We start from the raw sequence: 72,089 nt of genomic DNA, 5'->3' as shown, positions 1-72,089 counted from the left end.
GAACTACTGAAAAAGATGCTGGAAGATGCCTGACGCCATCTGTCAAGCATGGTGGAGGTCATGTGATGGTCTGGGGTTGCTTTGTGCTGGTAAAGTGGGAGATTTGTACAAGGTAAAAGGGATTGTGAATAAGGAGGCTATCCCTCCATTTTACACCACCATGCCATACCCTGTGGACAGCGCTTGATTGGAGCCAATTTCATCCTACAACAGGACAATGACCCAAAGCCACCTCCAAATTATGCATGGACTATTTAGGGGAGAAGCCGGCAGCTGGTATCTATCTGTAATGGAGGGGCCCAGTCACCAGATCTCAACCCTATAGAGTGGTTGTGGATTAGCCTGACCGTATGGTGCCAAAAAGTGCCCATCAACCCAATCCAACTTGTGGAGGGGGAGCATGGGGGGAAATATCTCCAGATTACCCCCACAAATTACCAGCTAGAATGTGCCAAAGATCTGCAAAGCTGGAATTGTGCAAAGGAGCGATCTGTGCCGAAAGCCAAGTGTGAGGAGAAGATTATTATTACATGTAACAATCATTATTCCTGACCTCGTCACTGTCTGGACGAGATTCTCTATTCATTATACACTCGTCTGAGGAATACAAGTATGATGGTAAAGACAAAATTGTCTGGGGGAGAACAAACTGTTCAACTGTACTGTGTGTAATATTATATTATACATATATACATATATACATACATATACATATATATATATATACATACATATACATATATATACATACATACATACATACATACATACATACATACATACATACACACACCGCGTGCAGAATTATTAGGCAAGCTGTATTTTAGAGGATTTTTTTTATTATTGATCAACAACTCTGTTCTCAATCACCCAAACCACTCATAAAATATCAGCGCCTAATATTTTTGGCAGTTGGAGAGGTTTTTAGATTTGGCTTCTTAGGAGGATCTGTTTGTGCAGGTGACAATTACTGTGCAGAATTATTAGGCAACTTAATAAAGTCCAAATCTATTCCCATCTCACTTGTTTATTGTCACCAGGAAACCAATATAACTGCACAAAATATAGAAATAAACATTCCTGACTGCAAAAACAAACCCAAAAATGAGTGCCCAATATCGCCCCCTTTCTTTCTGATGACAGTCAGCAGCGACCATCCATAGATTGTCATTGATCTGTTTACCATCCACATTGCGTGCAACAGCCACCACAGCCTCCAGCCACCACAGCCTCCAGACACCACAGCCTCCAGACACCACAGCCTCCAGACACTGCTCCCAGAGGTGGACTGTTTTCCCTCCCTGTAGATCTCACATTTTATGAGGGACCACAGGTTCTCTATGGGGTTCATATCAGGTGAACAAGGGGACCATGTAATTATTTTTTCATCTTTTAGACCTTTACTGGCCAGCCACGCTGTGGAGTAGTTGGATGCATGTGATGGAGCATTGTCCTGCAGGAAAATCATGTTTTTCTTGAACGATAGCGACTTCTTCCTGTACCACTGCTTGAAGAAGTTGTCTTCCAGAAACTGGCAGTAGGTCTGGGAGTTGAGCTTCACTCCATCCTCAACCCAGAAAGGTCCCACAAGTTGATCTTTGCTGATCCCAGCCCATACCAGTCCCCACCTCCACCTTGCTGGCGTCTGATTCGGAGCTCTCTGCCCTTTACTGATCCAGCCTCTGGCCCATCCATCTGCCCATCAAGACTCACTCTCATTTCATCATCCATAAAACCTGTGAAGAATCAGTCTTCAGACATTTCTTGGCCCAGTCTTGAGGTTTTATCTTCTGTTTCTTGGTCAGAGGTGGTGGTTTTCGGCCTTCCTTACCTTGGCCTGTCCCTGAGTATGGCACACCTTGTGCTTTTTGATACTCCAGTAACGTTGCAGCTGTGAAATATGGCCAAACCGGTGGCAAATGGCATCTTGGCAGCTTCACGCTTGATTTTCCTCAATTCATGGGCAGTTATTTTGCGCCTTTTTTGCCCAGCACGCTGCTAGCAACCCTGTTGGCTATTTGCCATGAAACGCTTGATTGTTCGGTGATCACACTTCAAAGGTTTGGCAATTTTAAGACTTCTGCATCCCTCTGCAAGACATGTCACAATTGTGGACTTTTCAGAGCCCGTCACATCTCTCTTCTGACCCATTTTGCCAAAGGAAAGGAAGTTGCCTAATAATGAAGCCCCCCTTATATAGGGTGTTGTGTCATTACACCGCACCCCTCCTCATTACAGAGATGCACAGCACCGGAGTTACTTCATTGGTAGTTGGCTCAGAATGTACCCGACTGTTGATTTTGCTACTCCAAGCATGTCTGCTATCTCTCTGATGGATTTTTTCTTTTTTTTCAGCCTCAGGATGTTCTGCTTCACCTCAATTGAGCGTTCCTTAGACCGCATGTTGTCTGGTCACAGCAACAGCTTCCAAATGCAAAACCACACACCTGTAATCAACCCCAGACCTTTTAACTACTTTATTGATTACAGGTTAACGAGGGAGACGCCTTCAGAGTTAATTGCAGCCCTTAGAGTCCCTTGTCCAATTACTTTTGGTCCCTTGAAAAAGAGGAGGCTATGCATTACAGAGCTATGATTCCTAAACCCTTTCTCCGATTTGGATGTGAAAACTCTCATATTGCAGCTGGGAGTGTGCACTTTCAGCCCATATTATATATACAATTGTATTTCTGAACATGTTTTTGTAAACAGCTAAAATAACAAAACTTGTGTCACTGTCCAAATATTTCTGGCCCTGACTGTAGACACACACATACACATATATACACACACACACACACACACACACACACATATATACACACACACACACACACATATACACACACACACACATATATACACACACATATATACACACACACATATATACACACACATATATACACACACACACACATATACACACATATATACACACACACACATACACACATATATACATCCATACACACACATATACATACATACAGACACATACATATATATACATATACACACACATATATATATATACACATATTACACACAATTCACTAAATTAGTATCAAATATACACAGTACATAAATTAGTGTATATACTACTATAATAAATGTGTGTGTGATACACACACCTACATATACATTATATATATATATATATATATATATATATATATATATATATACACATACATACATACATACATACATACATACATACATACACACACTATCATCACTGAGCACAGGACATGGAGGGGGATATGCCAGAATCTACATTACAGGGACACATCATTACAGACCTGGTATCATGGACGCCTCTCCTTCTGCAGACATGTCCGCTCCACAGATGGGGAGAGGAAGCCGGCACGACATCCTGTGCAGATCCAGAGCAGGATGTGGAGGGAGGAGGGGATGGACGCCGGAAAGCGCCAGCATCACCGGACACATCTCCATCTACAGCACAGGACACGGGCGTACTCCAGGAGCAGAGACGTTCCATGATGGGAGGGGTCCGGTAGTGTAATGTAAGAGCAGCCACCACCGCTCCTCTGAGGACATGGCGGCTGTGACGGGGGTGTACAACAGAGCAAAGGATGGATGAGGCCGCGGGACGATCCAACAGGTTTATTCACAAGAACACTGGAACAGCACACGATAAGTCCACGTAAAACAGATTCGGTGGCCCTTCCCGACAATCCTCGGACCGGATAACAAAGCAATCGTCCTTACAGTAGTCCAAAGAGTTCCACACAATCCCACGGGCCGCCACACAGGCCTAGCTCCGTCCGTGTCCACAGACACCCAGGCTGGGGGCTCCTTCTTCTTCCAAGTTTCAGCTCACTCTGAAGTTACAAAAAGGGAAATGCATTGTCTGTGCTCCTTGACCAGCCCACCATGTTCAGGGGGTAGGGGTCACACATCCTATCATCAATGGTTTGGTCCATCACAGGGCTCCAATATGTCTGCCAGCCACAGTAGATGAAGGGATCCCCTGCTGTGCAGAACAATGACTATTCCTTCACTGGCCAATGCAATTACAGACTAGATACACAACTCTGGATAGAAGAGGACAGGCTATTTACATAATCACATTAGATGCCAAGACTGCAATTGTATGAGAGAGACACATTGAGACCAGTAGCTCCCCCAAGGAAATACATGAATTACAACTAATACAACCAGGGAAAAGTTACATGACATATTATACAAAATAAATGACAAGGAAGAAGGGAATTTTGTTACTTACCGTAAATTCCTTTTCTTCTAGCTCCTATTGGGAGACCCAGACGATTGGGTGTATAGCTACTGCCTCCGGAGGCCACACAAAGCATTACACTAAAAAGTGTAAGGCCCCTCCCCTTCTGGCTATACACCCCCAGTGGGATCACTGGCTCACCAGTTTTAGTGCAAAAGCAAGAAGGAGGAAAGCCAATAACTGGTTTAAACAAATTCACTCCGAAGTAACATCGGAGAACTGAAAACCATTCAACATGAACAACATGTGTACCCGAAAACAACCAAAAATCCCGAAGGACAACAGGGCGGGTGCTGGGTCTCCCAATAGGAGCTAGAAGAAAAGGAATTTACGGTAAGTAACAAAATTCCCTTCTTCTTCGGCGCTCCATTGGGAGACCCAGACGATTGGGACGTCCAAAAGCTGTCCCTGGGTGGGTAAAGAAATACCTCATGTTAGAGCTGCAAGACAGCCTTCCCCTACGGGGAGGCAACTGCCGCCTGCAGGACTCTTCTACCTAGGCTGGCGTCCGCCGAAGCATAGGTATGCACCTGATAATGTTTGGTGAAAGTGTGCAGACTCGACCAGGTAGCTGCCTGGCACACCTGTTGAGCCGTAGCCTGGTGCCGTAATGCCCAGGACGCACCCACGGCTCTGGTAGAATGGGCCTTCAGCCCTGATGAAACCGGAAGCCCAGTAGAACGGTAGGCTTCAAGGATTGGTTCCTTGATCCATTGAGCCAGGGTGGATGTTGCAGCCTGCGATCCCTTGCGCTGACCAGTGACAAGGACAAAGAGTGCATCCGAGCGGCGCAGGAGCGCCGTGCGGGAATGTAGATTCTGGGTGCTCTACACCAGATCCAACAATGCAAAGCCATTACATATCGATGAAATGGAGAAAAGGAAGGTAAGGAGATATCCTGATTGTGATAAAAAGGGGATACCACCTTAGGGAGAAACTCTGGGATCGGACGCAGCACTACCTTATCTTGGTGAACACCAGGAAGGGAGCTCTGGATGACCGCGCTGCTAGTTCTGACACTCTCCGAAGAGACGTGACCGCTACCAGAAAGGCCACTTTCTGTGAAAGTCGAGAAAGTGAAAACAACCCTTAGAGGCTCGAAGGGCGGCTCCTAGAGAGCAATTAATACCCTGTGCAGATCCCATGGGTCTGACGGCCTCTTGTACGGAGGGACAATGTGATAAATCTTAATTACTCACCGGTAATGGGATTTTCAATAGCCCATGACAGCACCACATGAGAGATAGGTTCCGCCCACATCAGGACAGGAAACCCACTGATAAAAAGGCGGTACCTCTCCTCCACATCAGTAGGTTTTCAGAGCCAGAGAGGACCAACAAAACACAATAAACAGATTAATCATACCACCACCCAAGGAAACCACCAATAACTCTAACACTCCCCGAAGGGTGCCCACAACCAGTGAATAGGGGGGGAACTAAGGGTGCTGTCATGGGCTATTGAAAATCCCATTACCGGTGAGTAATTAAGATTTTTCCCTGCCGCCCATGACAGCACCACATGAGAGATTTATATAGACCAACCACCTTAGGGAGGGACCACCGCTTGTAAGACCCGTCTCCCAAAGGAAAGGTCAGTTGTGGAGGACAAGTCCAGCCTATAGTGCCGAAAGAAAGTCCCAGGAGACGACCAAGTAGCCGCCCGACAGATCTGGTCAAGAGAGGCATCCGCCCTCTCCGCCCAAGACGTAGACACTGCTCTAGTGGAGTGTGCCCTGATGCCCGGAGGAGGAGTGGCGTCTTTAGCCGAGTACGCCAAACCGATGGCATCCCTGACCCATCTGGCCAAGGTAGCTTTAGAAGCCCCACGCCCCTTGGACTGCCCCTGAAAAGTGACAAACAGGACCTGAGACTTCCTCCATTCCCTAGTCCTATCTAGGTACGTGACTAAGGCCCTCCGGACATCCAACGTGTGTAACCGAGCCTCCGCCTCGTCCCGAGGGGGGTCACAGAGGGAAGGGAGCACGATCTCTTGGGACCTATGAAAAGGGGTAGAAACCTTGGGCAAGTAGAAAGGATCAGTCCGCAACACTACCCTATCATCCAGAATCTGGGTATAAGGGTGAACCACAGACAAGGCTTGGAGATCCCCCACCCGCCTGGCCGAGGTGAGCGCGACGAGGAGGAAAACCTTAAGGGACAGCAGTTTGAGAGGGACTTCCCCCAAGGGCTCAAACGGAGGCCCCGTGAGGGCATCCAACACTAAATTAAGGTCCCAAGGGGGAACCCTGGGAGCCCGAACAGGTACAGACTTGGACTTAGATTTAATGAACCGGCAAACCCATTCATTCTGCGCCAGACTACAATGGAACAGAGCCCCTAAGGCTGATACCTGCACCTTGAGCGTACTGGTGGAGAGCCCCAATTCCAACCCCTTCTGGAGGAATTCCAGAATAGCCGGGATAGGAGGGGGGCCCTCCGCCCGAGCCCCCGACTGAAGGAGAAAGCGCTTCCAGACCCTACCGTAAATGGCTGTGGTGACCGCTTTCCTACTGCGAAGAAGAGTATCGATTAAGCAAGAGGAAAACCCACGTCGAGCTAGCAGCCGCCGCTCAAACGCCAAGCCGTCAAATGGAGAGCCGGGTCGGGGGGGTGACGGACTGGGCCCTGGGACAGGAGATGAGGGGCGTCCGGGAGAACCCAAGGATCCCCCAGAGATAGTGTCCGCAGCCAGTAAAACCACGCCCGTTTTGGCCAGAAGGGGGCGATGAGAATAATCTCTGCCCTGTCGGTCCGGATTTTCCGGAGAACCGAATGCAACAGGATCAGGGGAGGAAATGCGTACAGGAGGCCCTGAGACCAAGACATCTGGAAGGCATCGAGGGCAACAGGATCGTCTCGGGGGTTGAGAGAGCAGAACCTGTCCACTTTCCGATTTGCCCGGGTAGCGAACAGGTCCAGAACAGGGACACCCCATAGAAGCGTGATCTTGTGAAAGACCTCCGGGTCCAAGGACCACTCCCCCTGACGGAGACAGTGCCGGCTGAGGAAGTCTGCCTCCTCGTTGTCCGTCCCCTTGATATGAAGAGCTGTCAAGGAGGAGAGATGTTGTTCGGCCAGCCGGAAGATGTGCAAAGTCAGAGCCAGAAGAGAAGGGGATCTGGTGCCGCCCTGATGGTTGATGTACGCTACCGTCACCCTGTTGTCCGAAAGGATCCGAACATGGCGACCTTCCAAGAAGGGGAGGAACCCCTCTAGCGCCTTGAGAACCGCCATGAGCTCCCTGAAGTTGGAGGACTGTCTGACCAACTGAGCGTCCCAGGGACCCTGAAGCACCAGGTGGCGTAGATGGGCACCCCACCCCCAATGGCTGGCATCCGTGACTATTGTGTCCGTGACCGGGGAAAGCCAAGGAACCCCCATCCGGAGGTGAGAGGGGTCCTGCCACCAACCCAGGGAGTGCAAAGTGGCCGCAGACAGGGTCAAAAGCTTCTCCAAACAGCCCCCTAACAGTCTCTGAAACCGAAGGACCTCCATCTGGAGGATTCTGGAACGCAGTTGGGCCCACCACACTCCTGGGATGCAAGAGGTAAGAGCCCCGACCAGCGACATAGCTTGTCGCAAGGACATGCGAGGGCAACTTTTCACGGAAGAGAGAAAGGACAAGATCCTGGCGACCTTGTCCTCTGGCAGGTGGCACAACTGGCTGGTGGAGTCCAAGACGAGACCCAGGAAGACTTGACACTGGAGAGGCTGGAGTCTGGACTTCTGTCGATTCACCACCCACCCCAGTCCTTCCAGGATGGTGATGACCTTGGTCACGTGAGTCGCACAGAGAGACTCCGACTGACCCACTATCAGGAGGTCGTCCAGATACGGAACGATCAATATGTCCTGTTCCCTGACATGAGCCATGACCTCCGCGAGGACTTTGGTGAAGATCCGTGGGGCCATGGAAAGCCCGAATGGCAGCGCTGCGAATTGGAAGTGTCTCAGCCTCCCGGAGACGTGTAGTGCGAATCTGAGGAACCGCCGGTGAGCCGGAAAAATAGGGATGTGATAATAGGCGTCCTTCAAGTCGAGGACCGCCATGAAACACCCTGGATACAACAGTCTGACAGTCGACTTCATGGTCTCCATTTTGAAGGCTCGCTGTTCCAGATGCAAATTTAAGCTTCTCAGGTTGAAGATGGTGCGGAAGGTGGAGTCCGGCTTCCGAACCAGAAACAGAGTGGAGTAAAACCCCTCCCCTTCTTGACCTATGGGGACCTCCTGAACGACGTTCCTTGAGAGGAGAGTGAGCACTTCTACTTCCAAGGCCATCTGCCGCTCTGGGGACCGCAAGGACGTTAGTATGAGAGACCCCCGAGGGGGCGAACGGAAGTCCAATTTCAACCCCTCCTCCACAATCTGAAGGAGCCACCTGTTGGAGGAGATTGCCCGCCATGCATGGAGGAAGAGGGACAACCGACCCCCTACCTGATGATAGGCGTCATTGAGAGGACTTGGGCTTATTATCGGAGTGCTTGCCGAAGAGAAAACCCGAGTTGTTCTTTCTACGGTCCTTCCACTGATCATGCGGTTTTCGAGACTTCTTTGCAAAAAACTGACGTCTCCGAAAGGGCCGGCTGCGAGAGGACGCCACCGGAAAAACTGGAAACCCCTGTTTCCTATCGGATGCTTTAGTGAGGAGGTCGTCCAGGCTAGAGCCAAAAAGATAGGCACCCTCACAAGGCATGCTGCAAAGCCGTCCCTTGGATTGGACATCACCCTTCCAAGTCTTCAGCCAGAGGGCCCGACGTGCTGAATTGGACAGCGCCGCCGACCTGGCGAGCAGTCTTAAAGAATCAACCGAGGCATCAGCCAGAAAGGCAGCAGCACCCTGTATTAAGGGCAAGGACGAGATAATATCCTTCCTAGGAGCGTCATTGCGCAACTGGTCTTCCAACTGCTGAAGCCACACCATCAAAGACCGGGCAACACAGGCGCCGGTCACGGCCGGGCGCAAGCCACCTGCCGCAGACTCCCATGTACCTCTCAGAAAACCATCAATACAAAGAGAAGCCCTGCGTCACTGAAAAGATAGGTGCTCTGAGGTAAAAACATATACAAAAAAGGAGATAACCCCGGCACACTACCACTCCCAAAAAGGCAATGATACAGTAATTTGTATGCAAAAATAATTGTTTTATTGACAAATTTATTCAATATTTCATCATATGTGCTTGGTCCAAAAATTATAATTGACGTTTCGGCTGGAGGCCTTCGTCAGTATGGACTTTTTTATCTAATAGTGACAAAAAAACAAATCAATAACACATATGCATTTCAGAACTTATATACAATAACATCCAACATCTTATGATCAGAGTCGACGAGGATAGATAATACAAGGCAGAGATACTATGAGAAACATATGAGGGAACAAAGGTATCATCTGTCAGTACAGGTCATATAGATCCAATTTCATATTTAGTACTTTCAAAAGAGAAAGGTATACTTTTAGAAAAATAATTATCCGCGAAGTTACTACTAGGAGTGAGGACGTGCGAGTGACTAAGCAGATGGAGGACCGACCAGGCATGAATCAGGAAAATGAGAGAGTTGGCAATACGTAATAGTAGGAATAGATGAGAGATGATGAAAGGCACAAGAAAAAGAAAAAGATGGAGGACTGGAGAGAAAAAAAGAAGGAAGACAAAAGGAGAAGGGAAAAAAAAAAAAAAAAAACAAAGACAAAGAGCAGGGAGAGAACAAGGAGAAAACAAAGAGCAGGGAGAAAACAAAAAATGATAAGAACAGGAGCACAGAAGGTAATATGGGGTAAATGTATAGCACACTCACCATATACTTATAGATACAAGTGAAGAAATATGGCAGTTAGGCCGCAAAATAACATATGGAAAGTCTCTCAGAATCCTTGTCTATAATGGAAAAGAAGGGAATTTTGTTACTTACCGTAAATTCCTTTTCTTCTAGCTCTTATTGGGAGACCCAGACGATTGGGGTATAGCTACTGCCCTCCGGAGGCCACACAAAGCACTACACTAAAAAGTGCAAGGCCCCTCCCCTTCTGGCTATACCCCCCCGTGGTATCACGGGTTCTCCAGTTTTAGTGCCAAAGCAAGAAGGAGGAAGCCAATAACTGGTTTAAACAAATTAACTCCGAATAACGTCGGAGAACTGAAAAACCGTTCAACATGAACAACATGTGTACCCGCAAACAACAATAAAATCCCGAAGGACAACAGGGCGGGTGCTGGGTCTCCCAATAAGAGCTAGAAGAAAAGGAATTTACGGTAAGTAACAAAATTCCCTTCTTCTTCAGCGCTCTATTGGGAGACCCAGACGATTGGGACGTCCAAAAGCTGTCCCTGGGTGGGTAAAGAGATACCTCATGTTAGAGCTGCAAAACAGCCCTCCCCTACGGGGATGTCACTGCCGCCTGCAGGACTCTTCTACCTAAGCTGGCATCCGCCGAAGCATAGGTATGCACCTGATAATGTTTGGTGAAAGTGTGCAGACTCGACCAGGTAGCTGCCTGGCACACCTGTTGAGCCGAAGCCTGGTGTCGTAATGCCCAGGACGCACCCACGGCTCTGGTTGAGTGGGCTTTTAGCCCTGAAGGGACCGGAAGCCCCGCAGAACGGTAGGCCTCTAGAATTGGTTCTTTGATCCATCGAGCCAGGGTGGCTTTAGAAGCCTGCAACCCCTTGCGCGGACCAGCGACAAGGACAAAAAGTGCATCGGAACGGCGCATGGGCGCCGTGCGGGAAATGTAGATTCTGAGTGCTCTCACCAGATCTAGCAAACGTAAGTCCTTTTCATACCGGTGAACCGGATGAGGACAAAAGGAAGGCAAGGATATATCCTGATTAAGATGAAACGAGGAGACGACCTTAGGGAGAAACTCCGGAATGGGGCGCAGCACTACCTTGTCCTGGTGGAACACCAGGAAGGGAGCCTTGGATGACAGAGCTGCCAGCTCCGACACTCGCCGAAGCGATGTGATCGCAACGAGAAACGCCACTTTCTGTGACAGGCGAGAAAAGGAAACTTCCTTCAGAGGCTCGAAAGGCGGCTTCTGGAGAGCAACTAGTACCCTGTTCAGATCCCATGGATCTAACGGCCGCTTGTACGGGGGCACAATATGACAGACCCCCTGCAGGAACGTGCGCACCTTAGGAAGACGTGCTAGACGCTTCTGAAAAAACACGGATAGTGCCGATACTTGCCCTTTAAGGGAGCTGAGCGACAAGCCCTTTTCTAACCCCGATTGCAGGAAAGAAAGAAAAGTGGGCAATGCAAATGGCCAGGGAGACACTCCCTGAGCGGAACACCAGGATAAGAAAATCTTCCACGTTCTGTGGTAGATCTTAGCAGAAGTCGACTTTCTAGCCTGTCTCATTGTGGCTACAACTCCTTGGGATAATCCTGCAGACGCTAGGATCCAGGACTCAATGGCCACACAGTCAGGTTCAGGGCCGCAGAATTCTGATGGAAAAACGGCCCTTGGGACAGTAAGTCTGGTCGGTCTGGCAGTGACCACGGTCGACCGACCGTGAGATGCCACAGATCCGGATACCACGATCTCCTCGGCCAGTCTGGGGCGACAAGTATGACGCGGCTGCAATCGGATCTGATCTTGCGTAACACTCTGGGCAGGAGTGCCAGAGGTGGGAAGACGTATGGGAGCCGGAACTGCGACCAATCTTGAACTAAGGCGTCTGCCGCCAGAGCTCTTTGATCGCGCGACCTCGCCATGAATGCCGGGACCTTGTTGTTGTGCCGGGACGCCATTAGGTCGACGTCCGGCACTCCCCATCGGCGACAGATTTCCTGAAACACTTCCGGGTGAAGGGACCACTCCCCTGCGTCCATGCCCTGGCGACTGAGGAAGTCTGCTTCCCAATTTTCTACGCCTGGGATGTGAACCGCGGATATGGTGGATGCTGTGTCCTCCACCCACATTAGAATGCGCCGGACTTCTTGGAATGCTTGCCGACTGCGCGTCCCTCCTTGGTGGTTGATGTATGCCACCGCTGTGGAGTTGTCCGACTGGATTCGGATCTGCTTTCCTTCCAGCCACTGTTGGAAGGCCAGTAGGGCAAGATACACTGCCCTGATTTCCAGAACATTGATCTGAAGGGTGGACTCCTGCGGAGTCCACGTCCCCTGGGCCCTGTGGTGGAGAAACACTGCTCCCCACCCTGACAGACTCGCATCTGTCGTGACCACTGCCCAGGATGGGGGCAGGAAGGATCTTCCCTGAGACAATGAGGTGGGAAGGAGCCACCATTGTAGAGAGTCCTTGGCCGTCTGGGAAAGAGAGACTTTCCTGTCCAGGGACGTTGACTTCCCGTCCCATTGGCGGAGAATGTCCCATTGAAGTGGGCGCAGATGAAACTGCGCAAAGGGAACTGCTTCCATGGCTGCCACCATCTTCCCGAGGAAGTGCATGAGGCGCCGTAAGGGGTGCGACTGGCCTTGAAGGAGGGATTGCACCCCTGTCTGTAGGGACCGCTGCTTGTTCAGCGGAAGCTTCACTCTCGCTGCTCGAGTATGAAACTCCATGCCAAGATACGTTAGCGACTGTGACGGTGACAGATTCGACTTTGGAAAGTTGATGATCCATCCGAACGTCTGCAGAGTCTCCAGCGTAGCATGTAGACTGAGTTGGCATGCCTCTTGAGAGGGTGCCTTGACAAGTAGATCGTCTAGGTAAGGGATCACCGAGTGTCCCTGAGAGTGCAAGACTGCTACCACCGCCGCCATGACCTTGGTGAAGACCCGGGGGGCTGTCGCCAAACCGAATGGCAGAGCTACAAACTGAAGATGGTCGTTTCCACGTAGAAAACGTTGATGTTCTGTAGCAATTGGCACGTGGAGATAAGCATCTTTGATGTCTATTGAGGCAAGGAAGTCTCCTTGAGACATTGAGGCAACGACAGAGCGGAGGGTTTCCATCCGGAACCGTCTGGCGTGCACATGATTGTTGAGCAGCTTTAGATCCAGAACAGGACGGAACGAGCCGTCCTTTTTTGGAACCACAAAGAGATTGGAGTAAAACCCTCGCCCTTGTTCCTGAGGCGGTACAGGGACCACTACTCCTTCCGCTCTTAGGGAGTCCACCGCCCGCAGCAGGGCATCTGCTCGGTCTGGATGTGGAGAGGTTCTGAAGAACCGAGCTGGAGGACGAGAACTGAACTCGATTCTGTACCCGCGAGACAAAATGTTTGTCACCCACCGGTCTTTGACCTGTGACATCCAAATGTCGGAAAAGCGGGAGAGCCTGCCCCCGACCGGAGATGCGGAGGGGGGGGGCTGGAAGTCATGAGGTAGCCGCTTTGGAAGCGGTTCCTCCATTTGCTTTCTTGGGGCGTGCGTGAGCCCGCCAGGAATCTGAGACTCTTTGCGTCCTCTGAGTCCCTTTGGACGAGGAGAATTGTGTCTTGCCCGAACCTCGAAAGGACTGAAACCTCTGCTGCCATTTTTTCTGCTGAGGTTTGCTTGATCTGGGCTGGGGTAAGGAAGAGTCTTTACCCTTGGACTGTTTAATGATGTCAGCCAATGGCTCGCCAAACAGTCTATCTCTAGATAAAGGCAAGCTGGTTAAACATTTTTTGGAACCAGCATCTGCTTTCCAGTCCTTTAACCACAAGGCTCTGCGCAAAACTACCGAATTGGCGGACGCCATTGAGGTGCGGCTGGTAGATTCTAGGACCGCATTGATAGCGTAAGACGCAAACGCAGACATCTGCGAGGTAAGGGACGCCACTTGCGGCACCGCTGGATGTATGATAGCATCCACTTTTGCTAAACCAGCTGAAATAGCTTGGAGTGCCCATACGGCTGCGAATGCTGGAGCAAACGACGCGCCGATAGCTTCATAGACAGATTTTAACCAAAGGTCCATCTGTCTGTCATTGGCATCCTTAAGTGAAGCGCCATCCTCCACTGCAACTATGGATCTAGCTGCAAGTTTGGAAATCGGGGGGTCTACTTTTGGACACTGGGTCCAGCGCTTGACCACATCAGGGGGGAAAGGAAAACGTGTATCCTTAGAACGTTTAGAGAAACGCCTTTCTGGATGAGCGTCGTGTTTCTGGATTGACTCTCTGAAGTCAGAGTGATCCAAGAAAGCACTCAATTTACGCTTGGGATAGAGGAAACGAAACTTCTCCTGCTCTGCAGCTGCCTCCTCTGCAGAAGGAGCTGGGGGAGAAATATCCAACAGTCTATTGATGGCTGAGATAAGCTCGTTTACCATGGCGTCCCCATCCGGGGTATCCAGATTGAGAGGGGTTCCAGGATAAGACTCCTGATCACTCTCTTCAGACGCATCACAGGGCGACTGATTGCGCTGAGACCCTGAGCAGTGTGATGACGTTGAGGGTCTTTCCCAGCGAGCTCGCTTAGGGTGGCTGGGGCTATCATCTGAGTCATAATACTCAGCCTGGGAAGCCGGGGACCCCCTTGCAGTCTGGATTAATTCCAACTGAGGGGGATTAGAGGACAGAGACCTCGCCGTGTCCATAGACTGAGCCCCAGACATGGATTGCAAAGTTTCAAGGATTTTTGCCATAGTCACAGACATTCCATCAGCAAAAACTGCAAAGTCTGTCCCTGACACCGGGGCAGGACTTACAAGCGTCTCAGCCTGGGTCACTACCCCTCCGGACTCCGGCTGGCGAAGCAGCACCGGATCTGAGCATTGCACACAATGGGGGTCTTTGGAACCTGCTGGTAGAGCAGCCCCACATGCAGCACACGCAGTGTACACAGCCCTAGCCTTGGCAGCCTTGCGTTTTGTGGATGACATGTTGCTGCTTCCTCAGAGCGATCTGGGTCCAGCCAGGAAGCGACCTCACAGTGCAAGAAATAAATAAATATATATATCTGGTGACACAGTACACCAATACACACTGAGGCACTAGAGGGGCCAGCTGAAATGCCGCTTACCGCCCGCTTAAGAGCGGGTGTGTGGTCTCCAAAAGCCCCCTAGTCCAGGTCTCCCAGAGCCTTGCGTCCTTCCTCTAGCCAGACTGCATGTAATGGCTGCCGGCGTCCTGAGAGAGGAGGGGGGGCGGGCCCTGGGCGTTCCTGACTAAGAGCGGGAAGCCTGCTTCCCTCTGTGCCTAGTGAGAGGGCTGGAGCATGTAAATCAGGCTCCAGCCCTCGTCGCTGCTGCGAAACAGCGTCTCTCCCCTACCCTGATTGACAGGGTGGGGGCGGGAACGAAGCGGAGCTAGGCCGCAAAAAGCCGGGGACTAAAGTTATAAACGCCGCCGCCGTAAAAGCGCGGTCGGCGTGTCCCCGGCGCACCACAAGTCACAGCAGCGCCGCCCGAACCAGTGGGGGTCGGCGCTGCGTTCCCACAACACAAAGTCCCCCAGTAAACTGTAGGAACACTAACTCCAACGTTACGGTCCCCGGCGCACTACAACACCCAGCCAGCCCGGAGTGTGTCTGTGCCTGCCGGGGACACAGAGTACCTGTATGATGCAGGGCCATGTCCCTGATTGTACTCCTGCTCCGTATCCATCAGGTGCTATGGGTCTGTGGATGGAGCCCGGCGTCAGAGCTTAGAGGCCGGCAGGATCCCACTTCCACAGAGCCCTACAAGGGGATGTGGAAGGAAAACAGCATGTGGGGCTCCAGCCCCTGTACCAGCAATAGGTACCTCAACCTTACAACACCATCCACGGGTGAGAAGGGAGCATGCTGGGGGCCCTATATGGGCCCTCTTTTCTTCCATCCGAAATAGTCAGCAGCTACTGCTGACTAAAATCTGTGGAGCCATGCGTGGATGTCTGACCTCCTTCGCACAAAGCTTGAAAACTGGAGAACCCGTGATACCACGGGGGGGTATAGCCAGAAGGGGAGGGGCCTTGCACTTTTTAGTGTAGTGCTTTGTGTGGCCTCCGGAGGGCAGTAGCTATACCCCAATCGTCTGGGTCTCCCAATAGAGCGCTGAAGAAAACATGTGTTAATATGTCCTACAACATTGTCATTAGTGCAGGTATAAGTATGCCAAAAATGACTAAGGTTATGAGAAATGAGGTACCTGTGACTTTAAGAGGACTTCGAGTAACAAATGTACATAAACAATTATTGTGCCTGCCAAATAATTGTTTATGTACATTTGTTACTCGAAGTCCTCTTAAAGTCACAGGTACCTCATTTCTCATAACCTTAGTCATTTTTGGCATACTTATACCTGCACTAATGACAATGTTGTAGGACATATTAACACATGTTTTTTCCATTATAGACAAGGATTCTGAGAGACTTTCCATATGTTATTTTGCGGCCTAACTGCCATATTTCTTCACTTGTATCTATAAGTATATGGTGAGTGTGCTATACATTTACCCCATATTACCTTCTGTGCTCCTGTTCTTATCATTTTTTGTTTTCTCCCTGCTCTTTGTTTTCTCCTTGTTCTCTCCCTGCTCTTTGTCTTTTTTTTTTTTTTTTTTTTTCCCTTCTCCTTTTGTCTTCCTTCTTTTTTTCTCTCCAGTCCTCCATCTTTTTCTTTTTCTTGTGCCTTTCATCATCTCTCATCTATTCCTACTATTACGTATTGCCAACTCTCTCATTTTCCTGATTCATGCCTGGTCGGTCCTCCATCTGCTTAGTCACTCGCACGTCCTCACTCCTAGTAGTAACTTCGCGGATAATTATTTTTCTAAAAGTATACCTTTCTCTTTTGAAAGTACTAAATATGAAATTGGATCTATATGACCTGTACTGACAGATGATACCTTTGTTCCCTCATATGTTTCTCATAGTATCTCTGCCTTGTATTATCTATCCTCGTCGACTCTGATCATAAGATGTTGGATGTTATTGTATATAAGTTCTGAAATGCATATGTGTTATTGATTTGTTTTTTTGTCACTATTAGATAAAAAAGTCCATACTGACGAAGGCCTCCAGCCGAAACGTCAATTATAATTTTTGGACCAAGCACATATGATGAAATATTGAATAAATTTGTCAATAAAACAATTATTTTTGCATACAAATTACTGTATCATTGCCTTTTTGGGAGTGGTAGTGTGCCGGGGTTATCTCCTTTTTTCTCAGAAAACCATCAGCCTTCCTATCCAGCTGATCCTTAAGGGACCCCAAGTCCTCAAACGGCAAGGTAGTGGAACGAGACGCCTTGGCAATAGCGACATCAATTTTTGGGGTCCTATCCCAAGAGGTAGACGCTTCCTCATCCACAGGGTACTTCCGTTTTAGGGAAGAGCTAAGATTCAACCTTTTGTCCATCTTTTTCCACTGGTCAGTAATGAGACCTTGAACCTTTTGGGGAATGGGAAACCCCTTACGCTTCCTGGAATCCAAGCCCCCAAACATGACATCCTGGGTAGATTCGGGCCCCCTGGAGTCCACTATGCCCATGGTCGAACGTACAGCCTTCACCAAAGGTCCCACGTCTGCTGTAGGGAAACAAGGACGACCACCCTCATCGGAAGAGGAGCCAGAATCGGAGGGGGAAGATCCCGAGGATCCCGACGACCGAGAGCCCCGGGCCGAACCCGCCGAGGTATCGGGAGTAGACTGCTTATGATGACGGGACTCCTTGCGCCTCCTGCCCCCCTTAAGGGATTTAAGGGACTCCTGTACTTCCGCCCTGATAATGGAGCGCAATTCAGAGGAGAACCCCGGCCCCTCTTTGAGCAGGGTCTGTTGGATACAGTCTGCACATAGGGCCTTGGTGTAATCCGAAGACAGGGAGGATTGGCATATGGCACATTCCTTGTGACGCTGCTTGGAGGCACTCGTTTTCGGTACCTAACAAGAGAGGGGACACGGAAACGGGGACTTAGAAACACGAAGACCACGAAGTCCACTCACCCCCACGACTCCAGGCAATACCGGATCAGGAGGCGGATTCCCCTTGGATCTCCTGGGACCCACCGACCGAACGCTGCCCGGGCTCGACACAGCCTTCCGGGAACAATCCGCAGAGCCGCGGTCCGAGCCACGCTGGGGCGACTCCTTGCGCTGCTCCTTGCCGCGGGGGGAATCTCCTGCCATAATGGAGGAGAAAAAAACTCACCAGTCCCAAGCGCCGGCCAGATATATCTCTTTAGATGGGCGCCGCCATCTTGGATCCGAGTGCGCATGCGCACACCAGTCACTTCCTGGTCGCAGGGCGCACGGCATCCTGGAATCGCGTCACTTCCGGTCGGAGCGTCCAGCTTCACCCCGGCGTGCAGCACAGCAGGGACAAGCCTTCCAGCGGCCGCCGTGAGTGCGCACATCCCCGGAGCGACGCCGGGCCGAGCTCCCGCTCCAGGCCCGCGCCTCACCGCCGCAGAGGTCCGAGACCGAGGGGGGGTGCATCCAGGCCCGAGCACCGGCTTCAGGTAAGTACCAGGCTTCCACACCGGGCCGGACCTGGGACATCAATGGGTTGTCCATACCAGGACAGGAAACAAAACTGATGTGGAGGAGAGGTACCGCCTTTTTATCAGTGGGTTTCCTGTCCTGATGTGGGCGGAACCTATCTCTCATGTGGTGCTGTCATGGGCGGCAGGGAAAAATCCCCCTGCAGGAACGTGCGTACCTGAGGAAGTCGTACTAGGCGCTTCTGAAAGAATACCGACAGCGCTGCGACTTGTCCTTTAAGGGAGCCGAGCGACAAACCTTTTCCCAATCCAGATGCAGGAAGGGGGGAAAAAGGAGACAATGCAAATGGCCAGGGAGACACTCCCTAAGCAGAGCACCAAGATAAGAATAACTGCCACGTCTTGTGGGAGATTTTGGCAGACGTCGGCTTCCTAGCCCGTCTCATGGTGGCAATGACGTCTTGAGATAATCCTGAAGACGCTAGGATCTCGGACTCGATGGCCACACAGTCCGGATCAGGGCCGTAGAATTCAGTGGAAAAAACGGCCCTTGGGACAGTAAGTCTGGCCGGTCTGAGAGTGCCCACGGTTGGCCGACCGTGAGATGCCACAGATCCGGGACCACGACCTCCTCGGTCAGTCTGAGACGACGAGGATGGTGCGGCGGCAAGCGGAGCTGAGCTTGCGTAGCACTCTGGGCAACAGTGCCAGAGTAGGAAACACATAGGGTAGCTGGAACTGCGACCAATCCTGAACTAGGGCGCCTGCCGCCAGAGCTCTTTGCTCGTGAGACCGCGCCATGAAAATCAGGACCTTGTTGTTGTGCCGAGACGCCATTAGGTCGACGTCCGGCATCCTCCAGCGGCTACAGATTTCCTGACACCATACTGGGTGCAGAGGCCATTCCCCTGCGTCCATGCCCAGGCGACTGAGGAAGTCTGCTTCCCAATTTTCTACGCCCGTGATGTGAACTGCGGATATGGTGGATGCTCTGTCCCCCACCCACATCAGAATCCGCCGGATTGCCTGGTAGGCTTGGCGATGCGTGTTCCGCCTTGGTGGGCGATGTCTGCCACCGCTGTGGAATTGTCCGACTGAATTCGGATCTGTTTTCCTTCCAGCCACTGCTGGAAGGCTTGCAGGGCAAGATGCACTGCCCAGATTTCCAGAACATTGATCTGAAGGATGGACTCCTCTGGAGGGAGTCCTTGACCGTCTGAGAAGGGAAACGTTCCTTTCTAGGGACGTCGACTCCCCAACCCATTGGCAAAGCATGTCCCATTGAAGTGGACGCAGTGAAACTGCGCGAAGGTGACTGCCTCTGCATGAGGCGTCTTAAGGGGTGTGACTGGCCTTGAAGGAGAGACTGCACCCCCGTCTGTAGTGAACGCTGCTTGTCCAGCGGAAGCTTCACTATCGCTGAGGGAGTGTGAAACTCCATGCCCAGATATGTCAGCGATTGGGTCGGTGCCCGATGTAACCTTGAAAAGTTGATGATCCACCCGAAACTCTGGAGAGTCTCCAGCGCCACGTTCAGGCTGTGTCGGCATGCCTCTTGAGAGGGTGCCTTGACAAGTGGATCGTCCAGTAAGGATCACAGAGTGACCCTGAGAGTGCAGGACTGCTCCCACTGCTGCCCTGAACTTGGTGAAAACCCGTAGGGCTGTCGCCAGACCGAAGGGCAGGGCTACGCACTGAAGATGCTCGTCTTCAATAACGAAACGTAGCAAACGCTGGTGCTCTGGAGCAATCGGCACGAGGGGATAAGCATCCTGATGTCTATTGATGTTAGGAAAATCTCCTTGAGACATTGAGGCAATGACGGAGCGGAGGGTTACATCCGGAACCGCCTGGCCTTCACGTGCTTGGTGAGCAGTTTTAGGTCCAGAACGGAACGGAAAAAGCCACCCTTTTTTTGGCACCCCAATAAGATTGGAGGAAAAAACCGTGTCTTGTTCCTGAAGAGGAACAGGGATTACCACTCCTTCTGCCTGCAGAAGAGCATCGGCTCGGTGGGGGGGGGTGGGGGGGGGGGAAGCTGAAGAATCGAGCCGGAGGACGAGAACAGAGCTCTATCCTGTACACGTGAGACACAATGTCTCTCACCCACCGGTCTGTGACCTGTGGCAGCTAAATGTACCCAGAAGCGGGAGATTCTGCCACCAACCGCGGATGCGGGGAGAGAGAGCTGAAATACATGAGGAGATCGCCTTGGCAGCGGTTCCTCCTGCTGCCTTCCTTGGGCGTGAATGAGCCCGGCCGGAATCTGAGCCCCTCTGAGCCTTTTGAGCCCTTTTAGACGAGTACAATTGGGACTTGCCCGAGCCTGGGAAGGACCAACCTCGACTGTCCCCCCAGGACAGCATTACTAGGGTAAGTCGCAATGCAGACATTGCGAGGTTAAGGACACCACCTGCGGCACAGATGTACATGTGCTCAAGACCAGCTGCGCAAGACCAGCTGAAATAGGTTAGGGTGCCCATACGGCTGCGAATGCCGGAGCAACCGACACGCTGATAGCTTCACAGACAGATTTCAACCCGAGGTCTATCTGTCTGTTAATGGCATCTTTAAGTGAATTCCCATCTCCCCTGCAACTATGGATCTAGCCGCAAGCCTGGAGATTGGGGGATCCACCTTTGGACCCTGGGTCCAGGGCTGTACCACAACAGGGTAAAGGGATAACGTGCATCCTTAATACGTTTGGAGAAAACGTTTATCTGGTAAGCGTGGTGTTTCTGAACTGCGTCTCTGAAGTCAGCGTGGTCCGAAAAAGTACTCAATCTACGCATGAGATACTGAAAAAGGATTTCTCCTGCTGTGAAGCTGACTCCTCCACTGGGAGAGCTGAGGGAGCAATATCCAACATTCCATTGATGGACGCTATAAGATCATTCACTATGGCGTCCCCATCCGGTGTATCCGGATTGAGAGCGATGTCAGGATCAAAGCCCTGATCAGCTACGTCTGCCTCATCATACAGAGAGTCGTCCTGCTGGGACCCTGACCAGTGATGAAGCCGAGTGTCGTACCCAGCGAGCTCGCTTAGGCTGTCTGGGACTGCCGTCCGTGTCAGAGCCTTCACCCTGGAATGCCTGGGACCCCCCCGGAGTACTGAGTACGTTCCAAATGAGGGTGGCCAGGGAGCATTAATCAAGATTGCCCATGGCCTGTCTGGAGTGCAAAGTCTCCATCCCATGACAATCTCCGTCCCTGTCCCTGGACAGGGTTCACAGGTGGTTTCTCAGGCCACTTCTAGTAGAGACCCCGGCTGACCAAGTGCTACAGGGGAGCATTGCCCACAATGGGGGTCAGTGAAACCTGCCGGTGGAACAGTATCTGCAGGAAAAGCAGCATAGAGAGCCTGTGTTGCTTTTTTGCTGCTGTATTCTAGTCATCTATGCAATGTACAACATACAAGCATAAACACTTCAGCACATGCAATACAAGCAGCATAGAAAGCCTGTGCCTTGGCACCCTTGCTTTTTTGCTGCTGCTGTCCAGCCATCTAGGAGAATATAGCCCAGAGTAGCGACCGTACAGTGCAATGTATAGCATACAAGCATATATACAAATGAACACTTCAGCACATGCAGTACAAGCAGCCTATAAAGCCTGTGCCTTGGCACCCATGCTTTTTTGCTGCAGTTGTCCAGCCCTCTAGGAGAATATAGCCAAGAGTAGCGACCGTACAGTGCAATGTATAGCATACAAGCATAAGTACAAATGAACACTTCAGCCATGTAATACAAGCAGCCTAGAAAACCTGTGCCATAGCACCCTTGCGTTTTTGCTGCTGTTATCTCGCCATCTAGAAGGTCATATAGCCAAAGATAGCGACCTACAGTGCAGTGTATAGCATACAGGCATAAAATACAAATGGACACTTCGGTAGGTAGTGGGGTCAGCACTTCAGGTGCTGCTTACCGCCCGCCTATAACGCGGGTGTGTGGTCGCCAGAGCCCTGTGTTGGTTGCCCAGAGCATGTCTCCGTTCCCCAGCTCGGACGGCGTGCAGGAATGGCTGCCGGCGTCCTTCTCCAGCTCGTGTGACGAGGGGCGGGCCGTGGGCGTGCCCCAGACAAGAGCGGGAAACTGGCGTCCCACTGTGTCCAGTGAAGGGGGCTGGAGAATGCAAAGCAGACTCCAGCCCTCGGCGCTGACTGTCTGTACAGCGTCCCGCCTCTCCCCTGACTGGCAGGGCTGGAGGCGGGAACGAAACGAAAACTAGGCCGCAAAGCCGGGGACTCGAGTAATAAGCGCGGCCGTCCATGTGCACGGCCAGCGCGGAAGTCCCCGGCGCACCACAAGTCCCAGCCGCGCCACAGTGTAAAAAACACCCAGCAACGGCCGGCGCGGCAGTTCCCAATACATAAAGTCACTCAGCAAAGCTGTAGTGACTAATAGCACGAGCGCTCTGCGCTGTTGCCCCCGGCGCACTAACACTCCCAGCAATGCTGGTGTGTGTGTGCGCGCTTGCCCGGGGACACAGAGTACCTTAATGTAGCAGGGCCTGTCCCTGACGATACTCAGCTCCATATCCAGCAGGTTCTCTGGGTCTGTGGATGGAGCCCGGTCTCAGTGCCTGGAGACCTGTAAGATCCCACTTCACCCAGAGCCCTGAGGGGGGATGGGGAAGGAAAACAGCATGTGGGCTCCAGCCTCCGTACCCGCAATGGGTACCTCAACCTTACAAACCGCAAGTGGGGTGAGAAGGGAGCATGCTGGGGACCCCATATGGGCCCACTTTTCTTCCATCCGACATAGTCAGCAGCTGCTGCTGACTAAACAGTGGAGCTATGCGTGGATGTCTGACCTCCTTCGCACAAAGCAGAAAACTGGTGAGCCAGTGATCCCACTGGGGGTGTATAGCCAGAAGGGGAGGGGCCTTACACTTTTTAGTGTAATGCTTTGTGTGGCCTCCGGAGGCAGTAGCTATACACCCAATCGTCTGGGTCTCCCAATGGAGCGCCGAAGAAATATACATATCATGACATCGTATCACAGCATATACAGTGAGAGGGTAAATTACATCTTCACAGCGGCGCCCCCATGCTGCTCCATTCCTCCAGTACAAGGTCAGCACATAATATCTGAGCCCAACATAGCGACACTTTACAAGGCCGCAACCATTAACCGCTTACAAAATCCACACACAAAAGACACATCCCAGACAGGAGCGGTGTACATTATTATTTATTACAATCAAGAGCACATTAAATATAAAGTGTAGAGCCCAGGCCTGGGGGGCCACAGTCACACACAGCCAAGGCCTGGGGGGGCCCCCAGCTGCACAGAGCCCAGGCCTGGGGGGGCACCAGCTGCACAGAGCCCAGGCCTGGGGGGGCACCAGCTGCACAGAGCCCAGGCCTGGGGGGGCCCCCAGCTGCACAGAGGCCAGGCCTGGGGGGGCCCCCAGCTACACAGAGCCCAGAACACAGCGACAATATACACACACGTATACGTGAATATACCCCTCCACCCCATGATATAAAGACACCCATACATATATAAATGTGCATAAAACTGGCGGCGGTGGGGCCCCACATCAGCGGGCACAGGGCTGGGCACAGGGCGGAGGCGGCTCCTGGCAGCTTGTGCTCAGGTTCCCAGGACTGCTCTTCCAGGTTCTGATGTCCAGGAGCACTTGGTTCAGGGCGTCCATCCACAGGCGCCCATCTTCCCTGGTATCTGCGGACAGCCAGCTCCTGGGAAAGACACAGGATAGTCAGCAGTGCATTGAAGGGTTAATAGACACCTAGTTATTACACACTGGCATATAATCACGAGCAAGGATCCTGCCCGCTGTCTACATCACAGGCTCAGACATCAGGGGACACCGTACGCAGATTTTCTGGCCGATCGGTGCCGTATTTATGCTAGTCTGGCACTTTTCTAATAAATGGATGAGGCGGGACGTATAACCACAGCAGAAAAAATACCACGGAAGCCTCGCGCCATATCAGGGCAAGTGCGTGACAGGTACGGCCCCATACATCAGGGACAGCCAAGTGCCGTGCCCCCAATAAAGATGGCCACATGAAAACTACTCCCCTACTCCCGGGAGCCATACATCGCTCCTCCGCCCCCGTGCCGGGAGCCATACATCGCTCCTCTGTACTCCCGGGGAGATACTGTAATCCTCCATGCTATTGGGATCCATTCACAGCCTTAAAATCACTCATCTGTACTCCCAGGGGACATGCTGTAATCCTCTGCACTGCTAGCAGCCATACATTGATCCTCTTTATTCCCGGGGGACATGCTGAAATCCTCTGCACTGTTGGATCGCTCCTCAGATCTCATGCAGGGATATGCTGTAATCCTCTGCACTGCTAGGAGCCATATATAGCCTTACATTGATCCTCTGTACTCCCGGGGGGATATGCTGTAATCCTCTGCACTGCTGGGAGCCATATATAGCCTTACATCGCTCCTCAGAACTCGTGCAGGGATATGCTGTACCAGTCATGTACTCACTTGGTGAAGCAGAGCATGTTACGGCATTTTGTCACAAGGGTGTCCACATCATCTTCTCGTTGCGGTCTCATTGTGATGAGCTCCAGGGTGTGGGATCGGGCACAGCTCTCCCTTTTGGCAGCCTCCACCTTGATGCTGGTACAGTTGACGAGATTGATTCTCCCCAATGGCTCCTGTATGGCAAAGCTGAGCGGTCAGTCTGCATCACCTGACATAACGTATTACCACATGGAAGCAGCAGCCTCACCTTAGAGCTCTCCTGGTCAGGATATGCCCAAAACGAGAGGCTGGTCCCAGACAATGTGCACCAACGCCTATGCCAAGCCGCCAAGCCACCGACATCCTCAAACATGGTCTAGAACAAGAGCAAGAAAGATGGTGGGAATCAGAAGGTAAAGATGGAAATACCAGGAGGAGCACGCAACTACGTACCAGGAACCCACGGCGCTGTATATTGGAGTGACTCTGACACCGCAGCTTTAGGTACAGACTTCCCTCTAGTGGGGACAGAAACGGGACCTGAGAAACACAAAAAGGCAGAGGAGAAAGTCAAGACAGCAAAAAGGAAGATTATGGGGGATAGCAACAAGGCGGAGGAGAGGGGGGCCAGCGTCAGGATAGCAAGCAACAAGGCAAAAGAGGGGGCTGGCGTTAGGATAGCAACAAGGCAGAAGAGAGGGGGCCGGTGTCAGCATAGCAACAAGGCAGAAGAGAGGGGACCTGCGTCCGTATAGCAACATGGCGGAGGAGAGGGGGCCTGTGTCAGTATTGCAAGCAACAAGGCAAAGGAGAGGGGGCCGGCGTCCGGATAGCGAACAACAAGGCAAAGGAGAGGGGGCCGGCGTCAGGAAAGCAACAAGGCAAAAGAGAGGGGGCCAGCATCCATATAGCAAGCAACAAGGCAAAAGAGAGGGGGCCAGCATCCGTATAGCAAGCAACAAGGCAGAGGAGAAGGGACCAGCGTCAGTATAGCAAGCAACAAGGCAGAGGAGAAGAGGCCAGCGTCAGTATAGCAAGCAACAAGGCAGAGGAGTAGGGGCCATCGTCAGTATAGCAAGCAACAAGGCAGAGGAGAAGGGGCCAGCGTCAGTATAGCAAGCAACAAGGCAGAGGAGAAGAGGCCAGCGTCAGTATAGCAAGCAACAAGGCAGAGGAGAAGGGGCCAGCGTCAGTATAGCAAGCAACAAGGCAGAGGAGAAGGGGCCAGCGTCAGTATAGCAAGCAATAACAGAGGAGTAGGGGCCATCGTCAGTATAGCAAGGCGGAAGAGAGGGGGCCAGCGTCCGTATAGCAGAGGAGAAGGGGCCAGCGTCAGTATAGCAAGCAACAAGGCAGAGGAGTAGGGGCCATCGTCAGTATAGCAAGCAACAAGGCAGAGGAGTAGGGGCCATCGTCAGTATAGCAAGCAACAAGGCAGAGGAGAAGGGGCCAGCGTCAGTATAGCAAGCAACAAGGCAGAGGAGTAGGGGCCATCGTCAGTATAGCAAGCAACAAGGCAGAGGAGTAGGGGCCATCGTCAGTATAGCAAGCAACAAGGCAGAGGAGTAGGGGCCATCGTCAGTATAACAAGCAACAAGGCAGAGGAGTAGGGGCCAGCGTCCGTATAGCAAGCAACAAGGCAGAGGAGAAAGGGCCAGCGTCAGTAAAGCAAGCAACAAGGCAGAGGAGTAGGGGCCATCGTCAGTATAGCAAAGCGGAAGAGAGAGGGCCGGCGTCAGTATACATAGCAACAAAGGCAGAGGGGGGGGGGGGGGGTGTTGGCCAGTGTCAGGAAAGCAAGCAACAAGACGGAGGAGTAGGGGCCATCGTCAGTATAGCAAGGCGGAAGAGAGGGGGCCAGCGTCCGTATAGCAAGCAACAAGGCAGAGGAGAAAAGGCCAGCGTCAGTAAAGCAAGCAACAAGGCAGAGGAGTAGGGGCCATCGTCAGTATAGCAAGGCGGAAGAGAGGGGGCCAGCGTCCGTATAGCAAGCAACAAGGCAGAGGAGAAAGGGCCAGCGTCAGTAAAGCAAGCAACAAGGCAGAGGAGTAGGGGCCATCGTCAGTATAGCAAAGCGGAAGAGAGGGGGCCGGCGTCAGTATACATAACAACAAAGGCAGAGGGGGGGGGGGGGTGGTGTTGGCCAGTGTCAGGAAAGCAAGCAACAAGACGGAGGAGAAAGGGCCAGCGTCAGTATAGCAAAGCAACAAGGCAGAGGAGAAAGGGCCAGCGTCAGTATAGCAAGCAACAAGGCAGAGGAGAAAGGGCCAGCGTCAGTATAGCAAGCAACAAGGCAGAGGAGAAATGGCCAGCGTCAGTATAGCAAGCAACAAGGCAGAGGAGAAGGGGCCAGCGTCAGTATAGCAAAGCAACAAGGCAGAGGAGAAAGGGCCAGCGTCAGTATAGCAAGCAACAAGGCAGAGGAGAAAGGGCCAGCGTCAGTATAGCAAGCAACAAGGCAGAGGAGTAGGGGCCATCGTCAGTATAGCAAAGCTGAAGAGAGAGGGCCGGCGTCAGTATACATAGCAACAAAGGCAGAGGGGGGGGGGTGTTGGCCAGTGTCAGGAAAGCAAGCAACAAGACGGAGGAGAAAGGGCCAGCGTCAGTATAGCAAAGCAACAAGGCAGAGGAGAAAGGGCCAGCGTCAGTATAGCAAGCAACAAGGCAGAGGAGAAAGGGCCAGCGTCAGTATAGCAAGCAACAAGGCAGAGGAGAAAGGGCCAGCGTCAGTATAGCAAGCAACAAGGCAGAGGAGTAGGGGCCAGCGTCAGTATAGCAAAACGGAGGAGAGGGGGCCGGCGTCAGTATACATAGCAACAAAGGCAGAGGAGGGGGGGGGGGGTGTTGGCCAGTGTCAGGAAAGCAAGCAACAAGACTGAGGAGAGGGGGGCCGGCGTCAGTATAGCAACAAGATAGAGAAGGCAGTAGGGCACCGACAGGACAGAAAAAGGCAGATGGTGGATAGCAAGAAGGCAGAAGAGAGGGAGGCAGTGTCAGGATAGCAAATCTTTGGGGGGGGAGGCAGCGACTACAGCGGCAGTGGCAGCAGGACAATGACTGGTATTATTGTGAGGTGTGAACAATCCTTGTAATATCAGCAGAACCCTGCATGTAGCTATTGTCTTCACTGCAGCACCACCTGCCAGTTACTGTCAGGGCATGCGGAGAGGGTTAGTTCTTGTGCTGCAGAGCCATGGGTTGGGGACTACAGAATATTTTTGGCAATCTATCCATTAGGTCAATAATGGATCCTCAAGAAGCAGAGCCAAAATAGCATTGCAGTGGCATTTGCCCACAGTGATGACCAGGAGGTGTGACCGACACTTCCTCTCCCATCAGAAGATTGTGGCCAGTCCAATGTGTCGTGTGCAACAAGTCCCAACAGTTTGAGGCTGTGCTCACACTGGATATACGAGCAGCACCCAGGGGTGCGGCAAAACCCCCATAAAACCCCCAGAGCCACTCGCTGCTCTGCCCTGAGAGGAGTGTGCGCTTTATTCTGAAAGGTCTGCTACAACGCAGGGGAACAGGTAAGATTTTGGCCCCGTTTCTGTAGGGCAAGATGAGTCTTCAAGATTTGAATGTGTTGCGGGCGGAGGCCGCTGCTTCTCTCAGGAGCCTGCTTGGATCTGGGTTACTGCTACGGCTCGAGTGGTGACCAGACCCGGGCTCTCACGGCCGCCCGTCCTCACAACCGTCAGGAAGGGGGTATTTACAGGGGAGTTGTTGTGTTTGTGACACCACCCGTGTGTTGCGGTGAGGGATGGAGGCACCGCCGCTGCCTGGTGATGAGGCGCCCGGGACTGAAGGAGCGGGGCAGCAAGATGGGATCCCCTCCACGGGTAGGGTGGGAGGGGGGGGGTGTAGTCCCGGGGCCCGAGGGTTGAACACGGGACTGATGGCTGCTGGAGGTGGCGCGCCAGGCTGGACCGGGGGACAATGGTGTACTCACAGTTCAGTAATTTCACACAAGTCCAGTAGTAAACCAAGTTAGCAGTGGCCGGCTGCCTTAGGAGGGTGCATTCGGGTCCAGCACCCAGGTTAATGAACAGGTATCCCTTCCTCCTGCTTTGTGTGTGTGTCTTTCCTTTTGGACGACTTTGCATGGAACGGAGAAGTCCACTCCCGGTACTGTGTGTGTATTGGGAGCTGTGGCCCGCGAAAGCTGACCCTTGGGATTTCAGTGGGTTCTGACGGACACCCTATCCCTTGCGTTGGGCTTCAGTTTCATTCTATCTGGGTAGTAACTGGGACAAAGTCTGCAACCTTGTCCCCGGCTGGTTAATTGGAGAGGGGCTTGCAACCTTCCTCGCCCTAGGGTCCAGGCACCCCGACTGGGCACTGCCTCCGGACCGGATTCCCGCTGTCGGCACCGGTGGGCTACAACCCTGCCCCGCTCCACTTTAGGTCTCCTGTGACCGGATCTCCGTCGCCTGTGGCCCTGCTCACTGTCTGCCACCTAGCCGGGTAGTCCAAGGGCTACTACCCAGGACTACACTGCTGTCAGCTCTCCACACTTCAACTTTAACTTCACTCCTCTCTGACAGACTCAACTGTTGTGTCCTCGCCTCTGACACCTCAGGACCCCTAGGTGGGCGTTCTCATCCGCCTGATCCCGCCTACTGGTGTGCCCTTATGAGGGGGTGGCTAGGGTTTAATGGCTGTGTGTTATGCCTAAGGGGTACTTTGCACGTTGCGACAACGCTACTGCGATATCGTCGGGGTCGAAAGTGACGCATATCCAGCGCCGGTAACGACGTCGCAACGTGTAAAGCCTAGATGCGCCGATAAACGATCGCAAAAGCGTTATAAATAGGTGATCTGTGTAGTGTCTGTCATTTTCATAAGATCGCACCAATAGGAGATACGATGTTGTTCCTCGTTCCTGCAGCAGCAGACATCGCTGTGTATGAAGCCGCAGGAGCGAGGAACATCTCCTTACCTGCCTCCACCGGCAATGAGGAAGGAAGGAGGTGGGCGGGATGTTTACATCCCGCTCATCTCCGCTTCTATTGGCCGCCTGCCGTGTGACGTCGCTATGACGCCGCACGACCCTCCCCCTTAGGAAGGAGGCGGTTCGCCAGCCAGAGCGACGTCGCAGGGCAGGTAAGTGCGTGTGAAGCTGCCGTAGCGATAATGTTCGCTACGCCAGAAATCACAAGATATCGCAGCTGCGACGGGGGCAGGGACTATCGCGCTCGGCATCGCTAGCATCGGCTAGCGATGTCGCAGCGTGCAAAGTACCCCTAAGTATGTTTTGATGGTAACAAGGAGGATGTACACTTTTGTTGGCTTTGCCAGGGCGTCACAAATGTCTCAATGAATTTGGCGCATATTGAAATCGGCCCCATCAGGATTCTTTCTTCAGCCGGGGGCCGGAGTGCATTTTCTGGTGGAATTTATTAAATGAAATGGGTGGGCTTCTCTACAGGTCCAGCCACTGGAGTAAAACTTGCAAAAAGTGACAGCATTTTTGCTGTGAAAGCTGGCGGTCATGTGATTGCACACGGTCACCCCAACTTGGATAACGCCTTCAGATATGCTGAAGAAAAAGTCCCCAGTCATATCCACATTTTTAATGAATTCATTCAAATTACCAGTTGAATTGTCCCCAATGAAGAAGAGCGGGACCAAGCGTTACAGTAAAAATTTCTTCAAATAGACCCATGTTTAAATTTGGGGTGAATCTCAACCCCATGGCGGTACCCAGTGTCTGCCTATACAATATATCTTCAAATGAGGCTCAAGTTACCTGGCAGTAATTGTGCCGCCGGATCAGATCCATGCTGCCCGTGGTCAGAGCATAAAGCAGCTGACAGGGCCTTCAGCCTTAGGGTCCAGGCTGGACACAGCGAAGATACTTTGCAATTATGAAGGTCAGGACAGCTTGTCCAAAAGGCAGAAGACACCACAGATCTGGTTACTAAACTCACAATAAAACGAGTCATTGTCTGGTGTTGGAAGCCCTTCACCCCCAGAGGAGGGAAATCTAACTCCCAAAATCCACTCGGAGTCTGTAACCACCTGATCCTGGAAATGATCCCCAAGAAGACGACCAACCTTCCCTTCCAACTTCATCTAAAAGGAGACAGACTGGGATGAAACAAGAGCAGCCATAGAGGTGTTGGGAAGTAACGACGGCAGGGCATGGAAGGAAAGACGAGGAGAGGAGAGAAAACACAATACGGGGAGTGGGGGGGGGGGTGAAGATTAGGTAAGGAGAAAAACAATACAAGGGGGGTGAAGATGAGGAAAAGAGAGGAAGAACAATACAGGGGGGGGGGGTGAGGACGAGGCAAGGAGTAACAAAAAAAAAGAAAGAAAAGCAGAATACGGGGGGGGGGGGGGGTGAAGATGAGGTAAGGAGAAAGGATAGAATACAGGGGCGACAAAGATGAGGAAGGGAGAGAGAGAAAAGAATACGGGATGGGGGGGGGGGGGAAGACACGGAAAGGAGAGAAAGAACAGAGTTCAGGAGACGTCCTCTGAGCATTATTTGGTCATGTAGGATGTCTGTGCCGCAGATTCCTATGGTCATTGAGCAGATAATGTGGTCCCAGCTGCCCAGAAGGATCTGCTACAACGAGTCACGACCCAGCACAAGACACCACAAGCTAGCAGCCACCAACACTGGAGATCCACCAAGTGGACTTATTCCAGCCACGTGCCATTATCAGGCGTCACTGCACCTGGAAGACCAGCACAAAGGCAACAAACACTGCCCCCAACCCTGCTTCCTCCCTTCTGGGCGGCTGGCCACCCGGCGATGTACGAGCATCCACCATCCGGGCCACAGGTGATCCAGTAAGAGGCAATCACAGATCTGTACACGGTGTAACCTCGGTGGAGTCATGATAAAAACATAAGTACACCCTCTGATGTCTATGGTTTTAGTAGTCAGGACGTTAAAAAAACATTGACCCTTAGGAGGTCTAAAGGGTACTTTACACACAGATAAATCTGCGGCAGATCTGTGGTTGCAGTGAAATTGTGGACAATCAGTGGCAGGTTTGTGGCTGTGTACAAATGGAACAATATGTCCATGATTTCACTGCAACCGCAGATCTGCCAAAGATTTATCTGTGTGTGTAAAGTGGCCTTAAGAGTCAAGAAACTCCATCCACAGATGGACACATTTATCAAAAACTGCAGAAGCAGCGTGAGAAAGTAAGAACACCCAGGGAATAAATATCCTGTAGGAGCAATATGACCATCATGGCTTCTGTGAGACCACCAGTCCTGACGCCATGCCGGTCCGTTTGTGAGAAGGCCATGACCATCATGGCTTCTGTGTGACCACCAGTCCTGACGCCATGCCGGCCCCTCTGTAGGAGCGCTATGACCGTCATGGCTTCTGTGTGACCACCAGTCCTGACCCCATGATGGCCCCTCCGTAGGAGCGCTATGACCTTCAATGCTTCTGTGTGACCATCAGTCCTGACGTCATGGCGGCCCCTCTGTAGGAGAGCTATGACTGTCATGGCTTCTGTGTGACCACCAGTCCTGACCCCATGCCGGCCCCTCCGTAGGAGAGCTATGACAGTCATGGCTTCTGTGTGACCACCAGCCCTGACGTCATGGCGGCCGCTGCAGCTCCGGGTTTGTCGGCGGCTTTTCTGCATAGTGTTGCTATTGCGCCCAGCTCTGGACAGTGACCGGACACTGGAGAGCCGGATACTTGGCGGCTGAGCTTGTGATCATTGCCCGTGTGCTTGCCACAGCTCAGGCCCAGCTTTATCTTTTGGAGAGATGGCCGCCTCACATTGGTCTGTAGAATTCTTTGGTATATAGACATCCATGATCGACGCCATGACTGCACAGCAAGCTTATAAGAACTGTCAAGTCTGGGGTCCCCTATTTAAAATGAGTGGGAAGCCCCAAAGAGATGATATCTGGGAAAAACAAATTAACAAAACTGCTGAGAAGGGTCCATAATATCCCCCGGACCCGAGCTCGCAGGGATTCTGGAGAAGCAGAGAGCGAGGGCCACCTGGCTCTGCAGTGACGGAGCGACGCTGCCGCGCACGTTACAAAGGCGTTACAGACTTGTCAAGAAGTCAGACACTTTGGCACCCTTCTGAGCCTGGGGCAGCCTCCTGTTCAGGGTGGTCTTCAGATCCTTCCCCTCCTGGCTGCACAGTTGGGATGAGGCATTTGTGCCAATATGCTCGGCATTCTCCAGGTGCAGTGCAGGGCATTATGGGTAAACAGCTCTGTCGTCTGCTCCACTCAAAGGACTTTATTGCAGAAGACAACTTTCCTGGCCCCTTATAGACAATCCACTCAATCCACTTCTAATTGAACATGTAACATATGAAGGCCTTTAGACTCTGCTGCAGCTCTTTGGTTCCTTGAGAGTTATCGGAGCACAGCTCTTGCTGGGACGCTCTCTTCTGGGAAAATTGTCAGCTCTGAATAATCCTTCTCACTGAAGAATTATGGCCTCAAAATTGTTTGGAAGATGGACACGTGACGTTTCCCGTATTGATGGGCAGCAATAATGGCTTCTCCAGAAAAGTCCGCTAATGTTTCTTCTTGGCATTGTGATAAATTTATCCTGAAGGCTCCAAACCAGTAAACCGCCAAAACCATCGGCTTGTAGAGGCGCTAACTGGTTAATGAATGAGGCACCGCGACTATCCGCTCAATTCCTGAGACAGTACAAAGAAAGAAGGGAATTTTGTTACTTACCGTAAATTCCTTTTCTTCTAGCTCTTATTGGGAGACCCAGACGATTGGGGTATAGCTACTGCCCTCTGGAGGCCACACAAAGCACTACATTAAAAGTGCAAGGCCCCTCCCCCTCTGGCTATACCCCCCCCGTGGTATCACGGGTTCTCCAGTTTTAGTGCCAAAGCAAGAAGGAGGAAGCCAATAACTGGTTTAAACAAATTAACTCCGAATAACATCGGAGAACTGAAAAACCGTTCAACATGAACATGTGTACCCGCAAACAACAAAAAAACATCCCGAAGGACAACAGGGCGGGTGCTGGGTCTCCCAATAAGAGCTAGAAGAAAAGGAATTTACGGTAAGTAACAAAATTCCCTTCTTCTTCAGCGCTCTATTGGGAGACCCAGACGATTGGGACGTCCAAAAGCTGTCCCTGGGTGGGTAAAGAAATACCTCATGTTAGAGCTGCAAAACAGCCCTCCCCTACGGGGGTGTCACTGCCGCCTGCAGGACTCTTCTACCTAAGCTGGCATCCGCCGAAGCATAGGTATGCACCTGATAATGCTTGGTGAAAGTGTGCAGACTGGACCAGGTAGCTGCCTGGCACACCTGTTGAGCCGAAGCCTGGTGACGTAATGCCCAGGACGCACCCACGGCTCTGGTTGAGTGGGCTTTTAGCCCTGAAGGAACCGGAAGCCCCGCAGAACGGTAGGCTTCTAGAATTGGTTCTTTGATCCATCGAGCCAGGGTGGCTTTAGAAGCCTGCAACCCCTTGCGCGGACCAGCGACAAGGACAAAAAGTGCATCGGCACGGCGCATGGGCGCCGTGCGGGAAATGTAGATTCTGAGTGCTCTCACCAGATCTAGCAAACGTAAGTCCTTTTCATACCGGTGAACCGGATGAGGACAAAACGAAGGCAAGGATATATCCTGATTAAGATGAAAAGAGGATACGACTTTAGGGAGAAACTCCGGAATAGGGCGCAGCACTACCTTGTCCTGGTGGAACACCAGGAAGGGAGCCTTGGATGACAGAGCTGCCAGCTCAGACACTCGCCGAAGCGATGTGATCGCAACAAGAAACGCCACTTTCTGTGACAGCCGAGAAAAGGAAACTTCCTTCAGAGGCTCGAAGGGCGGCTTCTGGAGAGCAACTAGTACCCTGTTCAGATCCCATGGATCTAACGGCCGCTTGTACGGGGGCACAATATGACAGACCCCCTGCAGGAACGTGCGCACCTTAGAAAGACGTGCTAGACGCTTCTGAAAAAACACGGATAGTGCCGAAACTTGCCCTTTAAGGGAGCTGAGCGACAAGCCCTTTTCTAACCCCGATTGCAGGAAGGAAAGAAACTTGGGCAATGCAAATGGCCAGGGAGACACTCCCTGAGCAGAGCACCAGGATAAGAAAATCTTCCACGTTCTGTGGTAGATCTTAGCCGAATTCGACTTTCTAGCTTGTCTCATTGTGGCAACGACTCCTTGAGATAATCCTGCAGATGCTAGGATCCAGGACTCAATGGCCACACAGTCAGGTTCAGGGCCGCAGAATTCTGATGGAAAAACGGCCCTTGGGACAGTAAGTCTGGTCGGTCTGGCAGTGACCACGGTCGACCGATCGTGAGATGCCACAGATCCGGATACCACGACCTCCTCGGCCAGTCTGGAGCGACGAGTATGATGCGGCTGCACTCGGATCTGATCTTGCGTAGCACTCTGGGCAAGAGCGCCAGAGGCGGAAACACGTATGGGAGCTGAAACTGCGACCAATCTTGAACCAAGGCGTCTGCCGCCAGAGCTCTTTGATCGCGCGACCTCGCCATGAATGCCGGGACCTTGTTGTTGTGCCGGGATGCCATTAGGTCGACGTCCGGCACTCCCCAGCGGCGACAGATTTCCTGAAACACGTCCGGGTGAAGAGACCATTCCCCTGCGTCCATGCCCTGGCGACTGAGGAAGTCTGCTTCCCAGTTTTCTACGCCTGGGATGTGAACCGCGGATATGGTGGATGCTCTGTCCTCCACCCACATTAGAATGCGCCGGACTTCTTGGAAGGCTTGCCGACTGCGCGTCCCTCCTTGGTGGTTGATGTATGCCACCGCTGTGGAGTTGTCCGATTGGATTCGGATCTGCTTTCCTTCCAGCCACTGTTGGAAGGCCAGTAGAGCAAGATACACTGCTCTGATCTCCAGAACATTGATCTGAAGGGTGGACTCCTGCGGAGTCCACGTCCCCTGAGCCCTGTGGTGGAGAAATACTGCTCCCCACCCTGACAGACTCGCATCTGTCGTGACTACTGCCCAGGATGGGGGCAGGAAGGATCTTCCCTGTGACAATGAGGTGGGAAGGAGCCACCATTGTAGGGAGTCCTTGGCCGTCTGGGAAAGCGAGACTTTCCTGTCCAGGGACGTTGACTTCCCGTCCCATTGGCGGAGAATGTCCCATTGAAGTGGGCGCAGATGAAACTGCGCAAAGGGAACTGCTTCCATGGCTGCCACCATCTTCCCTAGGAAATGCATGAGGCGCCGCAAGGGATGCAACTGGCCCTGCAGAAGAGATTGCACCCCTGTCTGTAGTGACCGCTGCTTGTTCAGCGGAAGCTTCACTATCGCTGCTAGAGTATGAAACTCCATGCCAAGATACGTTAGTGATTGAGTCGGTGATAGGATCGACTTTGGAAAGTTGATGATCCATCCGAAAGACTGTAGGGTCTCCAGCGTAGCATTCAGGCTGTGCTGACATGCCTCTTGAGAGGGAGCTTTGACCAATAAATCGTCTAGGTAAGGGATCACCGAGTGTCCCTGAGAGTGCAAGACTGCTACCACCGCCGCCATGACCTTGGTGAAGACCCGTGGGGCTGTTGCCAGACCAAATGGCAGAGCTACGAACTGGAAATGGTCGTCTCCTATCACAAAACGTAGAAAACGTTGATGTTCTGTAGCAATTGGCACGTGGAGATAAGCATCTTTGATGTCTATTGAGGCAAGGAAGTCTCCTCTGGACATTGAGGCAATGACAGAACGCAGGGTTTCCATCCGGAACTTCCTGGCGTGCACATGTTTGTTGAGCCGTTTTAGGTCCAGAACAGGACGGAACGAGCCGTCCTTTTTTGGAACCACAAAGAGATTGGAGTAAAACCCTTGCCCTTGTTCCTGAGGAGGGACTGGGATCACCACTCCTTCCGCTCTTAGGGAGCCCACCGCCTGCAGCAGAGCATCTGCTCGGTCTGGATGTGGGGAGGTTCTGAAGAACCGAGCTGGAGGACGAGAATTGAACTCGATTCTGTACCCGCGAGACAAAATGTCCGTCACCCACCGGTCTTTGACCTGTGACATCCAAATGCCGGAAAAGCGGGAGAGCCTGCCCCCGACCGGCGATGCGGAGGGAGGGGGCTGGAAGTCATGAGGTAGCCGCTTTGGAAGCGGTACCTCCATTTGCTTTCTTGGGGCGCGTGTGAGCCCGCCACGAATCTGAGTTTCTTTGCGTCCTCTGAGTCCCTTTGGACGAGGTAAATGGTGTCTTGCCCGAACCTCGAAAGGACTGAAACCTCTGCTGCCACTTTTTCTGCTGAGGTTTGGTTGTTCTGGGTTGTGGTAAAGAGGAGTCTTTACCCTTAGACTGCTTAATGATATCAGCCAATGGCTCGCCAAACAGTCTATCTCTAGATAAAGGCAAACTGGTTAAACATTTTTTGGAACCAGCATCTGCTTTCCAGTCCTTTAACCACAAGGCTCTGCGCAAAACTACCGAATTGGCGGACGCCATTGAGGTGCGACTGGTAGATTCTAGGACCGCATTGATAGCGTAAGACGCAAACGCCGACATCTGCGTGGTAAGGTGCGCCACTTGCGGCACTGCTGGATGTATGATAGCATCCACTTTTGCTAAGCCAGCTGAAATAGCCTGGAGTGCCCATACGGCTGCGAATGCCGGAGCAAACGACGCGCCGATAGCTTCATAGACAGATTTTAACCAAAGGTCCATCTGTCTGTCATTGGCATCTTTAAGTGAAGCGCCATCCTCCACTGCAACTATGGACCTAGCTGCGAGTTTGGAAATCGGGGGGTCTACCTTTGGACACTGTGTCCAGCGCTTGACCACCTCAGGGGGGAAAGGGAAACGCGTATCTTTAGATCGTTTAGAGAAACGCCTTTCTGGGTGAGCGTCGTGCTTCTGGATTGATTCTCTGAAGTCAGCGTGATCCAACAAAGCACTCAATTTACGCTTGGGATAAAGGAAACGAAACTTCTCCTGCTCCGCAGCCGCCTCTTCTGCTGAAGGGGCTGGGGGAGAAATATCCAACAGCCTATTGATGGCTGAGATAAGGTCGTTTACCATGGCATCCCCATCAGGGGTATCCAGGTTGAGAGGGGTTCCAGGAATGGATTCCTGATCACTCTCATCAGACACATCACAGGGAGACTGATTGCGCTGAGACCCTGAGCAGTGTGATGACGTCGAGGGTCTTTCCCAGCGAGCTCGCTTAGGGTGGCTGGGGCTATCATCTGACTCATAATCCTCGGCCTGTGAAGCCGGGGACTCCCCTGTGGGCTGGATTAATTCCAAGTGAGGGGGACCTGAGGACAGAGGCCTCGCCGTGCCCAAAGACTGAGCCCCATGCATAGATTGCAAGGTTTCAAGTATTTTTGCCATAGAGACAGACATATTATCAGCAAAAACTGCAAAGTCTGTCCCTGTCACCGGGGCAGGACTTACAGGCGTCTCAGCCTGGGTCACTCTCCCTCCTGACTCCGGCTGGCGAAGCAGCACCGGGTCGGAGCATTGCACACAATGGGGGTCATCGGAGCCTGCTGGTAGATTAGCCCCACATGCAGCACACGCAGTATACACAGCCCTAGCCTTGGCAGCCTTGCGTTTTGAGGATGGCATGTTGTTGCTTCCACAGAGTGATCTGGGAGATGCAGCCAGAAGCGACCTTACAGTGCAAGAATACAATATCTCTATATCCTACACAGTACACCAATACACCGTGAGGCACTAGAGGGACCAGCACAGAAAAATCGCTTACCGCCCGCTTAAAAAGCGGGTGTGTGGTCGCCAGATAGCCCCTAGTCCAGGTCTCCCAGAGCCTTGCGTCCTTCCTCCAGCCAGACTGCATGTAATGGCTGCCGGCGTCCTGAGAGAGAAGGGGGGCGGGCCCTGGGCGTTCCTGGCTAAGAGCGGGAAGCCTGCTTCCCTCTGTGCCTAGTGTGAGGGCTGGAGCATGTAAATCAGGCTCCAGCCCTCGTCGCTGCTAGCGAACAGCGTCTCTCCCCTACCCTGAATGACAGGGTGGGGGCGGGAACGAATCGGAGCTGCCGGCGTCCTAGGCCCAAAAAGCCAGGGACTCAATTTATAACCGCCGCCGCCGTAAAAGCGCGGACGGCGGATCCCCGGCGCACCACAAGTCACAGCAGCGCCGCCCGGTCCAGAGGGGGTCGGCGCTGCGTTCCCATACACAAACAATCCCCCAGTAATCTGTAGGGACACTAGCTCCAACGTTGCGGTCCCCGGCGCACTACAACACCCAGCCAGCCCGGAGTGTGTCTGTGCCTGCCGGGGACACAGAGTACCTGTATGATGCAGGGCCTGTCCCTGATCGTACTCCTGCTCCGTCTCCATCAGGTTCTAATGGGTCTGTGGATGGAGCCCGGCGTCAGAGCTGAGAGGCCGGCAGGATCCCACTTCCACAGAGCCCTACCAGGGGATGTGGAAGGAAAACAGCATGTCAGGCTCCAGCCCTGTACCAGCAATAGGTACCTCAACCTTACAACACCATCCAGGGGTGAGAAGGGAGCATGCTGGGGGCACTATATGTGCCCTCTTTTCTTCCATCCGAAATAGTCAGCAGCTACTGCTGACTAAAATCTGTGGAGCTATGCATGGAATGTCTGACCTCCTTCGCACACAAAGCTAAAACTGGAGAACCCGTGATACCACGGGGGGGGTATAGCCAGAGGGGGAGGGGCCTTGCACTTTTAATGTAGTGCTTTGTGTGGCCTCCAGAGGGCAGTAGCTATACCCCAATCGTCTGGGTCTCCCAATAGAGCGCTGAAGAAATCTCAATATGACGAGCGCTGCTTAGATCTAATGGCGCCACCGCGGGGACATCGCGGGAAATCAACGCTGCCAATTCTAAGGAGAAATACTGAACGAACAACTTACAGCCAAGCTGAAGACCATTAGAAACGGGAGGGCAGCAAAACAGGGCGCGCCCACCCGCCTGAAATACGTAATTACTTACCGGTAATGTGTTTTTTCTGAACCCATGACGGCACCACGAGAGAGGGGATCCGCCCTTCAAGGACAGGAAACCTCCAGAATAAAAAGGGGCGGCACCTCTCCCCGCATCAGTTGATTACCGAGCATGACAGGACCTCCGAAACAAGGAACATCGTTAAAAAACATATCCCGCCACCATAACCGCCCAGTGAAGAGGAGTGAAAAGGGAAGCAAACTAGCAACCCCCAAGTGCAGGGAGCGAATGTAAGGGTGCAGTCATGGGTTCAGAAAAAACACATTACCGGTAAGTAATTACGTATTTTTCCAGCACCCATGACGGCACCACGAGAGAATTACAGAGAGGAAGACCTAGGGAGGGACAACAGTTTGCAGAACCCGCCTCCCAAAGGTGATGTCGGTGAACGACAAATCAAGGCGATAGTGATTAAAAAAGGTGGACGGAGAAGACCAGGTTGCCGCCTTACATATCTGCTCGATGGAGACCTCCGATCTCTCCGCCCAGGAAGATGCCATCGCTCGCGTGGAGTGTGCCTTCAAACCAGGAGGTACGTCTTCCCCCCCGGCTGCGTAGGCAACCGAGATGGCATCCCTGATCCACCTTGCCAAAGTGGATTTAGAAGCCTTAAGCCCCTTTCTACAACCCTGGAAGACTACAAACAGACTTATCCCTCCTCCCTTCCAAGGTGACCAACAGATACCGTTGAAGACAACGCCTAACATCCAGGCAGTGCCTCCCATCTGCTCCGGAGTAGAAGGGTTGGCATAAAAAGAGGGGAGCACTATTTCCTGTGATCTATGGAAGTGGGAATGCACCTTCGGCAAATAGGCAGGGTCAGTACGTAAAACTACTCGGTCCTCAAAAAACTGGGTATACGGAGGAGAAATGGATAAGGCCTGAAGGTCACTAACCCTACGGGCAGAAGTGAGGGCGACCAGGAGAATCGTCTTAAGGGACAGATGCTTGAGAGAGATAGAATCTAAGGGCTCAAATGGGGGCCGTGTTAAAGCTGAAAGGACCAAGTTAAGGTCCCAGGACGGAAGTGGCATGGTTCCCCGAGGCTTAGACCTAGCACAGGACCTAACGAACCTAGATATCCAGGGATCTCCAGCCAGGGCATGGTTATACAAGGCGCTCAGTGCGGAGATTTGCACCTTAAGGGTACTAACGGATAGACCCAGTTCCCAACCCTTCTGGAGAAATTCCAGGACAACCGGGACGGAGGGTGGTTTAGTAGGATCCGCACCCGAAGAGGTCAGGAATTTCGCCCAAATACGCCCATAAATGCGAGTAGTGACAGGCTTTCTGCACTGCATCAAGGTGGAGATCAGACCCTGAGAAAAGCCCTTAGTGCCTAATAGCGACCTCTCAAGAGCCACGCCGCCAGGTGTAACCTGGTGTGCTGTGGGTGGAAGGCTGGACCCTGGGATAGGAGATCCGGTAGGTCCGGGAGAACCCACGGATCGGTGACTGACAGATGCGTCAGCCAATAAAACCAAGGCCTCTTCGGCCAAAAGGGTGCTATGGGGTGGCCTGGACCTCATGTAGAGAGGAAGCAGCGTGGGTGATCTCCTGCCTGGATCCTGAATTATCCTGCACACCGGCCTTGCTGACAGGCACTACCGACCCTGGAGGGCTGCAACACAACTTATAACACCCAGGGAAGCGAGCACAGCCAGGATATGCCGACCCGCAGTAAAAGGGACAGAGACGCGCAGGAGCGTGCCTCTGAAGAATCCAATATGGCGCCGCCGGCATCCACACCATCCCGAGCTGGAGCAGTGGGAGTAGCAAGCAGGTTGGAGCGGTTTGCCAGAGTGGCCCCTGGCACAGAGCCTACCTGCAACGAGGCACCCGATGGCAGCGCTGAACGGGCCCTGGAGCAGGGAGAAAACATACCCGACAGTGAGACTGAGTACCCTGGGCCCTGCATGTTCAGCAGCACAAGGTATGCAGACACACAGGCCTGTGCTGGCAGAGGGAGGAGGGGGAGATGTGGAGCAAACAATACCTGTTTTCACTGAGGCCATACTGAGAGACATTCTGGCAGCAATTAACTCTTGCAATACCACATTGGCCACTCTAAGCAGCCAGATGGGAACTGTCACCTCAGATATGGCCTGTATTAAACGTGAGCTGCAAGGGGTGACTGTCAGAATGGGGGAGTTGGAGGAAAGAGTGAGTACAACAGAGGATAAATTGCCCCCAATGTCACGAGAGCTGGGAAAGGCCACGCAAAATATCTCCACACTGCTAAACAAGGTGGATGATTTAGAAAATCGCTCCCGCATAAGTAATTTGCGACTGGTGGGGGTCCCAGAGAGGATGGAGGGCAATGACCCACTGAATTTCTTTGAAAAATGGCTTAAAGACACCATGGGAAAAGACATACTGTCCCCTTTCTTCACCATTGAAAGGGCGCACAGGGTCCCTGCGCGTGCCCCACAGCCGGGAGCACCCCCACGTCCTATTCTGATTAAACTACTGCACTATAAAGATAGGGACACGATCCTGCGCAGAGCCAGAGATATCAAAGAACTTGCAATTGATGGGAGGAAGATATCAATATTTCCTGATTTCTCCATGGAAGTGCAACGTAAAAGAGCGCAATTTATTGAGATAAAAAAACGACTGCGCAACCTGCAAGTGCCATATTCCATGACGTACCCTGCTAAGCTGCGGATTGCTGCGAACGGAGAGACTCATTTTTTTGATACGGCTGGGGCGGCATTGTCTTGGCTGGATATCAATGAGAGATCCCTGAGGAGGAAGAATACCTGAGATTTCCCTTTCTGCCGCCAGGCGTTGTTTTTGTTTGGGACGCTATGCTGGTGAGCTCATTACAGTTAAATTCATCTAGGATCCAGGTTGGGAGACGGCCGGTTCATTGTGGACACCCGCTGCACTAGCGAGTTGTGGACCCCCTCCCTGCATGGACTTGGGGCGTGTTTTTAGCCCTGATTCTCTCTATTTGGGAGAAATGTGTAAGATACACTTGATTTTGAGGGCAGGGGCACTGCGCACTGGTGTGCGGAGCCCTATCTCTCTCGTTGTTTTTCTTGTTTATTGTTGTATGATGCAATCTGTTTGGGAAGTGTGGTGTGCCTCAGTCGTGTCGCTCAACCTAATGTTTTTGAGAATCGGTGGAGAACGCCTCTCTCCTTCAGGTATGAAGTATCCGTCCGGATCATATCTTAGTCTACGCTTATGGCGACATCTTTAAATATTGTAGCGTGGAATGTTAGAGGGCTCGGAGATGCGAACAAAAGATGTGCTATATTTACTCACCTACAGAAACTTTTACCGGCTATTTTATGTCTCTCCGAGACCCATATGGTCAGGGATAATGTTCATTGGCTGAGGAAGGGATGGATCGCGCATGAATATCATTCCACATACTCGACCCATGCACGGGGTGTGAGTGTGTTGGTGCACAAATCCATCCCGTTCTCATGTACCAAATCAGTGATTGACCCGGGGGGCAGATTTGTATGTTTGCTTTGCACGCTGTATGGTATACAATTTATTCTGGTTGCGATATATATCCCTCCACCATATTCAGTCGAACCGGTAAAAAGGATATTGTCTATTTTAGATTCCCTTCCATCTGTGCCGACGCTTTTGATAGGGGATTTTAATAATTACTTACATCCCTATCTAGATAAGTTACACTCGGGAAACATATCGGAGAACGCCGCCCCGACTTCATTTGCTAGAATGCTAACGGAGCTGGGTTTTGTAGATCTTTGGCGTGCCCAACACCCCACAACCAAACAATTCTCCTGTTACTCTAGCTCCCACCACACCATGTCACGGATAGACCTGGCTATTGGAAACGCACTTATGGCCTCATATACACAAAAGGTGGCCTACCTACCTAGAAGCGTATCTGATCACTCACCATTACATGTTACGCTTGCATGGGGAAACCCCGTCACTCTGCCCAGGCCTATCTGGAAACTTAATCCCTTCTGGATCCAGCTTATTGGGGGATCTTTACATGATAACATTCTAGAATACTTCAATGTTAATGAGTGCTCTGCACCGCCACACATAGTTTGGGACTCTATGAAAGCTGTGGTAAGGGGCATATATATTAGAGAAATATGCATACGCAAAAATCAAACCAAATGTTACACCCAGAGTCTGATTCAGGAGGTATCTGATGCGGAGGCTGCGGTGGTGCTCAACCCAACAGTAGAAACTAAAAACACTCTAGAGAAGGCACAGATGTCACTCAAAGAAAATCTCATGTCGGTGGCAGAAAATAAACGCTATTTCCTTAAACAAAATTATTTTATGGCAGGGGAGGGCGTGGGGCACCTACTGGCCACAGTCATTAGAGCACAGGAAGGATCTTCTTATATAAATAGGTTAAAGACTGAATCAGGTGACTTTGTAACAGAAAGCGAGGATATAATAAGAGAAATAAAGAGCTATTATATGCGGCTATACACATCAGACTGTGACCTTACGGAGACTGAGATTGAGCAGTATTTGGATGCTCTCTCTCTTCCTTCACTGAGTGATGTAAACAGGGAATTGCTGGACCGGGACATCTCATTGGAAGAACTGGAGGAAGCGCTTGGCCAGACACAAAATGAAAAAGCTCCGGGAACGGATGGCCTGCCTGGAGAGTTTTATAAAGCGTATGCACCCTTACTGCTACCCAAACTACTTAAGGTATTTGAAGAGGCTGAAAGGCAGAGGGTCCTCCCGCCCTCTATGAGGGAAGCCTTAATAGTCTTAATATTAAAACCTGGAAAAGATCCAGAGATCCCGGATTCGTATCGCCCAATCTTTCTCCTACAAACAGACATTAAATTGCTGGCCAAGGTGCTCGCCAATAGGATGTCCCGAGTCATCTCATCTATAGTGCAGAGTGATCGGACAGGCTTCATTCCATGCAGAGCCACATCTATGAATCTCAGGAAATTATATTTGGGAATTCAACATAGTTCTGAGGTACCGGGGGAAAGGGCAATTTTGTCATTAGACGCCGCTAAGGCGTTCGATAGCCTTGAATGGGAATATATGTGGGCTGTACTTCGGAAAATGGGCTTTGGACATAGATTCATAAATTGGGTAAAACTGCTATATGACTCACCGGTGGCAAAGGTTAGGGTTAATGGCAGGGTCTCCGAGTCTTTTCCTCTTGGAAGAGGTACTAGACAGGGGTGCCCGCTTTCACCCTTGCTATTCGCAACTGCAGTGGAGCCGTTGGCAGTGGCAATACGGAAATCCAGGGAGGTAGAGGGATTTCGGTGTGGAGCCGTGGAACAAAAGATATCATTATACGCAGACGATCTACTCTTATATTTAGACAGGGTACGTTCCTCGATTTTGCCGGCAATGAATATCATTCGGGAATTTGGACAGAGGTCTGGTCTACTAATCAACTGGTCCAAGTCGGCTTTAATGCCGTTGGACCCCCTTCCGGGGGACTTTTCGGACTTACAGATTCCAGTTCCTGTGGTCCGGGAGTTTAAATATCTGGGAGTAATTGTCAGCCCAATCCCGAAGGATTTCCAGGCCCTAAATCTGGAACCCCTGTTACAGCGATTCAGAGCAAAAGTGCATACCTGGTGCCGTTTGCCGCTATCAAATGTCGGCAGATCCAATTTAATTAAAATGGTAATGATGCCACAATTACTATACCTTATACATAATTCTCCAGTGTGGATATGTAGGGAATTTTTTGTAAAAATTAATACAATATTCCGGGAACTTATTTGGAAGAAAAAGCAAGCTAGGATTCGACTGGAAGTGCTACAGCGGGGAAAGGAGGAGGGAGGACTGGCGGTACCAAACCCATATATATACTATATAGCCTCCCAGATGCAACATCTGAGGGGTTGGGGCAAAGAAGGAGGGTATGATACCAGTGGTGATATAGTGAGAGAGGGATCAGTATGGAAGTACCCAGGTTGCCGGTTGGATGTGGGACAAAGACAGATAAATGGGGCACGATATCCCACACTGGCTATGATATTCCGGGTGTGGGACAGGGGTAAGTCTCTTTTGGGGATAAGCGGACCTACAGAGCTCTGGCCACTGTGGCAGAACCCCGACTTGCCAGAAATTAAAAAATTAGTAGGGTTCAGAGGATGGGAGGATAAAGGGATCCATTTAGTGTCACAAGTACTACAAAATAATACTCTTAAAAGCTTTGAACAATTGAGAACGGAGTTTCACCTTCCGCATGTCTTCTTTTATCAGTATTTGCAGCTGAGACACGCACTGGAAAGACAGGGGAGGACAAACCCGGTCACAGTGACACATAATCAAACATTACATAGGCTGCTTACATCTGAGTCCTCTAAGGGTCTTATTTCGGAACTATATAAAAAATTACTACCTGCCCATCTGGAAACACATCCATTGCTTGTTAAAAGCAAATGGGAACGAGACGTCTGTCCCCTGACGGAAGGCCAGTGGTCTGATATATTGGAACAAGTTCCTAAACTGGCGGTATCGGAGTGCCAAAAGCTGTCTCAAATATATCTCATCCACAGGGTATATAAAACTCCCAGTCTACTATTTAAGATGGGACTCAGACCAAACACACAGTGTGTTAGGTGTGGACAGGATGATGCCCATTTGATGCATGTTATGTGGGAGTGTGGACACATTGGTGATTTCTGGAACCAAACCCTGAGACTTATAGGTCAAATATATCATATCACAATACAACCGTCGCCCCGCCTGTGCCTGTTGAGCCTATGGGAAGGAGAAGTGGATCCGGATTCTCCAACAGCCCTGGGAATAGCACGTATCTTGTACCAAGCAAGAAAGCTACTTGCATATCACTGGTTAGACCGTCTACCACCAACATTACCAGAGCTCAAAAACAAATTAAATAACGTCATAAGATTGGAAAGGGGAGTTTATTTAAAAAGAAAAACATTGAAAAAGTTTTACAACATTTGGCGGCCATGGATGGAGTTGCCGGGCCTACCCTCTAGTGCACTGGTTCGGGATGCAATGCTGGACCGGTTACTGTTGTGCCTGCAGTGATGGCATGTGTGAGGAAGGGAATTAAAACTAGTTTTTTCTGTGGCGAAATGGACTTTGAATGAAGAGGTGAGAGAGGACTGGAATGGTTTCATGGATGACTGCACGGAGAGGGAGGAGCAGGAGAGTATAGCAATATGATGTGGAGCGACACGGCTGATGGAGGAGAGTATAGCAATATGATGTGCAGCGACACGGCTGATGGAGGAGAGTATAGCAATATGATGTGCAGCGACACGGCTGATGGAGGAGAGTATAGCAATATGATGTGCAGCGACACGGCTGATGGAGGAGAGTATAGCAATATGATGTGGAGCGACACGGCTGATGGAGGAGGTGTTCCTGTTAGTCTGAGGCATTATTGCATAATTTAAGTTTTGTTTATTTGTAGAGCCACGAGGTTTGTAGGCTCAAGTTATATAATATAACTAGAAGGTGGCCCGATTCTACGTATCGGGTATTCTAGAATTTACGTATTGTGTAGTTCATGTATGATTTTTGTTTATATATATATATATATATAGAGAGAGATGCTGTTGTCTGTAGTTACCAAGTGTTTGTGTAGGGCGCTGTACATGTTCTGGGTGTTGTCTGGGTGTGACGGGGGGTGAGAGCGGTGTTGTATGTGTGTTGCGTGTGTTGCGTTGTTTGTGGAGCGCTGTGTGTCTGTAGCGTTGTGTGTGTGTTGCGCGGTTTGTGTGTGTGTGGTGTGTTTTGGGGGGAGGTATGTTTTGTGCAATGTGTGTGTTGTGCGGTATGTGCGTATATTTGTGTGTGCCGCGGTGTTTGTGTGTTGGGTGTTGTGTGTGTGCAGCGTTGTCTGTGTGTGTGGGTGTCTGTGTAGGGCAGTTGTTTGTGGTTCCTAGTGTGTGTGTGTGTGGTGTGTTGTGCAGTGCGCGTGTGTGTGTGTGTGTGTGTGTGTGTGTGCGCATCAGCCTCTCTTCTCTCAGCCTACCTCTCCCAGCCTCCCTCCTCCCAGCCTCCCTCAGCATCAGCCTCCCTCTCCCAGCCTCCCCAGCATCAGCCTCCGCCAGCATCAGCCTCTCTCCTTCCAGCCTCCTCCAGCATCAGCCTCCCTCTCCCAGCCTTCCCCAGGATCAGCCTCTCTCCTCCCAGCCTCCGTCCTCCCAGCCTTCCCCAGCATCAGCTTTCCCCTCCCAGCCTCCCTCAGCATCAGCCTTCCCCAGCATCAGCCTCCCGTTCCCAGCCTTCCCCAGGATCAGCCTCTCTCCTCCCAGCCTTCCCCAGCATCAGCTTTCCCCTCCCAGCCTCCCTCAGCATCAGCCTCCCTCAGCATCAGCCTCCCGTTCCCAGCCTTCCCCAGGATCAGCCTCTCTCCTCCCAGCCTCCTTCCTCCCAGCCTCCCTCAGCATCAGCCTTCCCCTCCCAGTCTCCCCCAGCATCAGCCTCCCCAAGCATCAGCCTCCACCAGCATTAGCCTCTCTCCTTCCAGCCTCCTCCAGCATCAGCCTCCCTCTCCCAGCCTTCCCCAGGATCAGCCTCTCTCCTCCCAGCCTCCGTCCTCCCAGCCTTCCCCAGCATCAGCTTTCCCCTCCCAGCCTCCCTCAGCATCAGCCTTCCCCAGCATCAGCCTCCCGTTCCCAGCCTTCCCCAGGATCAGCCTCTCTCCTCCCAGCCTCCGTCCTCCCAGCCTTCCCCAGCATCAGCTTTCCCCTCCCAGCCTCCCTCAGCATCAGCCTCCCTCAGCATCAGCCTCCCGTTCCCAGCCTTCCCCAAGATCAGCCTCTCTCCTCCCAGCCTCCTTCCTCCCAGCCTCCCTCAGCATCAGCCTTCCCCTCCCAGTCTCCCCCAGCATCAGCCTCCCCAAGCATCAGCCTCCACCAGCATTAGCCTCTCTCCTTCCAGCCTCCCCCAGCATCAGCCTCCCCAAGCATCAGCCTCCACCAGCATCAGCGTCCCTCGTCCCAGCCTCCCCCTCCCAGCCTCCCCCAGCATCAGCCTCTGTCCTCCCAGCCTTCCCCATGATCAGCCTCTCTGCTCCCAGCCTCCTCCAGCACGCCGTGCTCCTCTGCCGACACTCACACACCCGATCGCATCCACTCACACACACCCGATCGCATCCACTCACACACACCCGATCGCATCCACTCACACACACCCGATTGCATCCACTCACACACACCCGATCGCATCCACTCACACACACACCCGATTGCATCCACTCACACACACCCGATCGCATCCACTCACACACACACCCGATCGCATCCACTCACACACACCCGATCGCATCCACTCACACACACCCGATCGCATACACTCACACACACAGACACTGATGATATCGCACATACGCGCTTATACTCACAACATCCGGGGATATCACATGCTTCTGGCCATGTGATCCTCCGGCAGGTCCTGGAAGATCACAACAGCACAGTATCGAGGCCGAGAAGCAAGCGATATCCCAGGATGTTGTGAGTATGTGGATGTGATCTGATGTGTGTGTGTGAGGGAGTGTGATCTGATTTGTGTGTGTGTATGTGTGTGCTGTTATGTGTCTGTATTTTCCGCAGCTGCAGGACCTTGATGTGTGGATGCGATGTGATATGTGTGTGATGTGTGTGTGAGGTGTGTGTGAGAGTGAGTGTGAGCCGGTGTACACTGGTAACTATGATACACATCGGGTAACTAAGGGACCTTAGTTACCCGATGTGTATAATGGTTACCAGCTTTCACGGCCTCCGTGAAGATCCCAGCATCGCAAGGTTATGTGTGGCGCTGCTGGGATCCTGACGGAGCCGGTGTAGAAGCAAGCGATATCCCAGCATGTTGTGATGTGTGAGGTGTGTGTGAGAGTGTGTGTGAGAGTGTGTGTGAGAGTGAGTGTGATCTGATGTGTGTGTGTACTCACCTGGGAATCGGGGCTCCGTGTCAGTTGGGCCAGAGCGAGCGTGGATTGCGTGAGGGGGGCGGGGCCTGCAGAGAGCCAGGGCGAGAGGCCAATCCGTGTGGGGGGGCGGGGCCATGGCGAGCCCAGCGGCCAATCAGCTTTGTGTCACCGTAAGGACATGTCACGGTGACACAATTTTGGAGCATGACAGACAGACAGACAGAATAAGGCAATTATATATATAGATTATGATTTGAGAACTCTATTATTATATTTACATATATGCAGAGAAAGAACCTGATTTATAAATCATATGTGTTTATCTGTTTATTGTTATCAGTTATATGAAAAGTGAAATACTCTCTGTATTGATCCCTAATGATTTAAAAAAAAAAGGGTGCTATGAGAGAAGGGAATTTTGTTACTTACCGTAAATTCCTTTTCTTCTAGCTCTTATTGGGAGACCCAGACGATTGGGGTATAGCTACTGCCCTCCGGAGGCCACACAAAGCACTACACTAAAAAGTGCAAGGCCCCTCCCCTTCTGGCTATACCCCCCGTGGTATCACGGGTTCTCCAGTTTTAGTGCCAAAGCAAGAAGGAGGAAGCCAATAACTGGTTTAAACAAATTAACTCCGAATAACGTCGGAGAACTGAAAAACCGTTCAACATGAACAACATGTGTACCCGCAAACAACAAAAAAATCCCGAAGGACAACAGGGCGGGTGCTGGGTCTCCCAATAAGAGCTAGAAGAAAAGGAATTTACGGTAAGTAACAAAATTCCCTTCTTCTTCAGCGCTCTATTGGGAGACCCAGACGATTGGGACGTCCAAAAGCTGTCCCTGGGTGGGTAAAGAGATACCTCATGTTAGAGCTGCAAAACAGCCCTCCCCTACGGGGATGTCACTGCCGCCTGCAGGACTCTTCTACCTAAGCTGGCATCCGCCGAAGCATAGGTATGCACCTGATAATGCTTGGTGAAAGTGTGCAGACTCGACCAGGTAGCTGCCTGGCACACCTGTTGAGCCGAAGCCTGGTGTCGCAAAGCCCAGGACGCACCCACAGCTCTGGTTGAGTGGGCTTTCAGCCCTGAAGGAACCGGAAGCCCAGCAGAACGGTAGGCTTCCAGAATTGGTTCTTTGATCCATCGAGCCAGGGTGGCTTTAGAAGCCTGCGACCCCTTGCGCTGGCCAGCGACAAGGACAAAAAGTGCATCTGAACGGCGGATAGGCGCCGTGCGAGAAATATAGATTCTGAGTGCTCTCACCAGATCTAGCAAACGTAAGTCCTTTTCATACCGGTGAACCGGCTGAGGACAAAAGGAAGGCAAGGATATATCCTGATTAAGATGAAACGAGGATACGACCTTAGGGAGAAACTCCGGAATGGGGCGCAGCACTACCTTGTCCTGGTGGAACACCAGGAAGGGAGCCTTGGATGACAGAGCTGCCAGCTCCGACACTCGCCGAAGCGATGTGATCGCAACAAGAAACGCCACTTTCTGTGACAGGCGAGAAAAGGAAACTTCTTTCAGAGGCTCGAAAGGCGGCTTCTGGAGAGCAACTAGTACCCTGTTCAGATCCCATGGATCTAACGGCCGCTTGTACGGGGGCACAATATGACAGACCCCCTGTAGGAACGTGCGCACCTTAGGAAGACGTGCTAGACGCTTCTGAAAAAACACAGATAGTGCCGAGACTTGCCCTTTAAGGGAGCTGAGCGACAAGCCCTTTTCCAACCCCGATTGCAGGAAGGAAAGAAAGGTGGGCAATGCAAATGGCCAAGGGGATACTCTCTGTGCAGAGCACCAGGATAAGAAAATCTTCCACGTTCTGTGGTAGATCTTAGCAGACGTTGACTTCCTAGCTTGTCTCATTGTGGCTACGACTCCTTGAGATAATCCTGCGGACGCTAGGATCCAGGACTCAATGGCCACACAGTCAGGTTCAGGGCCGCAGAATTCTGATGGAAAAACGGCCCTTGGGACAGTAAGTCTGGTCGGTCTGGCAGTGACCACGGTCGACCGACCGTGAGATGCCACAGATCCGGATACCACGATCTCCTCGGCCAGTCTGGGGCGACGAGTATGACGCGGCTGCAATCGGATCTGATCTTGCGTAACACTCTGGGCAAGAGTGCCAGAGGTGGGAAGACGTATGGGAGCCGGAACTGCGACCAATCTTGAACTAATGCGTCTGCCGCCAGAGCTCTTTGATCGCGCGACCTCGCCATGAATGCCGGGACCTTGTTGTTGTGCCGGGACGCCATTAGGTCGACGTCCGGCACTCCCCATCGGCGACAGATTTCCTGAAACACGTCCGGGTGAAGGGACCACTCCCCTGCGTCCATGCCCTGGCGACTGAGGAAGTCTGCTTCCCAATTTTCTACGCCTGGGATGTGAACCGCGGATATGGTGGATGCTGTGTCCTCCACCCACATTAGAATGCGCCGGACTTCTTGGAATGCTTGCCGACTGCGCGTCCCTCCTTGGTGGTTGATGTATGCCACCGCTGTGGAGTTGTCCGACTGGATTCGGATCTGCTTTCCTTCCAGCCACTGTTGGAAGGCCAGTAGGGCAAGATACACTGCCCTGATTTCCAGAACATTGATCTGAAGGGTGGACTCCTGCGGAGTCCACGTCCCCTGGGCCCTGTGGTGGAGAAACACTGCTCCCCACCCTGACAGACTCGCATCTGTCGTGACCACTGCCCAGGATGGGGGCAGGAAGGATCTTCCCTGAGACAATGAGGTGGGAAGGAGCCACCATTGTAGAGAGTCCTTGGCCGTCTGGGAAAGAGAGACTTTCCTGTCCAGGGACGTTGACTTCCCGTCCCATTGGCGGAGAATGTCCCATTGAAGTGGGCGCAGATGAAACTGCGCAAAGGGAACTGCTTCCATGGCTGCCACCATCTTCCCGAGGAAGTGCATGAGGCGCCGTAAGGGGTGCGACTGGCCTTGAAGGAGGGATTGCACCCCTGTCTGTAGGGACCGCTGCTTGTTCAGCGGAAGCTTCACTCTCGCTGCTCGAGTATGAAACTCCATGCCAAGATACGTTAGCGACTGTGACGGTGACAGATTCGACTTTGGAAAGTTGATGATCCATCCGAACGTCTGTAGAGTCTCCAGCGTAGCATGTAGACTGAGTTGGCATGCCTCTTGAGAGGGTGCCTTGACAAGTAGATCGTCTAGGTAAGGGATCACCGAGTGTCCCTGAGAGTGCAAGACTGCTACCACCGCCGCCATGACCTTGGTGAAGACCCGGGGGGCTGTCGCCAGACCGAATGGCAGAGCTACGAACTGAAGATGGTCGTTTCCTATCACAAAACGTAGAAAACGTTGATGTTCTGTAGCAATTGGCACGTGGAGATAAGCATCTTTGATGTCTATTGAGGCAAGGAAGTCTCCTTGAGACATTGAGGCAACGACAGAGCGGAGGGTTTCCATCCGGAACTTCCTGGCGTGCACATGTTTGTTGAGCAGCTTTAGATCCAGAACAGGACGGAACGAGCCGTCCTTTTTTGGAACCACAAAGAGATTGGAGTAAAACCCTCGCCCTTGTTCCTGAGGCGGTACAGGAACCACTACTCCTTCCGCTCTTAGGGAGTCCACCGCCTGCAGCAGGGCATCTGCTCGGTCTGGATGTGGGGAGGTTCTGAAGAACCGAGCTGGAGGACGAGAACTGAACTCGATTCTGTACCCGCGAGACAAAATGTTTGTCACCCACCGGTCTTTGACCTGTGACATCCAAATGTCGGAAAAGCGGGAGAGCCTGCCCCCGACCGGAGATGCGGAGGGGGGGGGCTGGAAGTCATGAGGTAGCCGCTTTGGAAGCGGTTCCTCCATTTGCTTTCTTGGGGCGTGCGTGAGCCCGCCAGGAATCTGAGACTCTTTGCGTCCTCTGAGTCCCTTTGGACGAGGAGAATTGTGTCTTGCCCGAACCTCGAAAGGACTGAAACCTCTGCTGCCATTTTTTCTGCTGAGGTTTGCTTGATCTGGGCTGGGGTAAGGAAGAGTCTTTACCCTTGGACTGTTTAATGATGTCAGCCAATGGCTCGCCAAACAGTCTATCTCTAGATAAAGGCAAGCTGGTTAAACATTTTTTGGAACCAGCATCTGCTTTCCAGTCCTTTAACCACAAGGCTCTGCGCAAAACTACCGAATTGGCGGACGCCATTGAGGTGCGGCTGGTAGATTCTAGGACCGCATTGATAGCGTAAGACGCAAACGCAGACATCTGCGAGGTAAGGGACGCCACTTGCGGCACCGCTGGATGTATGACAGCATCCACTTTTGCTAAACCAGCTGAAATAGCTTGGAGTGCCCATACGGCTGCGAATGCTGGAGCAAACGACGCGCCGATAGCTTCATAGACAGATTTTAACCAAAGGTCCATCTGTCTGTCATTGGCATCCTTAAGTGAAGCGCCATCCTCCACTGCAACTATGGATCTAGCTGCAAGTTTGGAAATCGGGGGGTCTACCTTTGGACACTGGGTCCAGCGCTTGACCACATCAGGGGGGAAAGGAAAACGTGTATCCTTAGAACGTTTAGAGAAACGCCTTTCTGGATGAGCGTCGTGTTTCTGGATTGACTCTCTGAAGTCAGAGTGATCCAAGAAAGCACTCAATTTACGCTTGGGATAGAAGAAACGAAACTTCTCCTGCTCTGCAGCTGCCTCCTCTGCAGAAGGAGCTGGGGGAGAAATATCCAACAGTCTATTGATGGCTGAGATAAGCTCGTTTACCATGGCGTCCCCATCCGGGGTATCCAGATTGAGAGGGGTTCCAGGATAAGACTCCTGATCACTCTCTTCAGACGCATCACAGGGCGACTGATTGCGCTGAGACCCTGAGCAGTGTGATGACGTTGAGGGTCTTTCCCAGCGAGCTCGCTTAGGGTGGCTGGGGCTATCATCTGAGTCATAATACTCAGCCTGGGAAGCCGGGGACCCCCTTGCAGTCTGGATTAATTCCAACTGAGGGGGATTAGCGGACAGAGACCTCGCCGTGTCCATAGACTGAGCCCCAGTCATGGATTGCAAAGTTTCAAGGATTTTTGCCATAGTCACAGACATTCCATCAGCAAAAACTGCAAAGTCTGTCCCTGACACCGGGGCAGGACTTACAAGCGTCTCAGCCTGGGTCACTACCCCTCCGGACTCCGGCTGGCGAAGCAGCACCGGATCTGAGCATTGCACACAATGGGGGTCTTTGGAACCTGCTGGTAGAGCAGCCCCACATGCAGCACACGCAGTGTACACAGCCCTAGCCTTGGCAGCCTTGCGTTTTGTGGATGACATGTTGCTGCCTCCTCAGAGCGATCTGGGGTATCCAGCCAGGAAGCGACCTCACAGTGCAAGAAATAAATAAATATATATATCTGGTGACACAGTACACCAATACACACTGAGGCACTAGAGGGGCCAGCTGAAATGCCGCTTACCGCCCGCTTAAGAGCGGGTGTGTGGTCGCCAAAAGCCCCCTAGTCCAGGTCTCCCAGAGCCTTGCGTCCTTCCTCTAGCCAGACTGCATGTAATGGCTGCCGGCGTCCTGGGAGAGGAGGGGGGGCGGGCCCTGGGCGTTCCTGGCTAAGAGCGGGAAGCCTGCTTCCCTCTGTGCCTAGTGAGAGGGCTGGAGCATGTAAATCAGGCTCCAGCCCTCGTCGCTGCTGCGAAACAGCGTCTCTCCCCTACCCTGATTGACAGGGTGGGGGCGGGAACGAAGCGGAGCTAGGCCGCAAAAGCCGGGGACTGGATTTATAAACGCCGCCGCCGTAAAAGCGCGGTCGGCGTGTCCCCGGCGCACTACAAGTCACAGCAGCGCCGCCGGTCCAGTGGGGGTCGGCGCTGCGTTCCCACAACACAAAAGTCCCCCAGTAAACTGCAGGAACACCAACTCAATCGTTACGGTCCCCGGCGCACTACAACACCCAGCCAGCCCGGAGTGTGTCTGTGCCTGCCGGGGACACAGAGTACCTGTATGATGCAGGGCCATGTCCCTGATTGTACTCCTGCTCCATATCCATCAGGTGCTATGGGTCTGTGGATGGAGCCCGGCGTCAGAGCTTAGAGGCCGGCAGGATCCCACTTCCACAGAGCCCTACAAGGGGATGTGGAAGGAAAACAGCATGTGGGGCTCCAGCCCCTGTACCAGCAATAGGTACCTCAACCTTACAACACCATCCACGGGTGAGAAGGGAGCATGCTGGGGGCCCTATATGGGCCCTCTTTTCTTCCATCCGAAATAGTCAGCAGCTGCTGCTGACTAAAATCTGTGGAGCTATGCGTGGATGTCTGACCTCCTTCGCACAAAGCTTGAAAACTGGAGAACCCGTGATACCACGGGGGGGTATAGCCAGAAGGGGAGGGGCCTTGCACTTTTTAGTGTAGTGCTTTGTGTGGCCTCCGGAGGGCAGTAGCTATACCCCAATCGTCTGGGTCTCCCAATAGAGCGCTGAAGAAATCACGACTGCTTGATCCTCCCGTATCTTCCTGAGTACTGCAGGGAGGAGGATGAGTGGAGGGAAGGCATATGCGAGACGGAAGTCCCACTTGAGCAACAGCGCGTCCACCGAGTGGGGACGATCCCTTGGATCCAGGGAACAGAATCGGGGAACCTTCCTGTTGGCCCGAGTTGCAAAGAGGTCTATCTCGGGAACCCCCCACATCCCCGTTATCCTGTTGAAAACGGACTGATTTAGAGACCATTCGCCCTGGTGAAACTGGGTGCGACTGAGAAAGTCCGCCAAATCGTTCTCCTTCCCTCGGATGTGTACCCTGGAAGCGCAACATCATCAGCCGCCACGAGGACGCCCCGCAGGGATCGCAGCAGCCGTCCCCCTCATCTCGGCCTGGTGCCGGCGCGCGCAGACAAGACGCTGGTAAGGAGAGGAGGGGGGGGGGGGGAGGAAGGGAAGGAGCCCGTGCGCAGACATAACCCCCGTGGGTACGCTGTGACGGGAGAGCCCTGCGGACAGGTCCCTTGGAAGATCCACTTACCCGCCCCGCAGGCTCCTGGCGCTCCAATCGGGCGCGCTGTACGCACTCCGGACCCCCATGGGTCTGTTGCGGCAGCTCCACAGCACCTCGGCCGACCTCAGCAGGACCCGTGCCGCTGCCAGAGCCGGCCGACCGGGCGCCGGACTTGAATCTTCGGCCCATCAGGACCTACTTGGATCAATTGGATTCTCTGGAGGCTCCCTGTTCAAGGACAGGAAACCAACTGATGCGGGGAGAGGTGCCGCCCCTTTTTATTCTGAAGGTTTCCTGTCCTTAAAGGGCGGATCCCCTCTCTCGTGGTGCCGTCATGGGTGCTGGAAAAATAGAGGCACGGAACAGGCCCAGTGCACAGAGAACACGGGCAGCTTACGGCACTGACCCGGCAAGGCCTGAAACGCGTTGTCCTGTCACATTGATCCAGATCTTCAGAGGGAAGTTTGGGAAAAGATCCCAGCACTTACCCGGCAGGGCCTGAAATGCTTTGTCCTGTCACATTGATCCAGACCTTCAGAGGGAAGGTTGGGAATAGATCCCAGCACTGACCCGGCAGGTGCTCAAACACGTCGTCCTGTCACATTGATCCAGACCCTCAGAGGGAAGGTTGGGAAAGATCCCGGGCATTGCAGCAGCTTTATGAGGTACCAGATTTTGCCTATTATGCCCAGATACATAAAGCCAAACAATTCAGAGGGTGTGCTTAGTTTTTCTCATGACGGTATACCAGGAAGCTCATGTATAGGAGGATGGTGAGGCCACATTACACAGAAGTGGTCTCCTTACCTTCTCCAGAGGAAACTGGAACTTGCTCAGAGAGTCCAGCGTCAGTGTGAGCGATCCGACCATCAGGAAAGTACTGGAGCGGAGCGGGGCGTTCACCGCAGGACTGAAAGCTACAGCGAGACCAGATCATTAGGGGCAGAGCAATAATGACAGGAGCCAGACCGCCGCGGGGCGAGAAATCACATGCAAAAGAAAGAAGTAGTGAGAAGAAGTCGCCCAGCACGCCACAGAACCAGAACCAAGAACCCCCGACCCAGAGAGTCCAACAGCTCTTACCTGGGGAGTTCAAGGAGGATTTCTGCAGGAGAAACAGGAGATGGGACGCTTACCTTAATGAACCCACTGGAAAGTAAACCCCAATCTGCCCCTGGAACACTTACCCGCGAGGACAGGAGCTTCTTGGGTGTGATCTGAGGAAGATACGAGTGCAGGATTAGAAACGTGCGTGGAGAACACTGGTGAGGTGGCTAATCACGGTTAGGGTTACCTTAGGTTTCATCAGAGACTTCCTCTTATCCAGGGCCGATCCACATTGTGCCTGAAGAACAGAACACAAATGAAAAGTGGACTTCTACCACGAGCTTCTGCTGGCACAGAGTCCTCCTGGATCCTTCCAGCAATCCCAGACACGTCCATGAGACAGCGCTCAACAAGTAGTGACTCACCAGGCTGTACACTTCAATCTCGATTCTGAAGTCTGCGGAGGTGTCATCCCTGTGCAGGAGAGAGGAGACCCATATCACCGACGGGAGGGGGGGCCCACAAGAGGAGGAGACCCATCTCACCGACGGGGGGCCCCACAAGAGGAGAAGACCCATCTCACCGACGGGGAGCCCCACAGGAGGAGACCCTGCCAGACCCATCACTGCACTTACAGGGTAATGCTTGTAGGGAAGGTTATGGTGTCGCCTGTGTGCGCATCAGACGTGCTGGCCAGAGGCGTAGCCACCACTTCATGGGCCCCATAACGGATCAGAAGGAGGAAGTAATGTCCTGCAGGCCCTGAGGAAAAACCCACAGCCGGTTAGCTCCACACCACGGCGGGCAGGAGATGACCATTATTTGCTTCTTATCCATAAGGCCACAGAGTAACGCGGGTGTAGGCTTGGCCAGTAGATGGCTGACAGCAAGTAACGGGCAGCCAGAACTCACCCCAGCAGAAGCGGACAGGCCATGTAAGCAGCGACTTGTCACAATATTGTTGAAGAAGGCGGGTGGAGACCGTACGGGTGGCACCTAGAGGGTGAGCGAACGACGCCATGCAGCCCACCCACCTCGTACTCTGGTCTGCTACACTTCAGTACCTAGACTGGTATTGGAGCCACTCTTGTAAACAATGACAAAAGGGGGTTGACGGAGGCCCAAGAGCAAGAGTTAGGCAATGGGATTCTGGCGCCCAGCCACACGGGAGGTGCCGCCCCGGCGCCCAGCCACACGGGGCAATGACCTCTCAGTGGAGAAAGTTGCTCAGACCTGACGACCTCTTCATGGTGCAGATATAGGCTGTGATCGTGTACAGTATTACTATTGCTCAGTAGGTCTAGAGTTCTATACGGTTTGCCCGTCCCGACACCTTTTTATAGGAGGCAGCAGCGATGCGAGTCGAGGCTTGGTGCCAGGAGTTACCTGTTTCCAGAATGGTGGAGCAGACATAATCCACCTTAAGTGGCAACCGGATGTCAGATATGGTGACGGAGCCACAGCAAGGCGTCAGCTCACGGCCAAGACTGGACGGCGGCTCTTCTGAACTCCCATCTCGGAGACGTTCCAGCTCCTTCAGGAGAGCGGCCTTCTTCTCACCTAGGCAGGGAGAACAGCATTGTGAACAGTTGATGGGTTTATGCAGGAGGCCTCACTGAAGTGTGGACTCACTGGACAACAGCAGCAGGCGCTCGGCTTCTGCCTCCTGCCGCGTGCCCTTCCCGTGCTCGGCGTCCACGCAGTAGCTCAGGGCACAGCAGGACTGCTCCACGATGCGCTGCACAGACGACACCTCCTTACTCAGGAGCTATCACACAAAAATACACGCCTGTCAGGGGGTGGACAGTCTCTGGGAAGCACCAACACCTCAACCTCTCACACCTTGATCTTCTCCTTCACATCGACGGGTGCACGGTCTACACGCTGCCTCTTGGGTGCATGCTTCTGGGAGGCAGGCGCTTCCTGAACGTTCCTCCGCAGAGTGCGGTATGTGTCAATGCTGGAGTGAGAGCAGGCGTCAGCGGTAATACTCCAGATACAATCACATCTATGTTATCCCTGTCATACCTGTAGGGAAGGTGGTCTTCGCCGGCTGACGTCTCTGGGGTCCCCTCTAACAGCTCTGGCAAACTGGACACGACTGAAGTCTGAAGGGAGAGAAGAGAGTAAGAAATGAGAGGTACAAGGGCGAGGAAACTGGGCAGAGCTGGACACGCCTGGTGGGAGGGGGGGGGGAGGGGAAGCATAGGCAGAGAGGCTGATTCCCCAGGAAGGGGGGGGGGGCAGGGGGAAAACTCCTCAGGAAGCGGGGGTGGACTCCTCAGGAAGGGGCATGACCGGACTCACCAGGGGGCTGAACGCAGCCTGAAGATCCAGCGACTTTGTAAGAGGAGACAGTATTGACACCGGTGGCAGCTCCACGTCCGGCATCTCCAAGTCCTCGGCACTTCCATCCAGGACCCCCTCAAATATTTTGTCAATGAGCTGCGAGCTGTTCAGCATCACCTGACTGCCATCAGCCATGACTCCTGCAGAAGACACAAATTGGCAATATGGCTGCGGTGGCACCACCAGCCACGTCCTAAACCCAGCATCCTGTATGATCCGATAGTACCACCCAGATACCTCCACAGAGGCCTCAGCAGGCGCCCACCACCACCATTGATCTGCACACACCTGCTGGAGACTTGCTCTCTGCAGCTTCTGGAGCAAGAGAGGCTGTAAGAAACAGAAAATCTTCGTTACTTACCGATACTGGGATTTTCCCTTCCCCCATGACAGCACCACCAGGGAGGTCCGCCCATCCAGGACAGGAACCTCACTAAAAAGGAAGGCACTTCTCCTCCGCATCAGTTTGGTTACAGAGCCAGAGAGGACCTCAAGTCAACATCAGCACGTACCATCCCCAAATAACCACCTTACAGCAGGACACCGCTAGTGCGATGTGATGAGGGAGGGAACGTGATGGTGCCACCATGGGCTCCGGAAAATCCCATTACCGGTAAGTAACTAAGATTGTTCACTTCCCCCATGACAGTACCAGAGAGATTCTGATAGATGGAGCCAACACCTAGGGAGGGACCACCACCGGTAGCACCCTTCTCCCAAACGTTAAGTCTGACCTGGAGGATACATCCAGTGTATAGAGTCTACAGAATGGAGAGGGAAAGCTGGAGACCCTTTTGCAGCCTTACATATCCAGTCGATAGGCACCTCCGCCGTCTCAGCCCAGGAAGTCGACACGGCCCTGGTGGAATGGGCTGCAATGCCCTCTGGTATGGAGACGTTACTGGCCACATAATCTAGCTAGGGTACTTTTTTGAGGCTGTAAGCTCCTTCCTGGCCCCTGAAAGGATATGAATAATGCCTGACTTCTCCTCCATAGCTTAGTGGTGTCCACACAGTGTAGTAGGGGCCTCCTAACGTCCAGCCTCTATTCCTTGGGATTGTGTGGGGAAGCATCTGAGCCCTGTGAAATGACTGCTACTTCATGCAGGGTCTGTTCTTAAAGTCACCCTATCCTCCAGGACCTGAGTATACGGAGGGATGATAAAGGAGGCCTACAAGTCACCAATTCTCCTGGCAGATGTACTAGCAAGACAACAGGGGTTGAGATTTTTGCCCAAAACGTCCTGAAGGGGGTCACAGTGACTATTGGTTAATGCCTCCAATACTAAATTTAAGTCCCAAGGGGGAACCCTGGGCAAGGCCCCGTGGTGGACCTACTACAGATCTAATGAATCTCTTATTGTCAGGAAGGTTGTAATTGTACAAGGCCCCAGGGCAAATATCTGCACCTTAAGGGTACTAAGAGCTAAAACCAACTGCAACCCCCTCTGGAGAAATCCCACAACGGACCTAATTGGGACTTCGTCCACTTGGGGCCTCCACAGAGCTAGAGAGGAACTTTCTCCAGATTCTACCATATATCTTAGATGTCACCAGTTTCCTTCTTTTCAAGAGGGTGGAAACAAGACCCTGAGAGAACCAGTGTCCCATTAGAAGTCCCCTCTCAAATTCCAGGCAGTCAAATGTAGGCCTGAAGCTTGAGGGTAAAATACCGGCCCCTGCGGGAGCAGCTTCAAAGTCCCCAAGGGGCTGACACGGACAGCTGCTTCACCCAGAACCATAGCTTCTTTGGCAAAAATGGGGCAATCAATATCACCCTCGCCTTGTCTTCTCATATCTTCCTGAAGACTGCTGGAACTAACAAGAGGGGAAATGCATAAAAGGAGGCCCGACCACTAGGATATTTGGAAGGCGTCCACTGGAAGAGGGTTGTTGCTTGGGTGCAGAATTTCTCCAACCTCTTGTTTTCCCTGCTCGCGAATAGATCTATGCCTGGAACCTCCCATTTTCCTAGAATCTGACTGAAGATTGTCCTGTTTAGGGACCATTTTCCCGGCTTTACTTGACACCTGCTCAGAAAATCCATTGTGTAATTTTCCTTCCCCTTTATATATAGGGCTGTCAGGGGAAAAAAAAAAAAAAAAAAAAAAGAAATACTGCGCAAGGCTGAATGTATCTTGCGTTGCGCTCATCAGTGACTGAGACCTTGTGCCCCCTGGTGGTTTATATAGGCTACTGATACCCTGCTGTCCAACAGTACCCCGACATGGTGACCCTGCAGGACTGGCAGAAACTCTTCTAGGGTTCTTCCTATTGTCCAAAGTTCCCTTAAATTGGACAAACTCCTTTCTCAAGAGTTCCAAACCCCCTGCACTATGACCCCTTAGATGTGCTCCCCAACCTAATGCACTTGCATCTGTGGTAATTGTCTGACACCAGGACCAACCCAAGGAACTCCAGCTTGACCGGTTCTCCCACTGAAGCCACCATCTGAGGGAGTGCAAGGTTAGTGGGGATAGCACTAGTGCCCCTTCTAGATAATACCCCAAATGGCCTCTGTGCCCCCATAACCTCCCACTGAAGATAATGGGAGTGGAGCTGAGGCCATAAGACCACAGGAACACATGCGGTGAGGGATCCTAGCAGGGACATGGCCTTCCTGAGGGACATAACTGGATTGCCGGCCCTCTAGCTCCAACCAGAATCCACTTTCTGGTAGATATTTTTTTCCAGGCCGGGAGTAATGCCGTCAGTCTTCCACCCACCTGGATGATAGCTTCATTGGTGGGGGAATTACCCTCTGAGGGACTGCTAAACAAAACACCGAAGCCCTTACTCTTATCTACCCAGTCCTCTTGAGTCCTAGGAGGTTTCCTCCTGATATGTTAGGGTTTTCCTCCGAAAGGACCGGTTCTTACACTGGGCGCTTCCTGTCTCCAGCCATTTCAGTTTGTCATCTAGTGAACTACCGAATAAAAAAATAAATAAAATAAAATCACCTTCGCAAGGGAAAGAGCATAGCCTAGCCTTAGCATCCCAGGCCAGCCCTGAAGCCACAGGGCACTCCGAGCAGACAGACAGGGCCACAGATTTTGCACTAAGTCGCATGGAATCTGCTAGGAAGGCCGCTGCTCCGTTCAATAAGGGCAGAGTGGATAGAGCTTCTCCCGACGTGCTGCCCTTCAACTGTTGCTCCATCTGCAGAAGCCAGACCATCGGAGATCTGGCCACACAAGTCCATGCAATTGTGGGTCTCAAGGTCCACGCAGCGGTTTCCCAGGAACCTCTTAGGTAACCATACGCCTTCCTATCCAAGGGATCCTTCACGCTCCCTACATCTTCAGAGGGAAGAGTTAGCTTCTTAGCAGACTTAGCCACATCCATCTTGGGACTTTTATCGCAGAATCTAGAGTCTTGTTCCTCAAAGTGATATTTCCTTTTCCAGGAAGATGACGGACCCATTTTTGTCCAGTCTCTTCCATTGCTCCTTAAATCAGCTTTTAACTGTGTCATTCACCGGAAATGAAAATCTTTTTTTCTGATCTAACCCCCCAAACACTGCAGCCTCCACTGACTCCGGCCCTCTAGTTACAACCAGTCCCATAGTGGATCTAACTGCCTTGTCCAGGGGGCCGGTCTGAGTAATTGGGGAAGCATGGCTTGCCCCCCACCCCTTCATCTGAAGACGAGGAGTAGGAAGAAGAGGAGGAGTTGGATCTTGAGCTGGGACTGCCTTCCGGACTGAGGGATCTATGGCTTCTTTTACCCCTCTTAGGTTTGCCCAAATGTCTAACAGGCTCCTTCACTTCCGCCCTTATCATGGATCTCAAACTTGAAGTGAAGTCTGGGGCCTCCTTACTGATGGTCTCCTGTATTCATTATCTACGTCTTTCTATTCCCTGGGAGGGAGCGGGATCTTACATATGGCACACTCCCAACCTTTCAACTTTGCCATCCGTTTACTAGGCCTCTCCTGAAGGAAACACAGACAAGGGGACCCTCATTAGACCATACGCATTGGAGATCACTTACCCCCTATGTGAAACCGGATCTTGTGACTGGGCGAGGTCACAGGGCTGATCTTTTGGAGACACCCTGGATCTCTGGCTGGTCCTCATACAAGAGTCACTGCTTCTATGGCGAGCATGCTACGGCCACCACTGGAGCTCTCCTTTAAGTATAAACTCCAGTCTCTATGAGCTGGATCTCCGCGGTGGGCCGTGCCGTCTTGTGGCTGGCCGTGCCGTCTTGTGGCTGGCCGTGCCGTCTTGTGGCTGGCCGTGCCGTCTTGTGGCTGGCCGTGCCGTCTTGTGGCTGGCCGTGCCGTCTTGTGGCTGGCCGTGCCGTCTTGTGGCTGGCCGTGCCGTCTTGTGGCTGGCCGTGCCGTCTTGTGGCTGGCCGTGCCGTCTTGTGGCTGGCCGTGCCGTCTTGTGGCTGGCCGTGCCGTCTTGTGGCTGGCCGTGCCGTCTTGTGGCTGGCCGTGCCGTCTTGTGGCTGGCCGTGCATGCGCAGAAGGTCCACTTCCGCCGCATCACCAGAGTGAGACGCTAGCACTTACATCTGGATTCTTGAGGCTGATGCGCTTCACATAAGGCTACCCATGTGGAAGGTGGGAGTCATACCCAGACCCGGGGTGATGTCAGGCAGAGGACCCCGCCCATCCTCCATGCCTGCACCCACCCCCACAGAGGCACAGGGGCCATGGGGAGGTGCTTCCAGGGCCGAGCTCCAACGCTACAGCAGGTGGGCCGAACTTCCAGCGATGGTTCAGCACTGGGACATCCTAAGCCGCCAGCTGTGAGGTCTCCCATCTAGGGCAGGAAACCAAAACTGATGTGGAGCAGAGGTGCCTTTTTATTTTAGTGGGGTTTCCTGTCCTGAATGGGCGGCATCTCTCTCTCTGGTGGTACCATCATGGGGGGGGGGGGGGGGGGGGGAATCTTACACGAAGCGGCCATACCGGGGAGCTCAGCATCACATGGCCATCACCTGCCCTCCTCACCACGGTGCGGATATACCGAGGAGCTCAGCATCACATGGCCATCACCTGCCCTCCTCACCACGGTGCGGATATACCGAAGAGCTCAGCATCACATGTCCATCACCTGCCCTCCTCACCACGGTGCAGATATACCGAGGAGCTCAGGATCACATGTCCATCACTTGCCCTCCTCACCACAGTGTGGATATACCGAGGAGCTCAGGATCACATGTCCATCACCTGCCCTCCTCACCACAGTGTGGATATACCGAGGAGCTCAGGATCACATGTCCATCACCTGCCCTCCTCACCACGGTGCGGCTATACCGAGGAGCTCAGGATCACATGTCCATCACCTGCCCTCCTCACCACGGTGCGGCTATACCGAGGAGCTCATGATCACATGTCCATCACCTGCCCTCCTCACCACGGTGCGGCTATACCGAGGAGCTCAGGATCACATGTCCATCACCTGCCCTCCTCACCACAGTGTGGATATACCGAGGAGCTCAGCATCACATGGCCATCACCTGCCCTCCTCACCACGGTGCGGCTTATACCGAGGAGCTCAGGATCACATGTCCATCACCTGCCCTCCTCACCACGGTGCGGCTATACCGAGGAGCTCAGGATCACATGTCCATCACCTGCCCTCCTCACCACGGTGCGGCTATACCGAGGAGCTCTACATCACATGCCCATCATCTCCCCTCCGCACCATGCAGCATCATCTCCCCTCCGCACCATGCAGTACACGCCCCGGGGACAGGAGCAGACCTCACCAGAATACACATGATCGTCGTAGATGCACTTCAAGGGATGAGACATATCTATTATCGGACAGGTCCAGGGATCCATCGCGCCTCCCTCCAGGGATCCATCGCGCCCCTCCAGGGACAGCTCCACGCTCTCCGATCCCTACATAAACGACACAAACGCTGCAAGTGGACCGCATACGTTTCTGGGTACGGCTCGTGCTCCCCACAATATGACGACACACAAGGGTTTTACACAACACATGAAGATGTCTCTTACACTGGAGTCTGACTGTGAATCCAACACGGGGCCCATTTTCACACTCCGCGACGCCCGGCTCTCACCCGCCGCCTTCGTTTCCCTCCGTTGAGGTCCTGGAGACCAGTGAGGGAGGATTCAGGTCCATGGAGTTGGGCAGCGCCCCTCATCACCTGACAACACACAGATGGGCGCATCTCTCCCCACCCCATGCATGGCGGCCCACTGGATTACCTGGCTGGCCTGCTCCAGGAGCCTCTTCTGTGGCCGCCTCAATGGATGCCACTCTCCAAGGATTACTGCGGTCCAGCACCGTGCACAGCATGGCCAGCTCCTCCTGCCGCTCCTGTAGACAGAGGTTGGTATGAGCCGAGAGCTGCAGCCCACCACAAGAACACAACCCACCGCTCTCACCTGGCGGAGGCGGCCGAGGCCACCTCTGTACTCCGAGGCTCATCCTCTACGTGCACAGAGTGGAGCGGCCCAGGGTGCTGCGAGCCACCGGCAGAGCACGATCCTCCAGGGCCAACTCACATGGAGACGCCCCTGTAGAAGAGAAAGAGGAAAAAACAAATTCAAGTCCCGTCACCAACCCACCGGAGCTCAGCCCCCACCACCGGCGAAGCCCAGCCCCCGCCCCACTGGACCTCACCCCCCCCCCCCCCGTGCAGCCCAGCCCCCGCCCCACTGGACCTCACCCCCCCCCCCCCCCGTGCAGCCCGGCCCTCGCCCCCACTGGACCTCACTCCCCCCCCCCCCCCCGTGCAGCCCGGCCCTCGCCCCCCTCCCCCCCCCCACTGGACCCTCACTCACCCCCCCCCACCCCCGTGCAGCCCGGCCCTCGCCCCACTGGACCTCACTCCCCCCCCCCCCCGTGCAGCCGGCCCTCGCCCCACTGGACCTCACTCCCCCCCCCCCCCCGTGCAGCCCGGCCCTCGCCCCACTGGACCTCACTCCCCCCGTGCAGCCCGGCCCTCGCCCCACTGGACCTCACTCTCCCCCCGTGCAGCCCAGCCCCTCGCCCCACTGGACCTACCCAACCCACCCCCCCCTGCAGCCCAGCCCTCGCCCCACTGAACCTCACCCCCCCCCCCGTGCAGCCCGGCCCCCCGCCTCACTGGACTCTCACCCCCCCCCCCGTGCAGCCCAGCCCTCGCCCCACTGGACCTCACACCCCCCCCCCCCCCGTGCAGCCCAGGCCCTCTCCCCCACTGGACCCTCACCCCTCACCCCCCCGTGCAGCCCAGCCCCCCGCCCCACTGGACTCTCACCCCTCACCCCCGTGCAGCCCAGCCCCCCGCCCCACTGGACCTCACCCCCCGTGCAGCCCAGCCCCCGCCCCCACTTGGACCTCACCCCCCCCCCCCGTGCAGCCCAGCCCCCGCCCCACTGGACCTCACTCCCCCCGTGCAGCCCAGCCCTCCGCCCCACTGGACCTCACTCCCCCCGTGCAGCCCAGCCCTCGCCCCACTGGACCTCACAAACCCCCCCCCCCCCGTGCAGCCCAGCCCCCGCCCCCACTGGCCCTCACAAACACACACCCCCCCCCCCGGGCAGCCCAGCCGCCCGCCGGACCTCACCCCCCTCCCCCCGTGCAGCCCGGCCCCCGCCCCCACTGGACCTCACCCCCCCCCCATGCAGCCCAGCCCCCGCCCCACTGGACCTCACAACCCCCCCCCCGCGCAGCCCGGCCCCCGCCCCACTGGACCTCACACCCCCCCACCGGAGCCCAGCCCCCTGCCCGGCTCACCACACAATTACCTGCCATATTCTCCGCTGCCTCTGCTGCTGAAGGATCCATCATCCCTGAGACGATCTGTAAAGGAGCAGAATCATCACAGAACGGCGGCATCTGCACGTGACCCGCACATTCACACCCGGAAAACGGGGGGGGGGGGGTGGGGGGGGGGGGTTGGAAGTACAGGGCGAGGGTCCGGCCGGATGATGGGGATCCGGCTTCAGGATGGGGGGAGGGGTGGGGTAGCGCAGGGCGACGGTCCAGCCTCAGGATGATGAGTTGATGGGAGGGGGGGGAAGCACAGGGCGAGGGTACTCACCTTCTCGCTCTCTGTTCCAGACAAGGATTTTTCTCTGACACCTGCGAACATCTGCAGAAAGAGAAGAAGGATGCTGGGAGTACTACGTTACTATTATACAGGTGCTGGGGCTGCGGATGCTGGGAGTACTACATTACTAATATACAGGTGCTGTGGATGCTGGGAGCACTACGTTACTATTATACAGGTGCTGGGGCTGCGATGCTGGGAGTACTACATTACTAATATACAGGTGCTGGGGCTGCGGATGGTGGAAGTACTCACATTACTAATATACAGGTGCTGGGGCTGCGGATGCTGGAAGTACTACATTACTAATATACAGGTGCTGGGGCTGCGGATTGCTGGGAGTACTACATTACTAATATACAGGTGCTGTGGATGCTGGGAGCACTACGTTACTATTATACAGGTGCTGGGGTCTGCGGATGCTGGGAGTACTACATTACTAATATACAGGTGCTGGGGCTGCGGATGGTGGGAGTACTACGTTACTATTATACAGGTGCTGGGGCTGCGGATGCTGGGAGTACGTACATTACTAAGATCAGGTGCTGGGGCTGCGGATGCTGGGAGTACTACATTACTAATATACAAGGTGCTGTGGATGCTGGGAGCACTACGTTACTATTTACAGGTGCTGGGGCTGCGGATGCTGGGAGTACTACATTACTAATATACAGGTGCTGGGGCTGCGGATGGTGGGAGTGCTACATTACTAATATACAGGTGCTGGGGCTGCGGATGCTGGGAGTGACTACATTACTAATATATAGGTGCTGGGATGGTGGGAGTGCTACATTACTAATATACAGGTGCTGGGGCTGCGGATGCTGGGAGTGCTACATTACTAATATATAGGTGCTGGGGCTTGCGGATGGTGGGAGTGCTACATTACTAATTATATAGGTGCTGGTGGCTGCGGATGGTGGGAGTGCTACATTACTAATATACAGGTGCTGGGGGCTTGCGGATGCTGGGAGTGCTACATTACTAATATATAGGTGCTGGGGGAATGGTGGGAGTGCTACATTACTAATATACAGGTGCTGGGGGCTGCCGGATGCTGGGAGTGCTACATTACTAATATACATGGTGCTGGGGGATGCTGGGAGTGCTACATTACTAATATAGGGTGGGGCTAGGTGGGGCTGCGGATGGTGGAGTGCTACATTACTAATATACAGGTGCTGGGGCTGCGGATGCTGGGAGTGCTACATTACTAATATACATGTGCTGGGGATGGTGGGAGTGCTACATTACTAATATACAGGTGCTGGGGGCTGCGGATGGTGGGGAGTGCTTACATTACTTAATATATAGGTGCTGGGGCTGCGGATGGTGGAGTGCTACATTACTAATATACAGGTGCTGGGGCTGCGGATGCTGGGAGTGCTACATTACTAATATATAGGTGCTGGGGATGGTGGGAGTGCTACATTACTAATATACAGGTGCTGGGGCTGCGGATGGTGGGAGTTGCTACATTACTAATATACAGGTGCTGGGCTGCGGATGCTGGGAGTGCTACATTACTAATATACAGGTGCTGGGGCTGCGGATGCTGGGAGTGCTACATTACTAATATACAGGTGCTGGGGGATGGTGGGGAGTGCTACATTACTAATATACAGGTGCTGGGGCTGCGGATGCTGGGAGTGCTACATTACTAATATACAGGTGCTGGGGATGGTGGGAGTGCTACATTACTAATATACAGGTGCTGGGGCTGCGGATGCTGGGAGTGCTACATTACCTAATATACAGGTGCTGGGATGGTGGGAGTGCTACATTACTAAATATACAGGTGCTGGGGCTGCGGAGTGCTGGGAGTGCTACATTACTAATATATAGGGTGCTGGGGATGGTGGGAGTGCTACATTACTAATATACAGGTGCTGGGGCTGCGGATGCTGGGAGTGCTACATTACTAATATACAGGTGCTGGGGATGGTGGGAGTGCTACATTACTAATATACAGGTGCTGGGGCTGCGGATGCTGGAGTGCTACATTACTAATATACAGGTGCTGGGGGATGGTGGGAGTGCTACATTACTAATATACAGGTGCTGGGGCTGCTTTGCTGGGAGTGCTACATTACTAATATACAGGTGCTGGGGCTGCTACATTACTATATACAGGTGCTGGGGCTGCTGGGAGTACTAGCTTTACTAATAATATACAGGTGCTGGGGCTGCTGGGAGTACTACTTACTAATAACATACAGGTGCTGGGGCTGTGGATGCTGGGATGTGCTACATTACTAATATACAGGTGCTGGGGCTGCTACATTACTAATATACAGGTGCTGGGGCTGCGGCGAGTACTACATTACTAATAATATACAGGTGCTTGGGGCTGTTGGGAGTACTACTTACTAATAATATACAGGTGCTTGGGGCTGCTGGGAGTGCTACATTACTAATATACAGGTGCTGGGGCTGCTGGAGAGTGCTACATTACTAATAATATACAGGTGCTGGGGCTGCGGATGCAGGAAGTACTACATTACTATTATACAGGTGCTGGGGCTGCGGATGCTGGAAGTACTACATTACTAATATACAGGTTGCTGGGGCTGCGGATGCTGGAGTGCTACATTACTAATATACAGGTGCTGGGGCTGCGGATGCTGGAAGTACTACATTACTAATATACAGGTGCTGGGGCTGCGGATGCTGGAAGTACTACATTACTAATATACAGGTGCTGGGGGTCTGCGGATGCTGGAAGTACTACATTAACTAATATACAGGTGCTGGGGCTGCGGATGCCGGGAGTACTACATTACTAATATACAGGTGCTGGGGCTGCGGATGCTGGAAGTATTACATTACTAATATACAGGTGCTGGGGCTGCGGATGCTGGAGAGTACTACATTACTAATATACAGGTGTGCTGGGGCTGCGGATGCTGGGAGTACTACATTACTAATATACAGGTGCTGGGGGCTGCGGATGCTGGAAGTACTACATTACTAATATACAGGTGCTGGGGCTGCGGCTGCTGGGAGTGCTACATTACTAATATACAGGTGCTGGGGCTGCTGGGAGTGCTACATTACTAATATACAGGTGCTGGGGCTGCGGATGCTGGAAGTACTACATTACTAATATACAGGTGCTGGGGCTGCTGGGAGTGCTACATTACTAATATACAGAGTGCTGGGGCTGCGGATGCTGGAAGTACTACATTACTAATATACAGGTGCTGGGCTGCGGATGCTGGGAGTGCTACATTACTAATATACAGGTGCTGGTGCTGCGGATGCTGGGAGTACTACATTACTAATATACAGGTGCTGGGGCTGCGGATACTGGAAGTACTACATTACTAATATACAGGTGCTGGGGCTGCGGATGCTGGAAGTACTACATTACTAATATACAGGTGCTGGGGCTGCGGATGCTGGGAGTACTACATTACTAATATACAGGTGCTGTGGATGCTGGGAGTACTACGTTACTATTATACAGGTGCTGGGGCTGCGGATGCCGGGAGTACTACATTACTAATATACAGGTGCTGGGGCTGCGGATGCTGGAAGTACTACATTACTAATATACAGGTGCTGGGGCTGCGGATGCTGGGAGTACTACATTACTAATATACAGGTGCTGGGGCTGCGGATGCTGGGAGTACTACATTACTAATATACAGGTGCTGGGGCTGCGGATGCTGGGAGTCTACTACATTACTAATATACAGGTGCTGGGGCTGCGGATGCTGGAAGTACTACATTACTAATATACAGGTGCTGGGGCTGCGGCTGCTGGGAGTGCTACATTACTAATATACAGGTGCTGGGGCTGCTGGGAGTGCTACATTACTAATAATATACAGGTGCTGGGGCTGCGGATGCAGGAAGTACTACATTAC

The 72,089-nt window shown here is 52.8% G+C and overlaps 1 protein-coding gene across 1 annotated transcript; it reads right to left on the bottom strand.

Moving 5' to 3' along the window:
• Positions 1-23,772: 23,772 nt before the first annotated feature.
• LOC142254413 (anillin-like) lies at positions 23,773-68,259 on the bottom strand. Its single transcript, XM_075325455.1, is given in 30 exon segments — positions 23,773-24,294; positions 25,067-25,239; positions 25,314-25,421; positions 25,499-25,585; positions 31,070-31,123; positions 57,607-57,716; positions 57,883-57,904; positions 57,987-58,016; positions 58,094-58,144; positions 58,272-58,320; positions 58,482-58,608; positions 59,233-59,406; positions 59,479-59,614; positions 59,689-59,806; positions 59,875-59,954; positions 60,154-60,335; positions 60,484-60,624; positions 61,928-62,013; positions 63,458-63,643; positions 65,920-66,002; positions 66,005-66,055; positions 66,173-66,220; positions 66,223-66,267; positions 66,386-66,427; positions 66,429-66,497; positions 66,566-66,577; positions 66,580-66,636; positions 66,639-66,697; positions 67,913-67,967; positions 68,209-68,259. Coding segments are annotated over 30 exon segments (2,646 nt in total). The 3' UTR covers positions 23,773-24,134.
• Positions 68,260-72,089: the final 3,830 nt, after the last annotated feature.

Source organism: Anomaloglossus baeobatrachus, chromosome 10 (genome assembly GCF_048569485.1).
Source record: "Anomaloglossus baeobatrachus isolate aAnoBae1 chromosome 10, aAnoBae1.hap1, whole genome shotgun sequence".
Classification (NCBI taxonomy): Eukaryota; Metazoa; Chordata; class Amphibia; order Anura; family Aromobatidae; genus Anomaloglossus; species Anomaloglossus baeobatrachus.
This window is presented reverse-complemented; position numbering and strand designations above follow the sequence as displayed.